This window comes from Dermacentor andersoni, chromosome 3, assembly GCF_023375885.2.
Source record: "Dermacentor andersoni chromosome 3, qqDerAnde1_hic_scaffold, whole genome shotgun sequence".
NCBI lineage: Eukaryota > Metazoa > Arthropoda > Arachnida > Ixodida > Ixodidae > Dermacentor > Dermacentor andersoni.
In genome coordinates this window covers 183,478,139-183,550,227 of record NC_092816.1, presented here as the reverse complement: position 1 = coordinate 183,550,227, position 72,089 = coordinate 183,478,139, and the positions used below count along the sequence as shown (strand labels likewise).

General features: G+C 46.7%; 1 long non-coding RNA gene across 1 annotated transcript; it reads right to left on the bottom strand.

Moving 5' to 3' along the window:
• Positions 1-17,835: 17,835 nt before the first annotated feature.
• On the bottom strand, positions 17,836-33,371 carry LOC140216488 (uncharacterized). Its single transcript, XR_011893176.1, has 3 exons — positions 33,268-33,371; positions 26,994-27,330; positions 17,836-18,079 (listed from the first exon to the last, which is right to left on the bottom strand). It is a non-coding gene; the product is annotated as an uncharacterized lncRNA (long non-coding RNA).
• Positions 33,372-72,089: the final 38,718 nt, after the last annotated feature.

Genomic DNA, 72,089 nt, shown 5'->3' with positions numbered 1-72,089 from the left:
TCAAATTTTCTATCTCATTTGTTAGTACTGGTAGAGTGCAATGAATGTACCCTTTACTCTTCAATGACAGCGGTGAGCTCCTAGTCAGCATTCGCACGCCGTGGTTGCTCAGTGGCTATGGTGTTGGGCTGCTGAGCACGAGGTCGCGGGATCGAATCCCGGCCACGGCGGCCGCATTTCGATGGGGGCAAAATGCGAAAAACACCCGTGAACTTAGATTTAGGTGCACGTTAAAGGACCCCAGGTGGTCAAAATTTCCGGAGTCCTCCACGACGGCGTGCCTCATAATCAGAAGGTGGTTTTGGCACGTAAAACTCCGTAATTAATTTTTTTTTTAGTCAGCATTTGGTAATGTGCGCCGTACGCACTTCAGCCATTCTTTTTATTCTGCTGTGAATTTCTTTCTCATGATCAGGGTGCCCTGTGAGAAAATGACCCAGATAAACGTGCTCTTGCGCAGATTATAGAAGCTTACTGACGATTATGAATTCTTGTTCGCTTGGGAGACTATTCAACATTACGTTTGTCTTCTGCATGCATATTAATCTTCAAACTGCTCTTACACTTTCTCAGTTAAGATCCTCAATCGATTGTTTCAAAGTGTGCACAGCGGTACTGAACAGGACAGTGTCATTGACAAGCGGAAGGTTTTTGAGACATTCGCTTTTGATCCTCACTCTCAATAGTTCCCAGTCTAGCATCTTGAATACTCCTTGGAAGCATGCAGTGAATAGCTTGTGAGAGATTGTGTCTCCTTGCCTGACCTCATTCTCGCTAATTATTTTTCCACTTTTCTTGTTGACAGCTGAAATATGTTAAACCGGAAGTACCACTTATGTAGAGTCCAAGCGAGTCTGTGCAGTTGCAGATACATGCGCTGTGGCTGAACGTAAATATGCGAGTTCTACATAAATGAGATAATCGTTGAGTTGTCAGCCGAATGGTTGGAGGCATTACGGACTTGTTGTGAAGTTTGTGCAGTACTTCTATAATACCCATGCGATATGTACTTACACCACTCTACACCGCTAAATACACAATAGTATTGTAGCTTCGTTCAAACAAACTGAATTAAGTGATCCAACTGTGCACCGGGGAGAGAGCACACAGAAAAGCATAATGCGTGCGACGTAAATGCTGACCTAGCTGACGCGACGCGTTTTAGTGCGCTCAGTGTCGTATAAGCTTCAGATTGTTCGCTTCGAGATACCTGGAAACTATGCCCCGCTTTTTCATGTTGTGATGTTGGCTTGGCTACTGCGTAACAGGCGCGGAGTACCGTAAGAACGTCGCCGCGAGGAAGAAATTTCTCGCGATGAATTCACGAACACCTTTGAAGGCTTTCTTAAGTGAGAGGAAGAAAAGATAAAACATCGCACGGAGAGACTGAAAGACGTTAGCGGCGTCATTTCGCCAAGGACTGACTTTAGTCTGGAGTTTAGAATAAGCATTTCCCGGCTAATCATAAGACGACGATGTCTGTCGTCTGCTGTCGCATAGGTCGCATAGGTCCGCATAGGTCGCCGCATAGGCTGTGCTCGCCATTAACAGTCACGACATTAACGGACGCTCCCAATTTTGCACCCACCCCGGCTCAACCAGCTACGCCTACTTGGTCCTTCAGCGCACCGGACCGTGGCCCTAAGGTTTTTTCTGGTCTTCGCGGTGAAGATGGGGAAGACTGCCTTGACCATTACGACAGGGTGAGCGCTTACAACCATTCGAACAAGGCACAGAAGCTACGCAATGTTACTTTCTGCCTTAGCAAGATCGCTAAAACGTGGTTTTTCAGGCATGAACATGACTTTCCTGATTCGTCAACATTTACTGAGCAGCTGCGTTAGATATTCGGCACGGCTGCTGGGCGCTCCGAAGTAACCACACAGAAGCTCGGTACCTCGCTCACACCGTAGGTCAATCATGATGAAGACCGGGGGCACAGACCCTACGTCACTTCGACTTACCGCTGAATTGGAAGCTATATATGAGCTGTATATAGAAGGCTGAGGCTAAAAGCATGGAAGGCGAGGGCAAACTGTCCAACAGCAACAAATTTTCATGATGAGAAACGTTTAGGTGTCTTTCTTCAGTTCTTTCATTGCGCATGGGGAATTATAGCTTCAAGAACATTGGAAAAAAATCATTCGCAGCCCCACAAGCAAGGGAAAGCTAAAAATAGAAAACCTATGCAGATCCCATGCACTGTGGGAATCGAGGTGAGCGAAGTTTTCCGTGCTGTTTGCTTTGATTGACGATAATTAGCGGTGATGCTGACGGCGAATGTTTAATTTCTTCAACGTTTAGTCCACCAGGACAGTCGTGAGTTGATGGTAAACGTTACCTTGCGTGCACAAGTGCTGCTGGTCTGGGTAGCGCTCAGAACATAGGAAGAGAGGTGTTTTCTAGAGGCGGAGTTGTACGCCATACTTCATAACCTCTGAGAGGGTTGAGCATTGTAATTGCCTCACATGATACAGCGTAGCATGGCAGAAGTATTAAACGTGGCAAAACCACAATCGGAATATGAAGGATGCCGTGATGGTGGACTTGGGATTATTTTGACACCGCGGTGTACTTTATCATGTCCCGAAACCTAATTTCACGAGTGTTTTTTTATTTCTCCCCCGTCGAAAAGTCGGTGCCACAGTCGGAATCAAACCCGCGACCTCGAGCAATGCCATAAACACAATGCTACAGGAGCGCACACAAAAGTGTTGATTTCACGTGCGATCACTGCAGTAGTGTGTCGACTAGTCTCTACTGGGCGCTTTAATGCGGCTCCACTTCTGCACGCCCTGCGTAAGTTGTCCGCTTGAGAAATTTGCATGGTGGACATTTTTCAGACTGTTGCGTACTCCAGGGTAGCGTATCGTACTGCTGCCGAGAAGTAGCGACGCCTGCCTATCGAAGCTCGACCGACGTTACTTATTGGGTAGCGTGGCGTTGTCGGCGGGCTGCAGGCATCCGGTAGACCACAGCGACCAAGCAAGGGTGAGACGATTTCTAGTGCGAAACTTGCACGGTTTATTCAAAGATAGATGAAAGAAAATGAAAAGAGCATGAAGTGTTTAAAAGTACATTTCGGAGCCCCTTAAATAGGCTCTCCATAATCGTGGGCGGGATCTAGCTTCCGTCGACGTCACGCGACCGGCACAGAAAGAGGGCCCCTCCTCCTCTGGTTATACCGAGCTTGCTGAAAGGAAGAGGTCGTCCCGCCTCCTGGAATCGCAGACGCCTGTCCGCCTCTTCGCGTTGCGGGTTCGTGGAAGTTCTCCTCTAGGTCCAATTCGAGAAAAGGGTCTCTCTAAACTCGCACACCCACACACATATGCACACACAAAAGAGGCCTGCACATTGCGGGGCTTCCGGCAGACAGGCCGACACTCGAAACAGTCATGGCGAATTAGAAAGTCACGCTTCATTTCGAGGAGGCCTGGTGGAAGCAGGTCGGGTGAGAGAAAGTTCTTTCTGCACGTGGAGCGGGACGCCAACAATAACAGGTGACGTCACGCCTCATTTCGACGAGGCAGGGTGAGATGGTCGGTAAAAATTCCTGTCAACACGTGGTGCCAGACGCCAACCCTAACAAGACATAGCAGAAACTTACCGTCCTTGGAACTTAAATTTATTCCGTTCACCCGCAGCCACTGTCGTGTCCTGACGTCACCTTTTCTATATCTCCCCCTCCCATTTCGTATGGAAACTGCACGCGAAGAATGGCACTCGTTTCACTCGTTTCCCGACTGATTCGGGAACGCATTCTCAGCCTCCTCAGCCCCTCCTCTCTAATATCCTATCTAGTTTGCCCCTGGACTCGCACATTAGAAAGAAAGAAAAGCGGTGGAATGTGTGCAATGCTCTTGCGGGTGCGGGAGTGACGGATAATTACAGCTGTCAATAGGCCAATGTGGCAGTGGGCAGTGAGCCCCAGAGGTAATTGTGCACATTAGACGCCATGCAAAAGTCCAAGCGAGTTTGTCGCGTCGCCTTTCCTCCGTGCCGTGCTCCTCTCATGTATACACACGCTCTGAACCGTCCCCCGACGTGGTGTGCCAGAATACAACAGTTTTAGCAGGCAGCAGCATTGGGAAAGTCAAAGGAAGATGCAAAGTAAGCTTCGATTTGCGAAATAAACCGATAGAAGTTCTCAAAGCACATCAATGGCAAACTGAACGTTTCTCATAAACAGATATTACACTTCTATTTGCTACCGCCCAATAGAGTGTCATAACCAGTATGAAACGTCGGGCTATTGCGCGTATAGGGAAACAGCTTATCAGACAATAAGCATCAGTACGCAGCACAGAATTAATGTTACTGCCTTCTACAACAACGCACGCCCAATAGAATTATGCACTAAAACTACGCAACGCATTTTGAAATGATAGAACAGAGCGCGCAACAAAGGTATAAGCACACGCCATTCTCGGCTATCAGTTGTGGCCTCTGGCCAATGGGCTGCAACAGCGCTCTCCAACGCTTACCTGCGTCAGCTCGAGCGGCGTAGACATACATAATTACGTTCATAAGACTTCTACTTACCTATAGTAGAAATTCCTTACGTCGGCAGCTGCGACGGCTGTTTAAATTCTGTGAATCGACTTAGACTTACTATTGGTCCAATCACTGAAGTTCGCACTTGTGCTACCATGATATACATATATCCCATTACATACCATTATAAACTGCGCTCGTATCGTCTACTTCATTTGCCCATCATCCGGGTTGCGCAGCCCAGGCATAGGAACATCTTCACTTACAAACTCGTCAAGCTTGCTGTGTTAATTCAATTACATACACGCCTTTTTTCGAATACAGCGTTCGTCTTTGCAGAAGCGGACATCGCAAGCTTGCTGATCTTACATACAGTTTTAACTTTGTGAATACGCTTTATTTGCAAGAGTTTTATTACGCCAAAATTTCTAAGTTCGCTTAGTGAATTCCGCCACAGGTACGGTTACAGATCTGAATGAGCAATGGAGCACCTGACGCGAGCATTTGTGCGACGACAGGAGCAAGACGGCGACGGCCATAGTATTACAAGGACCCTGGTAATTTATGTTGATATCATGAGGACTATTTTGTGTGTGCTCCGGCAAAAATAAAAGCAAAAGAAAGAAAGCACATTATAACCTGTTCCATTACGACCTTGGCTGATCTCGAAGGCTGTAAAGCGTCGCGTCGCGTCTGCCTAGCACCACGAGCAATACGAAAATGAATGAGATAGCTTGGTGATTCTGAAGGCAATTCAGTATAACACAGCGCTTCAAAGTTCTAGCTAAACGAGAAAAGGGCATAAACGCACGCACTGACGCTTTTATAAAAAACTCGTTCCTACGGAAGCTGAGGCGCTCGGAAGACAGCGGAAAGTTGATTAATGTTCGCGCATTTCATTCCAGCGTTTGCCCGCAGAGAAGCCAGACTGGAACGTACGCAGCTTATGCAATGTGCCTGGTATAAGGTAAAGTGCGTGTCGCATTAAAACTAGCGGCGGTGTTTTCCAATACGCCCAGGTCAAAGCACGGCGACCAGCATGCGACTTTTCTAATGCGTTACCGACCGTACCTGCGCGTCTGGCGCCAGGTAGCTGTTGAAGGCGTCCAGCCAAGTGGTCACGTTGACGCGGTGATGCGTGAGTGCGTAGAGCTGGCTAAACTCGTAATAGCGCGGCGAGTACGGGTGTCGGGCGTGCGAGACCGCTTCGAGTGCCCGAATGTCGGTGCCGACGCGCACCATCCGCTCCATTAGTGCGCTCGGGTCCGCGACGCCGCCGAACGCGCGCAGGCAGTCTGGCCGCACGTCGGTGTCCGCTGCGCGCCACGGCCGACGATCGGCGTCGGCCACGGCCAGCGAGTAACCCTCGTCGGTGAGCAGGTACGGCTCCAGAGTGATCTTGACCAGCGGGTGGATGTCGTATCTGCGCGCCCAATGACGGGTTCGTGAGACGCGCCTTTAAGAGCTGGTACACTAAGGAGAAGAAAAAAAAGTATGTTGAGCACTTCTACAATGAAACAGTTTCTTCGTGAGCAAGCTAGCTTTGATGGAAAACGAGGCAGCGCGAATATGTCCCAGCGGACCTGTACAGCCCGAGATCTCGCATGCTCGCAGCTCTGCTTTCATTTTCCTCGTAGTTTACAAATTTTAGTAATTATGAAAAATTAGGTGTCATTATGCTTTCAGCTGTCTTCTTTATTTGGTGTCTTCATGATTGTAAATAACAAACAAAGCTCTCGGATTCTTATATTCTAGCTCATTGCACAGCGAGAGTCTCGACTCTGACAGCATTAATGATTTCAAATATCGTACGAGGGCATAATTGCCGGTAGACCATAATTATTTATGATCGCTTAGCGCAAACCAGGAAGGACGGAAGGGGACTTGAGGAGTATCCATACTTTTGACTGTTGATTCGATTTTGTATTACATCCAATATATATATATATATATATATATATATATATATATATATATATATATATATACGCAAACGAATGCGCAACATACCGAACCACTGCAATCGCGCAACACCCCAATCACAGCCGGCTATCAAAAAACCTTCTTTCTGCACGCAAGAGTGAAACTGACGGGTCGCTAATACAACATGAGCCACACTCTTTATTGTGAAAAGCCTCTAAAAATTCACGTGCGTGGCGTACCTGCTCTTTCCAAGAATCCGTAACTTGTCCAGTCGTGAAGCACATACCCATGTAAATTACAGTGCGTAGGAAAATGTGCTCCGTCGTTACAGTTTAGCGAAGGCTCATGTTCCCGCACTTCACATCAGAGTAATTAAGTCTGGAAGTAAGCACGGTTAATCGTATTTGATAGCTTGACAGGAGTGGCGGGAGACGATGAGCGAGCGTGCAGCTGTCGACTGTTTTTCCGAGTGATGCCGAGCCGAGCGCCACCCCTTCTGGCTGCAAGCGCCGCCCGAAAGCGGACGGTTAAGCAACCTTCGCAATTGAAGCTATACTATAGCAAATCCAGTCGTTGATCGTTGTGCCACTCACAGTCCACTAAAGACGTGGCATAGCTTGGGCGCCGCTTTGGAGCATGTATCTGACAGTCATTCCAGCAAATCTATAGCGTCCGAACATCTACTCTCGGATGCTGGTTGCGTGGCCATTCAAAGGTGTCAACTTCACTCAAACATCCAAGCGAACTGGCATTCCTTCGCTCTGTAAAACAGAACAGGTGGTTTAAAAGCCTAAGCCAGTAAAGCCCCCAGGATGGACACGCACCTGGCGCATCTCCAGGAGGCCAAGAGGTCTGTGTTGGAGAGGTGGAAAGCGCAAAAGCTAAACCGCAGGCTTAGAAAGAAGACTGCGGAGCTTAATCGAAGCATAGAGACACACTGTGTGGAGTTCAATAGACAACAGTGGAGCGAAGCTTCCTCGGCAGGAGAAGGACGAATGCACAGGGGGAAAAATGGAATCTTAAGCACCTGCTAGATGATAAACAAACCAAGGGTAATCAGCGGCTAGCCATACTTAGACTAGTGCATAAGTAAAAAGAGGGGAGGGGGCATTCCGATACGTCCCTTCTCCGAGATCTGGCACGGAAGTATCTTTCGTCAGGGAAGGTTCAGCTACCGGAATGCGCTGAATACGAGGGGGAGAACGCCCCAAAGCTTGATGATCCGTTTTCGTAGGCGGAAGTCAGGGAGGTTTTACACAATCTCCACAACCCCTGGGCCGGATGGCATAACCAACCGGCTCTTGAGGAACCTGGACGACCGGTCCGTTAGCGCAATTGCAAGTAAATCAACAAGGTATGGAAGGAAGGCAAAGTTTCGGACTCGTGGGAGCAGGCGACTGTGGTACTGATTCTTAAGCCTGGAACGCCCATAAGCCTGGAGAATCTGCAGCCCATTTCGCTGGCGTGGTGCTTAGGGGGGAGGGAGGGATGCCGAGCACGTGATACACAACAGGATCTCGAAACACAAAGAGCACGTGGGGTTGTTCCCGTACAATGTGGTAGGGTTTCAACCATCACTTTTCACGCAGGACGTCATGCTACCCTTTAAGAGTCAGGTTATTGACAGCAAGGCCAGAGATGTCAGGGGTATTCTGGCACTGGACTTGTCCAAAGCTTTTGATATTGTGTCGCGCGACGTTATCTTAAACGAAATTTCGGCATTTACCTTGGGAGGTCGATTTTTCGCGTTCGTGGAGTTCTTTCTGAGGAGCAGGACGGCGGTCGTCAAGGCGGGGCAGACCAAATCAGAACCATTCGCACCAGGAAACAGAGGCAGGCCACAAGGCATGGTAATCTCCCCCCTCCTGTTTAACATTGCAATGCACACGCTCAAACCGCGGCTGTCCGCCGTACCAAATGTGGGACACGCGCTCTACGCCGGCGACATTAAGACCTGGTGGCCGGGAGGCTCGGAGGCGCCCGTGGAACAGGCGCTCCAGGAGGTCTTGGACGTGACCGAGTTCTTCCTGGGGGGCACGGGTCTGCGATTCTCTCCGTCCGAATCAAAAAGCTCATGTTATACAGAGCGGCTAGGCATGGCGTTCGGGGGCTCGTGCCGCTCGAGCAGATCCCCATAAATGTGTGCAGGCGCGACGGCCAGATGATCCCCAGGGTAAACTCGATCAGAGTTCCTGGACTGCTGCGCGATGCCAGGGGCTGCATTGCCAAAACGATAGCGCATTTGACGTCAGAAACCGAGAGTATTCTCAGATTAATCATGACAGTCTCCAATAAGAAGGGGGAGGGGGGCTAGGTGAGGACAACCTACTTAGGGCGCATCACGCTTTTCTTACGAGCCATATCAACTACGTGGTCTCGGCCCTGTAGTGCACCCCTACTGAAAGGGACACATTTGATGCACTGATGCGAAAAAGCTTCAAGAAGGTACTGGGTATTCCGATCGCCGCGAGCACGCACAGGCTAATGCAGCTCGGCGTTCACAGCACCACTCTCGTAGTAATAGAGGCCCAACGGTCGGTGCAGATCACGAGGCTCTCTGGCTCCAACGGGAGTAGGTGCCTCTTGGAGGCGGCGGCCTTGCGGTCGCGATACAGTCACAGTGAGGAGGTTCAGTTGAATGAGAACTCAAGAGGGACCTACCTCGTCGGTCCCTTCCACAGAAACGTTCACCCACCACACTATGTGGGCAGGCGAGCAGCTCGTGCCAATGCGATCTTAAAGAAAGCTGTCGGCTAAGAATCCTGCGTGGACGCAGTTCAATATGAGCGCTGCGGTAAAGTCGCGGTCACGGCGGTCAACGAGAAGGGCGAGCTCCTATCCGCGGCCTCGGTAGACGCTTTCACAGACAACGTGGCAGAGCAAGTGGCGGTTGCGCTGGCGCTGCAGTATTCTAAAAGGCCGCATATCTACACTGACTCCCGCAAGGTCGTGAGGGCTTTCGCCTAGGTAATGGTTGCGAGACTGGCGGCGGCGCTTCTGAAAAGCCAGTCCAAAACCAATTCTGACCTTGTGCATTACATTACGTGGTTCTCCGCTCACATGGACGACGACGTGCGGCCGGGCCGCTTTAATCCCAATCAGATTGCTCACCCCCGTGCTCGAGAACTCACTGGGCACTGGCGATGGGGCTTCATTGGATCCGGAGGAGAACAGCCACAGCGACCCATTACTAACTTTCCATTAGATCATCTCCCACTATAAAGGGGAACGTAGGCAACTTGGAGAAATGGCCGGTTCGCCCATATCTCCAAGTGGGTTCGGCTTCAACAAAGGTCGTCGATTTTGGTACCTTAATTACCTTTATTTGAATTAACTGCGCCTCCATTAACTTTCTCTTAATTAACACCACAGGTAGTGCTCACGCTTCTTCGCCATGGCTTCACGCTTTCTTATACAGTCATGTTCTAATTCCCCTTAATACCACAGGTCGTGGGTTCGACTCACAATGACTTTTGGCGTCAATAATTTTAGTGCCATAACCCCGGACACCTAATGTTTCGACCCAAAAGCCATCTAAGGCGTTCGTCTCAAGAAATAAATATATTATGCGAGCTCAAACGTATCTTGCTAGCACATTTTGGTCTTTCATTATAATCCACGGTAATCATTTGCCTCGAAGCAAAACCAAAGGACAGTAGCAGGTCTGGAATGGGAATCAGCTGCTGCCTTTCGCATAATTCGCCCGCAACCTTACCGAAGCCCGAGGCCCAGAAGGAAGCGTAGAAAGTCGAATTCCATTCGCGGTGGGTCGAGAGAGGGCCACGCAAGGTTGAACTCGGCGAGTAGGTCGTGCAGGGCGTCTATGTTTTCCTGCTTTTCACCCATCACGGCGAGGCAGCTCTGGTATCCGGCCATCACCCGGGAACCGGACGTGAACGACGAGCTGCTGGGGCTCTTCTCCAGTTCTTGGAACAGGCGCAACCTGCATGTGGTAAGCGGTCACGTGGTGCATGTTTTAGTCGGGAAAAAGAACTTGTAAGGTAACGCAAGAGGAATTGCTTTGCTTTTGAACGCCCAATCTGACTGAGAAAAACATAATTGGGTAAGCTGTATCAAGAACGCAGCCACAGTGGGCTACGTGAAACTCTCGTGTGTTCTGCAAACCGTTTATGGGTACCAGGGTGCACAAATGGGAGAGATATCCAAATACACGAGTGATGTTTATTCGCCCATTGGAAAGCTTACATGCCGAAGCTATGTTACATCTTGTAGGGGTCCCATGGCCTAATGTTCCAGTCGTGCTCACTCCCTTTTCGTAGTATGCGCGCCCTGGTCAAATGGGGCGGGATTGAATCGGCATCCTTCTCGCTTGCTGCCCGAGTATCTTCACATTTCTGGGCTCTACGAGCTTAATGCGGGGGCGTAATAGCCGAGCAAGCCTGAAACTTCCACAAAAACTTTCACACTTGTAAGCCTTATAACTTCTGAGAACTGGTTTGAGTTTGATGGACTATGCCTACTATGGCTCAGTAAGCTTTCTAAAACGCGACCACTCTAGTTCGGATCGACAAACGTACTGCTGAGATATGCCTCTGTAAACACTGAGTGAGAGGCGAAATTTAGCTCGGATGGCGTCGTTGCAGCTCGACTATTCCCTCTAAAGCAGGCGAACAGGAAGGCGGGCTCAAGTGCAGGTAGCGCGAGAATAGAAAACGCTATCGCGCTCGACCTGAGTGGCCGTGATGTCGGCCACTCCCGAGATGCCGCTGTATCATGGCTGGCAGAGCTAAACAAACCATGGGTATGGCGGCTAGCTCTTAGCTCCGCCTTCCACAAATTCAATTGGTGACCCGCATGACCGAGACCAACCGCGCCAGCGTCAGCCTACCAAGGCGAGTGACGTGGCCTCACGCAGTCCAACAGACGTTCCGTGGTTGTAGGGTGTCTGGGAATTATGCATTGACATGCTGGCCATCTGGGTCATCCAGCTAGACAGCCACTTCCTTCTAAACAAGGTTTCAGGTTCCAACGGCGTTCCAGCTCCGTTTGCCACCCTCCGGCACCGACTCCTACGACGACTCGCGGGCTGCAGTCCTTGCTCACTATGTCACCTTGAGCGCTCAGTCACAACCATCGCGTCATTCCATGTCCACCCTCGCCGATCGTCAGCACGCGCCGGCCCCAGCATCACACCTCTACTCGGTTCGTGATCCTCAGCACAAAAGTAGCTGCGCGGCGACTCTTTCGGATCAATTCACTGGGACAAATGTAAGCACTTTCGGCTATTCTACGGCCCGCCGCTCACCTTCCCTGTACGTTACCGCAGGCTGTCCGCCGTCCCGTTCGGGGGCACTTCACTCATACCAATACAGAGGCTCTCCCACCGACTTCACTAGTCGCAAATTTTACTCTGCGCAGGCACGGCGACGCCACAAGCCCAACCTTCGCGATGCGCTCAGCAGCCGCAGCAACCCTGATGATATCGGCATTCGAGATTTCACCGCAAGCAGCAGCAGGCGAGCCTTCCGATGTTATGTGCTCACACCTTCCGCGGATGCATGGCCTACCGAAATGTGGCAGGAGATGCTCTGCCATCTGGTTACTTCAGCTCGAGAATCACTTCTACAGGCACGGGCATCTAGGAGAACCTGCGGCAGGTCGCAATTTCACACTAAGGTATCATTGTGGCTGCGCCTCCCTCACAACCTACGCTGCCATTGCTGCCTGGTACATGTCCCTCGGATTGCTTGAACTCGACGCTACCAAGGACCACACCATCTGCATACTTTACCTGGACTTTATCATTTATTGCAACTGCGCGTCGCAGCAGGACGGGGGCTCTGTAGTGGCGCGACTATCACCTCTGAAGCAGGTGAAGAAGATGGGCTCACGTGCAGGTAGCGCGAGACTAGAACACGCTAGCGCGCTCCACCTGAGCGGCCTGGGTGTCGGCCGCTCCCGGGATCCCGCTGCACCATGGCTGGCCTGCCTAGATTAACCGTGGCTAACGACGGCTATCTCTTCGCCGCGGCTCCCGCAGTGTCATGCATGACGCCGTAACGGCTCCATGTGTTCTCTAGTTATCTATTTTTTTCTCTCTGCACAATGATGCCAAAGTAAGGCTCGTGGGGGGCATGGTTGCAAAGATATTACCGATATAATTATGATATGGCTTCATTACAAGACGTTTCAACAAGCAGTGGCCTATGTCGACCAAACTAAAGAACGTTTCACGTAAAAAAACACAAACAAAGCACATTCTCGAGAAAATATACGCAATAGGGGGATACATATATGGCTGCAGCACAACAAAAGCTACGAAGATGAATTAGCACATTACAGTGAAATGTCAAGACAGTTACACGACCGAAACCATAGGAAACGGCCGCCTTGAGAAAGTACTAGTGTTCAAACGTGACTGTTAAGCCTTAACGCGCTCAGGAGTCGAAATAACCAAGGTGAGTTTAGAGAACAAGCGGGGGATAGGATAGGATAGGAATAAACTTTATTTGTCCAACGGTTGTTGATGTTGGTGCCCGGGACAAGCGGGGGAAGAAGCAGAGAAAAGGTGAAGTCGTTGTCCTCAAAGGGATGGGTCACAGAAAATGGCATATGGCTAAATTGGGATATGTAACACGTAAGTAGCTCACACAGGCCAGGTGAACATTTATCATCAGGAATGGCATTATTAATCACCATAATCGCCTAAGCACATCTGAAAGAATCGTAGATAGCGAGAAGTAACTTTCCGCTATAGAAAATGAGTTCAGCTATTCTGTAGGTTTTTTTTTCGCAACGCAACTTCATGTGATGGAAGAGAAGTTTGACTTGATTTTGGAAGAGGAGGTTGAAGTCAGTACAGTTTCCCGTTAGTGCCATGTTAGTTGTCGCGAGGCTTTGGAAGCACGCTAATAAGTAAAAAAAATGGCTTCACGCTGCCTGTCTAACACTCTAAGCAATGTCATTACATAGTCTTATAAGTCACACTTAGAGAACGGAGTAAACCTCGTAGAGCCTGAAAAAGGAAGCTGATAAATGTGACACTAAGGTAGGGAATGCACATTCAGGTTGTATGGTTCACGACACAAAGACAAGATAATGAGAGAAAGAGAGAAGGGTAAATGAAAGGCCACGTGATCAAGTAAAAGAAGGCACCAAGTAGGGTACAGGACGTGCTTGTTGCTCTCGTGTTTTCCTTAGGCCAGTTTTAGATTTGAATCTGTTTAAAAGTACGGAGGCGGCAGCGATATTGCGGAAAATGCTCACTCGTTCCGAATTGCGTGGGACTGGTAGAATTTCCTGTTTACCATGTGATTAAAACCAATTGAAGCAACTGGTAGATTTTAAGGAGTCAGAAAATGAGCTAACGATAACTTTCACCAGTGCATTAAGTAGAATAGCAAAGGTACACTTCTGAAACATTAAACCGATTTTTTAAATTTCTTGCTTTTACATTGAAGTCAAAGTTACAAAAAAAAAGAAGCAACGCTTCCAATGGGGAGGCCGAGGATTACAAGCATCGATGATGTTATGAAATTTGCACGCCTAAGCAGAAAGGAAAAGCAAGAAAAGGCAGGGGGAGATAAATAAACTTCCACATATAAAGCTGTTCGGCCAGCTGCCCTGGAGGCAGGATAATGTGCTCGTCTTGTAGGCTGCAGGTATTGCTTCGATTTCATTGTAAGGTACTTTTGGACATCGCAAGAATTTAGTGAAGGTTTTGGTGCGCAGGCATTGGGGTGATGCGAGCATATTCTACTCAAGAACAAGGAAATTGTAGGCACACCTTAACAAAGCGATGCGCATGACGCACCGACGTGATACGAAAACACGACTCGCATAAGTTTAATGCAGAAGCCTGTCATGTTTACGCCCACATATGAATAACTCCGCCATTGTTTCTGTCGTGGCTTGCAGGTTTTGAGTACATAGCAGCCTTCGCCCACTTATATTTCAGTACTTTCCAACGAAGAGGGCGTTTCTGTAATGCTGAAAGCCTTAAAAATAATATTACCACGAAATTATTTTTTTTCTTTTGGCAAAAAGAGAACTGATAATGCATATACGCGCAAAATAGCACATGCTGACAGGAAAGCTGTGTTGCAGTAGCAGGCTGTGCAGACTAGTTTGTACAATACCACTCACTTCATCTAGAGCAGTGGCTCAAAAACATTCCTGTGTCACAAAAGCCGTGGCTCAGTTGCTAGCTTATGAAAAAACGCTGCCGAGCTTTGTCAATCAATGTGGAGAGAACGAGGAGAGAGCGATAGATTTCTTCCATTGAGCCCCACATTACTAAAATCATGCGATACACTAATATGCGCAGTTCTGTTATTATGTCGCCGACTATAGTTGCGGTAAATTGCAAAGTTAGTTTTATATCTGGGAAATACAGCGCCGAAGTGAGGTTGTAGTCACTACAGAACAAGCGCCCGAACTGTTTCAGCACCCACCGCTACTCTGTATGAACTCAAATGGAGAAATGCCGCACTCACGTAATTCGAGGGCGAGTACTCGATGCAGTTCTTTATAATTTTATCGATATACCCTTCTCCAGAAATTACAGTATCTAAAGCGATACCTTGGTCCTTCGTCCTGTTCCCATAGTGTTTTATATTACTCTTAGTCTACTTACACAAGCTTACCTCCATACATCGGTCTCTAGAACTGCTTCCGCAGACGTTCTTGCAATCTCTAGAGGACGCTTATGTGCCATGACATAGGATCGCAGTTTCAGGAACCGTGCTCTGGACAAACGTGTTGCGGGCCGTACCGTTGATGCATTTCGTAGCCACGTACCTGGTGCGCGATGCGAGTAGTTCGAACTGATTCCTGGCGGTGCCGTGGCTGCTGTTCCACGATCCGCACACGTGGTCGTAGAAGTTGTCGCACGGGTCCACGCGGCGGTCAACGCTGGCGGCCAGCTCGGCGCCGAAGTCGAAGCAGTCCGACGGGTGGTCGCACCACGGGAAAAGCCGCGCGGCTACCCACATGAATGACACGCGTAGAGCGCAGTAGACGCACGACAGCGCCAGTTGTGCGGGAAGCTTCCAGAACATGGACCGCGCGGGAAGCCTTCCAACGCCTCCCTCGGTGAACTTCCGGAAATGTCGGCTGAGCTTTCAACGATTATGGTCAACCGATGCGACGGTAGAGCCAGCTGTTCACCTAGAAACACCGTTCGCTGCGAGGCAGGTAGTCAGAAGCAACTAAGGAACTCTGTTGCTGCGTTGCTAGGGAGCCTAGAGCGAGTCAGTGCTGACCAATGTTTGATTGCTTGATGCTTATCTTGTGTCGCTTACCCACTACGGGAGATGGTCAAGAAGCCGACGGTTAAAGGGACGGAGGCGAGGGAAAAGCCGAAACGAAAAAGTAAATCAGGGTGAAGTATAGCGTCCCTGATCATTAGGAAATATATTTAGCAGACGTATACAGAAATAAAGATAACTGTATTCATAAATAAACAGTAAATATTTAGTTTTTTTAGGTGTTGATAGAGAGAGAGAAGGGAAAGGCAGGGAGGTTAACCAGAGGCGAGTTTACGGTTTGCTAAGCTGCACTGGGGTGGGTGATGTAGGGGCTGTAAAGACGACAAAGAGCGAGAGGGCAAAAAAAAAAGAAAGAAAGACAGGTAAAAAAATAGCGTTCTGCTCACAGGCGTTCACACAGCCCGGTCGATTTCAAGAAGCGCAGTAGCGCTTGCGCGGCCTTCTGATACGATGCTTTTTTCTGGTGTTAGTAGAACGAGGGATAACACACAGTCAGCGACAAATTGAGCTATCCAAGTATTTATTTCGAGAATTAACAAGGTAGACTTCTTCTTTCACATAGATTTTCCTGCGGCTAAAGCCCAATGAAGAAGCCCCGAAGGAGAGGATATTTGGAGCATATATACAGAAATACTGGATTTTCGTAATGAAAATTCGAAGTAATTCCTCCGATTTCTAAATCGACGGCACGCTAGTCGAAAGTGGCCCGTGGTCTCAGGGTCCTGGCAGGTTGGACACAGAGGCGACGGTGCTAGACCAGACCTGCATAGGTAAAAATGTAATGGTGGGATGCGGCCGCCTAATTTTTTTGTTGACATTTCTATTGTACCTGTGGGCCACCTTTTATTGTCTAATGAAAATGACCAACGATTCAATTACGACGTTTCAATTTTTAGTTTTGTAAGATATGGGAAAAGAGAAAATTTTCTAAACCTAGCCGCAGTGATATAAGCCTAAGTAGGCATAATTGACGGAACTGGTCCATCAGGAGATATCCGTGGAACTGCGTCAGCCATTTCATTTAATTATATACGACGATATCCTGGAACTCCTACCAATCCCACCATACTTATGCGGAGGGGTTAATGATTTAAATATGCTGGCTACAGTAGTGTCGGCAGATGAAATGGGTGATGTCCATACTGACGATGAATCTGCCATGATAACCACTGTTGAATAATTTGAAGGAACTTTAGGGAGAGCTGATAGTTCAGACAGAAAAATGAGCGCGAAATCCGGAAGGCGTAAAGCATTTGCGCCTTCCGGACCAGGATAGTAACTCGGAGAAAATACCCATACCCGCTTCCTCCTTCCTCATTAAGGCACCAGTCGCGATCAAATTATCTATTCCAAACTGCGTTAAATGATGTTATAACATTCCACTTACATATGTATAAGGCAGGAGTTCGGCATTCTATAAGGTCAAATTCAATCTTTATATTATTCAACGGCGTGTATGGGCAAATGATCTCGCGTACCTTAACGTTCAATGGATGTAGTTCAGCTTGTACAAAAAAAAAGAAAAAAAAAACCTGAGGTCTATGTAAGCGGGACCAAAGCTCATCGAAACAATGCCCTTTCACTGGGCTTGTGATCGTGTCACAGAAGAGCCATAAATGTTTGAATATATTCGCATGGTTAGAATGTAGAATCGGCAGTAAAGAGTAGGCACTCGTGCTTCTTGATATAAAACACCGTCAGCAATAAAGTTTTATGAACCAAGAGTAAACCAAGATTGTGACACACTTTGGCAGGTGTAACAGAAAGACAAAGGAAGGAAGAAATGAGGCCGGTACAGTATCTCAGTTTTCCGGATAAAGTCAAAATCAGGTTAAACACCTACAAGGCTCAGAGAATGCCTGCACCATGCAAATACTTAAGTACAGCACTGAGGAACGCGAAAATAACCGAGAGTGCGGTAGCGCCAGTTCTCACATGCGACCCAGCAAATGGCCCTCTGCGAAGATCCATGCACCGGCAAACCACGGTGGCACAGTCGTAGTTCATAAGTGTTCATAAGGTCGTGGCGAATGTTTGTGGTGCTGCTGCGTGTGGGAAAGCGACTAGGCAGGTCAAAGCATAGGAGGCAGAGGAGGCAAGAAAAAATCACACTATGCTTTTGCTCACCATTCGCAGTCAGTCCTTTGTCGGAGTGCACAAGCAGGCAAAGGGGATGACGGGAGACAATTCGTCATTGTTTTGTTTTATTTTCATGATGCTGCCTTAAAGTTTCGGGGCCGTTGCGCATGGCGCTCTCAATGGTGTGTGCACGAGCATCTGAGACGTAGTGTCTGTTCGTTGAGACTGCGATGATCGTCAAAGCACAACAAAGCAAAACGCCGCAATAGCTGAGATGCCGGCGCCTAGAGGAACGGAGGTCGTTGGACGAGCACTGTGGTCAGTGAGCCGTGCCTGTTGTCTCGATAATACATCTGAAAAAAAAAATACACCACCTTTCTTTGCCGGTTAATTCTATATTTGAAGGAAAAGCAGAAAGTCGTTATTCTAAGAAAATGTTTGCTTTGAATATGGAGGAATAAGCTTACACAGGGTTAAAAACGATAGCCAGAAATTCACGCAACCATGGCTATCTGTTTGTCCAAGACGCCTGGACAACAGCTGCTAGCATTCAGTTTTTCTCGCACGACGCTGAGAAATGGGTAAAGAGGTACGTCACACCATTTGGGCGCTGACTGCAGCGAATGCGGCAGTTGACCAAGGTGCAACCGTCTGCCGCGGTCGATTCCCGCACTGCGCATAGGCTCTCTGCAGCTGTCTCCGGGCAAGTTGCCATCGTCACTGGATAACACCTTCACTTCGTAACTTAGCCACCACTAAGCTCTTGATATGCGTACTGTCGGGTTGCCTCAGGAGAAACCTTATTGAAGCGAAACCCCGCAACTCTCCCCTTTTTCAGGGCTCACGCACTTTGAGTTGCTAATGGTGCCTTGAATAGTTACGCTTTTGTGGTATGACACACACACACACACACACACACACACACACACACATATATATATATATATATAATCATCAGTCTGGTTACGCCCACTGCAGGGCAAAGGCCTCTCCCATACTTCTCCAACTACCCCGGTCATGCACTAATTGAGGCCATGTCGTCCCTGCAAACTTCTTATCTCATCCGCCCACCTAACTTTCTGCCGCCCCCTGCTACGCTTCCCTTCCCTTGGAATCCAGTCCGTAACCCTTAATTACCATCGGTTATTTTCCCTCCTCAGTACATGTCCTGCCCATGCCCATTTCTTTTTCTTGATTTCAACTAAGATGTCATTCACTCGCGTTTGTTCCCGCACCCAATGTGCTCTTTTCTCATCCCTTAACGTTACACCCATCATTCTTTCCATAGCTCGTTGCGTTGTCCTCAGTTTAAGTAAAACCCTTTTCGTAAGCCTACAGGTTTATGCCCTGTACGTGAGTACTGGTAATATTTATATTATCGTTAGTGACCACTGTAACTTGCGGCAGAAGGCTCAACTCCTAATAGGTTATGGTGCGAGATAAAAATATATCACAGACTACTGCCGAATCAGAAGTTTGAACACTCTATATAGTGTACTGTTTTCCTTTCATGGCAATAAGGGTAAAGAACTTGGCTAAAGCACGTTGGCGGGCTAGTTGGTTAGAGTGCAAGATAGAACAGTCTGTGTGTGTGTTTCTTTCTGTACGTCTTAGTTGAGTGCGTTTACACAATCTATCAAGGATAAAGAAGTTGCTTTCTATAGGCTGGCGTACAAAACTGCAAGGGTTGATGGAAATGTGGTGAACATTGCTGTCCCCTCCCCTTGCATCACCTAGCAAATAAGGCACGTGGTGCAAGCTCTGCGGATGTCTCGGACGGCAAAGACAGCGACAAGTACAAGAAGGGTGGCGGCGATTTGCGGGCTGTGACGTTCATGGCTACAATAACTCATTCACGCGTTTATATAGGAGGGGAAATCTTGTTCTATGCTGTGTGGCCGTGGTGCTATCGCTGGAGACGTTACTCAAAGGGAGATATTACAAACTACTGCATCCTTCCTTCTATAGCCCTCACCATCTCGCCTTGAGCAGCGTGTGAAGCTTCCCGCCAGGATAACTGCTCAATATGTATGGGACAAAACTGCATCTCTCTCTCACATACCCACGTGCGTCTTCTGATTCTGTACATATTCGCGGAGAGTACTACTGCTAATTATATTCTGGGGTTCTATATGCGGAAACCATAATATGAGTGTGAGGCACGCCGTAGTGGGGAACTCCGGATGAATTTGGGCCAACTTTGGTTCCTTAACACGCACCTAATGCATGGTACACGGGCGTTCTTTTGCATTTCACCCTCATGTAAATGCGGCCCCCGAAGCTTGTATTTGATCCCGCTGCCTCATGCCTAGCAGCACAATGCCAAAGCATATAAGCAATCACTGACGGGTAGCAGCACTGTTGTTTCGTCGAATGATCTCGCCTTGTAACAATGGAGCCTTAGACACAGCAAAAAGAATGAATTTACCTGGAGCTGAAAACACCAATCAATCCTATAATTTTAGGCCTACCTATGAGTTCTGGCGCTATATTTGACCGAGGGGCTGCTATAGAAAATACGCGCGATGGAATCCGGATGATCACTCGCCATCACACGGCACGTGTGGACGGCGGGCACTTACTAGTCGCCATTACGTCGTCGCGCCGGCTTTCAAGAACTTGGAAACGAGTGCGACGCCTATGAGCACGAACGTGAGCGTAGCGACGAGCGCAGCGGTCGAGACCAGCGCCATCGTCATACGCCTGTCGATCGAATCATCCTCGGGCGGCGGCTGCGGGAGGTAATCGGTATCCAACATCCACAGCGAGTTAGTCTCCTCGGAGTCATCCTCATCGTCTTCGAGAATGTCGATGGCTGTCGGATAGTTAGAGCCCATTCCGCTCCAGTAGCGTGCCACGCTACCGGGTGTGAAGCTGCCAACGCCCGCGCTCGCAGCACGAGGCGGTGACCAAATTGTATAGGCTGCCGGGACGATGGTCGGGTACTGCGGCTGCAAGGATTTGGCTTCGCTGACGTACGCTTGGAACTTGTCAAGCACAGCCGACGGGGCCACCCTTCGGAACAGAGGATTGCCTTCCCGCGCGTCGACTCCTTCGATCGAGGTGGTCGATTCGCTTTCGTAGGACGGTTCTTCCATCTGGAGATTCGCCGGAGCCTGTTTACCCTTGAGCGGAGGTCTGGGAGCAGCGGCTACCTTCACATCCGGCTTCTTGACAGTCTTGGAGATGGGTTTGCCTTTCGCACTAGCCTTGTTCGTGGTTGCTACCGCCTTTGCTGCAGCGACAGCATTCTGCGACCGAGCGTTATTGTCTAGTTTCGGCTTTATTTTTGCTTTTTCCGTGGCACGAACAGGAGGTTTGGTCGACGTCGGCTTCGTATTTTCAGCCAGTTTCTGAACAGGAAGTCTGGCCACAGTCGGCTTCGCCTTTCCGGGCTTTGTCTGAACAGGACATTTGTTTGCCATCGGTGCGACCTTTTTGCCTGTTTCCTGAACGGCGGATTTATTCACCATTGGCTTCACCTTTTCAGCCTTTTCCTCTCCCTGTGGCTTCTGCGCACGTCCGGCATCGGCTTTTATTGACTGAACGGCGTTGCGCGGAGATCGGACTCGTTGTTCGGGCGCAGGCAGACGGCGTTCTGTGTCCTTTGCTTTGTCACCCTGGTGAGCACGGAAATGCTTTGAGTCGGGAAAACGGAAAGCTGTAGCTATGCGCGTTCTCAAGTCCTCGCCTATGTTAACTGAGGAGGAGCTGGCCGCCGTTGTCTTTGGTTCCTGCTGTCGCCCCGTCCTTTGTGGTGCGCCTGCGACAACGTAGAGGTGAGAGCCGGCATACGGAGGCGTGCTTACTGGAAGCGCTTAGAATTGTTCGGTTGAGTACTAGACACACGGCATATGTGGGTGAATAACGTGATGGACGACGAATGCTGCGAAAAAGTGGCTGTTCCAAAATTTCATCTATGTTTATGTATTACACGGATTTATTTCTCCTCGAATCTGAGCTTACAGGAGCACTAGGATATTATGCACCCTGCCTCACAGTATTCTGGCCCTGGTGAAATCTGGTTGGCTCGTACGAATATTGTTTCTTTAAAATCACGGTGGAGAGTGCTGAAATCGAGACTCGGAAGCGCGCAGTGACGTCATTTTCTTGACAGTTTTTGCAGCTTTTCTTCAGGGCTTAGAAGAAAGACTCATGTAAAAGAGAACGACATAGAACCAACTTCAATAGGTGTTTCAGGCCAGGCTTTACAACTTCTCAAATGCCACTCATACCCCAAAACGAGTATATAGAATACGGCATAATTAAACTAATAACCTAACTAATCGCACTTCGACAAACAGTCTGAACAACGCAACGCTACAAACAAGATGCCGTTTTTTTTTATTTATGAATACTGCAACCTTGTACACAAGATCATAGCAGGTGGGAAACATTGTGTTAAAATACAGAATAACAGACACAAAGAAAACAAAATTGCACATAGAAATTCAACAAGAGAATACAGCGACAAAGTCAATTAACAACAATCAATTCAAATGCTCTTGAAATTGGGCAAATTGCGTCACTATATTTTTAGTGTTCATTTGATTCTGGTTCCTTGAAACACCAGAGATATCGTGACTGCTATATATAAAACTTGCAATAAGTTTAAGAGTGCTGTGAGCAAAATATGAATGCGAATATACAGATATGCGAATAGGCTTGTTCAGGACAACGCAAATAATGTTAGCCGTACGTTCCTCTAATCTTTGTCCAGTTCGAACGGGTGCTGTTTTACGTAATGTATTAATGGGATGACTCTGACATACTTAAACAACCCTTTTCTTTTTACAAGAACCAAGCTTTGCAGTATAGTAGTTCAACGCAAGCGGATAAGGCAAATGACATGGTGCTTGAAGTCATTTTTAGCTACTGAATACATTTTGTTGCGACGATACGGACATAGAGACACAATCCCGCCGTCACCGAAGTGCTGCCCAGGGCGTGACGGTGTATGTGCAGCCCACGTGACTTGTGTTGGAGGTCGCGTCACCTGCTGAGCTGTGGAGGCCCGGCGCAGTCAAAATAGTAAAGCTGCAGCATGGAACGACAGCTTTACAGAAAGCATGCGCACTTCCCGCTACCGGTATTGCTGGTCACGCGAGCGTTGTGAAGGCTCATGGTCGTTGGATGAATTCTCGTGTGGTTCAATGTATGTCTTTCGGCACGTGACGCCAGGCTTATTTCGTATGCCGCCAGTCCAAAGTTCACTGCAGTTTGTAATGTCCTTGGTTATATTGCGCTCAGTTTTACACACACGATATTAAGGAAGGACAGGACGTGGACCGACGTAGCGCAAACTACCAACTGTTTAATACTGTTAAAGAACGCGCTTACATACAAGGAGATATGGCGCGCGGGGGGGGGGGGGGGGGGGGTTATAATAGATATGACAAGTTGACGAAATGTGATCATAGTTCGGGTCAGGCATACATCGTTCACTTGCACCCGTTCGCACTGGCAAACTCGACCTCAGCTTTGATAAGCGCGATGGACGGAGTGCTTACGCACATTTCTTTTTCTTTAGCTATCGCAAGCGCCTCCCATATTTCTCGCTCCGTTTTTGTTTTTAATGTGCCAATGACTGTGGTGCTTTCTAGTAGCGGAGAGCATTTGCATTGTTTACAATGTGCAGCCAAGTTGCTAGGTGCTGTCAGAAGCTGGCACGTGTATTTGTGCTCGCGTAACCTATCATTTAGACAACGTCCAGTTTGCCCAATGTATACTTTCCCGCAATCTAGTGGGATTTGGTAAACAACTGATGTAGCACATTCCACGTACTTTTCCACGTGCTTAGTCTGACAGACCGTAGCACTAGGGTTTGCCTCTTTGGATCCTGCGTTCACCCTCTTGCACATGCCTTTTAGTTTTTGTAGGGCGGAGAACAGAACTTGAACATCATGGCGTTGGGCTCTTTTTTGTCTTATGTGACAAGCCATGAATGTAAGGCAACACCACACGTTTTTGCAATTTTTCTTTTTCGTGTGCTTTCTGCCTTTTCCTGTTGGTTCTGATTTCGGGCAACAAGTTTTCACATATTTGCACCACCATGCTATTCGGGTACCCACTGTTTCTTAAGCGGCTTACTTGCAAATCGATGCTCTCCCTCACAGCATGGCGGCATGATTTTTCAATTGCTTGACGGATGCAAGCCTTGGCGATGCCTCTTTTTATGATTTTAGGATGGCATGAGTGATACCTCAGGATTTCTTTTTGTCCTCTAGTTTTGTAGCACCAGCAGATGTGGGTGCCTCTGAGCCTAATGTTTATGTCAAGGTACTGCAATCTTGTTCTCAATCTACTGAAAACTTGTTGCCCGAAATCAGAACCAACACGAAAAGGCAGAAAGCACAGGAAATAGAAAAATTGAAAAAACGCGTGGTGTTGCCTTACATTCATAGCTTGTCACATAAGATAAAAAAAAAGACAGCCCAACGCCATGATGTTCAAGTTCTGTTCTCCGCCCCACAAAAACTAAAAGGCATATGCAAGAGGGTGAACGCAGGATCCAAAGAGGCAAACCCTAGTACTACGGTCTGTCAGACTAAGCACGTGAAAAAGCACGTGCAATGTGCTACATCAGTTGTTTACCAAATCCCACTAGATTGCGGGAAAGTATACATTGGGCAAACTGGACGTTGTCTAAATGATAGGTTACGGGAAACACAAATACACTTGCCAGCTTCTGACAGCACCTAGCAACTTGGCTGCACATTGTAAACAATGCAAATGCCCTCCGCTACTAGAAAGCACCACAGTCATTGGCACATTAAAAACAAAAACGGAGCGAGAATTATGGGAGGCGCTTGCGATAGCTAAAGAAAAAGAAATGTGCGTAAGCACTCCGTCCATCGCGCTTATCAAAGCTGAGATCGAGTTTGCCAGTGCGAACGGGTGCAAGTGAACGATGTATGCCTACCCGCCGTGGTTGCTCAGTGGCTATGGTGTTAGGCTGCTGAGCACGAGGTCGCGGGATCGAATCCCGGCCACGGAGGCCGCATTTCGATGGAGGCGAAATGCGAAAACACCCGTGTACTTAGATTTAGGTGCACGTTAAAGAACCCCAGGTGGTCGAAATTTCCTGAGTCCTCCACTACGGCGTGCCTCATAATCAGAAAGTGGTTTTGGCACGTAAAACCCCATAATCTAATCTAATGTATGCCCGACCCGAACTATGATCACGTTTCGTCAACTTGTCATATCTTTTATACCCCCCTCCCTCCCGCGCCATATCTCCTTGTATATAAGCGCGTTCTTTAACAGTATTAAACAGTTGGTAGTGAGCGCTACGTCCGTCCACGTCCTGTCCTTCCTTAATATCGTCTGTGTAAAACTGCGCGCAATATAAGTATGAACGTTCACCAGCTAGCCGCCTTCATTGCTTCACTAAATTGTAATGTCCCTAAAATTTGGAATTGTGCTTGCTATAATATTCAGATATTTTGTCATCGCTGTCAATGTTGCGTCGTTCGAGCGAAACTCATATATTCATTTGCAGGACGTCTATAGTCGCTAACTACTCGAGGCAAATAATCTGAATACATTTCTATATTTTCTATACGGCTTTGGACACACAACGGAAGGTAGAGCTACCCAGCGACATCCTGGCGCGTGCAAAAGAGGGAAGAACACTGATCAAGTGTGTGGGGCGAGCCAGTGATTTGCATACACCGGCGGGCAACGAGGAGTTTTGCTCATGCGCACACCACGTAGGAGTTTAAATGTGTGCGTCGTTAAGTTTAAGTCTACACGTCCGTTTGGTTAGCCATAATGTAGAACACGCGAAGGAGTTGGATGAATAAGTTTTTTTTTTACTAGGAAACCTCATATTTGTGAATGGGCGAAAAAAAAAAACGGAGAGAGAAGAAATGAACACTAAGGGAATAAACCCGTGCTTCGTGTGCGATTCACATATTTTTACATTGATTTATTTGTTGACACCGTCAACCCTGATCTTGGGTCATTACAGGGAGGCTTGTCTTCACGGCCAAACGCACACAGTTGAGACACGCAATCAAGTATGGAAAAAGATGAGGCTGCAAAGTCCGGGGACCTCATTATCTGGTAGACTGGGTTTCAAGTACAAGGATGGACAGCATGCTCGAAGGCCCAAGAGGAGGGCGTCCTACAGAGCCGCATTTTCCGGAAAGAAGAGAAAGAACCTGCGTGTCACGCGTCCTCGATCGCCGCACTTCTCATTGCGCGAGCTCTTTCTTGGCGCTTTTAACTGAAGTTATACAATGCTAAAACGCATAACTAAAGCTTTAAAGTTATGGATATTCTCTGCATTAATACCAAAGCTGGGTGGTACATTCTACATTTCTATCGCATCATCAAAAAAAAAATAATCATGAAACCCACCGGTATGCGATAAATTAGGCTGAATGCTCTGCTATTAATTTGCACACTTGTCCTTATAGGATATCGAATATACCTTGACTTTCGTTATATCTACGTGTTGTTGCAAAAAAAAAAGAAAAAAAAAACTAATCAATGCTTTTCCTCCAACGCCTCTACTACAACACTCCAATGTCTCTAAAGTTCAAGTAATTACCATCTCAGTAAATGAATCGGTCGGCGTGTATTTGGAGCTGACGAAACGTGCTGCCAGCCACTCAAAAATTTCTGTTTGCTTTCAGAACTTTCTGGTGTTGGCTTCATTACACTCAATATACTTAGAAATAGGACGAATAACGGTTCTATACAGGCAAGCAACGTAACATCCTTTCTCGGGCGCATATTTTCTTTCTCAAGACAACAACTCTTAGTTACCCTTCGAACAAACGATGTCAGCATGTGAAATGTGTGCACGGTACAGTAATTTTGTGTGTGTGTGTGTGTGTGTGTGCGTGCGTGTGCGTGTGTGTGTGCGTATGTGTGTGCGTGTGTGTGTGCGTGTGTGTGTGCGTGTGTGTGTGCGTGTGTGTGTGCGTGTGTGCGTGCGTGTGTGTGTGCGTGTGTGTGTGTGTGTGTGTGTCAGTGCTCAGCGATTCAAACGTGATACTCAGACTGCATGGCGGTCGGCGCCTTTTGCGCCACCGGTCATCGCTGAGTAGGCCGAATGCAGTTACAACGCATTCTCGCTTTCATGTGACAAAAAGATTCAAAAAGATTCTCGCTTACATGTGACACACAAATGCATCATCTCTGCCTCACCAGCGCCCGCCGGTGGCGCAAGACAGTCCCGGCAGCCATGCTGTTCGAGTATCGCATTTCAATACTTGCGCGCTGTACGTATGGTTCCGATGAATTGATGTGTCTCACCTGTCTGCGCAGGTCTCACCAGCGGAGCCACAGCGGCTCTGACCTTCTCTCTCGGATCGAGAGGTGTGGGTGCGCCAGGGGTAACCATCACCGTGCGCGGAGAGGACGCGCCCAGGCGAGGTCGGTTGAGGTCTGCACCCCAAGCCCTGGCTCCCAGCACTGGCTTGCCGGCACGCATTTCCACTGGCGGGTAGTGCTTTCGTTCGGGTGCCGCACCCTGGTAACCGACGGCGCCTCGCGTCTGCTTGCTGTCTGCGCAGCACCGTCAGGGTCAGGCAACTTGTGAGACGGATCCTCTTTTGGGCCAACGGTTGCACAGATCGGTGTTGGGTGACAGCTAAAAGTGACACGCACAGTCGTCATCAGTATGAAAGGGCACAGCGATTGTTCGCCAAGGACGGTAACTCGTGATGCACGGGTTCAAATTTAGGAGCTTGATACATGAGAATAGCGTGGCTGTTGAAGTTTTAAGCCTGCTTCGCAAGATGCGATTTTAATCGCCCCGGGAGTGGGATTTCGATCATATGCGATGGAAATCGCAGTCGCTGGTGTCGAGCCCCCCTCTGCCACTGACACCAAACGATTGGTCGCATGTCGCACCGATCGCAGTGATCTGTGCGATTTTTCGTCAGAATTGCGCCGAGAACTGCGATAACTATTTCGCAATTTGTTTTGTTAAATGACATCTGTCGTTCAACAAGCCCTGAACAGTGCAAAAAATTGACTGCAGCCGTGGATTAAGGAAGCGATACCTATCATTAGCACCGACACGTACGCAAGGCAGATAAAAACTCGGAGGTGAGATTCGGTTCTGTGATTTCTATGCGTTTGTTGACACGCTACGTTGCTCATCAAGCGACTTCTTTTATTTCTTTTCTTTTGTTTCACGTTGCCTTGGCGTTCTGAAAAGACGCACTTTTGTGTGCCTTTCGGTTATCTATATGCACTACAAGCTTTAAAAACTATGAGGTGTCACTCATGAAAAGACACGGCCTTCGAATGTCGTCCAAATTTTCTGGTTTGTTGCGTACAAGCAGCTCATGGTATAAGAAAACGCTACAGTTGTAGCGTTTCATGCTCTTACGGACGGAACATTTTAAGCACTATGCGAATGCGATCAAAGACGTGTCGAGGGGATGTGACATGACGGCATAATATCCGACGCTTCAACGTCACACGATACGCGTCATCATTTAGCTGCAGTCTGTCCGTGTCGGCTTGCACGCGTACTTTTCCCGGGGAATTAACCGTTTCATTTCAAAATTGTTACATCCGCTGTGAGACGGGATTGCTTATCAAGCTCACAAAGAGAACCTAGAGGATATGTATCGTAATGTCTGTTATACAGTAGGATATTTAAAGCTTTGACTAGGAATAAATAGTATCGTAGACTTTTTTTTTGCAGCATTGCAGCACCATGAGCGTCATTTAAGCTGTTCATTCACTTTTATTACCCATCATTATTTTCCTGCATGAAAACCAATAAACTTCCAAGATGTTGCTGACTTTGTATCCTTAGGGCACCGGCATTAACCACCATTTTATAAGGTAATTTCGGATTACACTTACATCAGTGTACTGAATTTATTTTGTTTATGCTGGTCGTAACATGATAACAGTATTTTAAGAAAGTGCCTTGTCGTAAACATCCCTTCCTCTCCTTACTTCTCTAGCTTGAAATCTTGTAGAACACGTGCAACACTGTGGAAAATAGTCAATCACCTTGTTTTTTTTTTTTAAACAGTAGACGATACATTAAATAAAAGCAAACGGAGACCATACTGAGATTTCAGCCAGTTGCGTCCCCACCTGCGAAACATAGCATCCTTTCAATTGCAGGCGATTCTTGCATCTCCAGGGCTAATAAAGTGTGCACAGGGATCACGAGGTATAAACAATGCCTAGCAAGTCAGAAGTAAAGTTGTTGATAATTTTGCACTGAAATGTATTACTGCATAAACTGACATAGCCATATCCTGTTAGCAATGTCCCTATAATTACGATATCATGCAACTTAAAATTTGTGCCAACACAGACGCACATTTGTGTATCTGAAACTTACTTTTGTTAGGTTGTGAGATGTAGCTACTTACTGATTTATTCCATGGTGTGGTTTAATGACAAGTGTGCGCAGGCTTCGAAAAATTCTACTCAGCCAGGCTCATACGAACTCAGCCTCATGGTTCGTTCCAAGTCTTCGTGAGATGAGTCTAGTTCACCAACTTATGTTTGCATTACGTGACACTGAAGTTGTGACCTGTGCGGTGCGTCAGTAAGCTAACATTGCATAAGAGTGCGTGTTGCAGCAGATCAAAATAAGGACAATTGCGCAGAGTGAGTTTTACACCGTTTATATGACCGCTGCGAGAAAGCTTCGCTTCATGTCAATTCCAGCAAATTCATGGGACTTGCATCATATTTTTCCCAATACTGTTGGCTATATTGGCAATTACTGGATGGCCGCATTTTGTAGATTTGAACAGGAAGTTGAATAAATGGCTGGTGCAATATATTACAGAAAAAAAGAAACGTTTGCATTACTGAGAGTGCAACAGTCAGAACACGAGAAAAACACACGAGCATAATAAGATGCACACGAATGCTAGATACATGGTAACAATAGAATTCAAACAGCGCTAGACGACAGGACCAGAAAGAGAAGACAAACACGGCGCTGAAAGATTATAAGCGCTGATTATAAGATTATAAAAGCGCTGAAATGCTCGGAACAGCCCAAAGAAAATGTTGCGGGGAAAAAGTTGTAGTCATGCCTTATGCGCACGCGTTGTCACATCGTTCTAAGAGGGTAGGGGCCAAGTATGGTGTGAGGGTCGTTTTTTCTGCTCCGATGAAGCTGGGTAAATTAGGCGCAGCGGTTCAGAGGAAGCAGGAAGGCTTTAAACGGAATGCGGCATGCAAGGTAAATCATGTCAATAAGTACATCAGTTGCAATAAGGCCGCTGTCTACTAAATTCCTTTATCTTGTGGTCAAACTTACATAGGCCAGACAGGCCGTTGCATCAACATTAGACTAATGGAGCATGCCGATTCATTGGACAAAAAGACACTAACCTGGCAAAGCATTGCAGTTCTTGTAGATGCGTACCTTTCTTTGACGACACACAATTGTAATTTTTTCATAGTGACAAGACTACCAGAGAAGTCGCTGAAGCATTTCATATAATCAGAAAATGTAATAGTTGCGTTAGCAACACATCTGTAATCTTGTCAGCTAAAGAAATGGCATTGCTGCATAAAGGGTAGATTGCAAGGCAAGTACTTCGCGTGCGTATGTTGGCTGTCCGGAATTTGTATCTGATCTTCGATGTATGACCGGGCGCATGCGTGTCCAGTTTTTGTACGTATAAATCGACTTCTTACTTCAAATAAATCAGTTGTAAGTCAGCGCCGTGTTTGTCTTCTCCTCTTTCTGATCCTGTCGTCTAGCGCTGTTTGAATTTTATTGTTACCATGGAACACCAACTCGCCCAATCTGCTGCCCTTCTGCTAGATACATGCAGAGACGGAATCTCAATTTGGTGTAGTTGGCCGCCATCTTTTGCAAGAAGAGAAGCACAGACCGACACTCAAATGAGACCACGCATAATTATACTGCTTGCCAGGTCCATGGGCTATAGCAGAAAAGCACTTGGAACTTAGCAGTTACCTCAAGATGGCAGCTACAGACGCTGTTGCATTCCACAGCCGGCCACTCGACCCCTCAAGTGTGTTCAGTCTTTGCATGTACTTAGATACACTTTTTATTGTTTACAGCTTAACATTTTATAGTGGTCATCTGAAAAGTTTCACTTTGTTTGGATTCGGAAGCTTGGACAGGTAAACAGTTTCATTCAATTATTGTTCACGAAGAAAGTTCTTATAAAGACTTAGAGAAACTGTCAATGCTTTACATTTTAACTCAGAACATGCGCTATTGGCATTCAGGCAATGGCTCAACAGCAAGAAAAGAATTAGTTTCCCGCTTTTTTGAGCACTGGGTTAATGCAGACAATTCATGCAGGCATAAAATTTTACTAATACAATCCGTTGGGGAATAGCAGATTAGATTTTAACTTGACGCGTTCTTTGTAGTTTCTTTTCGGTTATTCTAGCTTGAAATGAGTCTTACTAGCGTGCTATAACCTTGGTTTAATACAGGTTAAGTACATGACTAGCTTAATAGATTGAGATGCTTGCTTGAAGTTCCATTGAAGGAGTCATAACCTCTGCATGCTCCAGTGACATAGGTTTTTGGCAATCTGTGGTTTTCAGCCCATCTTTAAGAGAATGGGCTGAACCAGGCTGAAGCACACGCATGGCAACAGGATGGGCGAATGGTTACTGTAGCTTCCTACTTTGCGCTTGCCGCTGCGAATACGAAATTCTAGGGCTCCGTTTTGTTATTAAATAAACAGAGATACTCCTAACAGCATATTTCTTGTTTGCCGTGGAGCTACGCCGCGGTGCTACGTACTGCAGCATATCGATTTAAGCTTCTTGATACACATTCACAGTGTACTAACAGGGCGAGACACAGGACGAGGAAGTAGACGAGGCCCGTGTCTGTTAAAATGGTATGATACTACGAACTCAAGTGATTGCAGCTCCTCAAAAACGTGGCTCTCGACGTTCGCGCCTTTAGAGATATTCAAATAGACCGCCTATACCTGATTACCGCACACGCGCTGCGATGCAACAACCAGTGTTGCGCCAAGTTCGTAACACAAATTCCCCTCATCGTACCGTAATCACCCACAGATCATTTGCGGCTTCCTTCGGGGGCAGACGTGGGCTTTAGAGTTAGTTCTTGCTGCTGCGTTTGGAGCACAAATATGGCTAGTAGTAGGCACCGCTTAGGGGCAATTACGAGTAATATACGCGCATAATTTCTTCAGAAGCTCACGCTAAGCACAGGTAGCGCGAGGGTATCTATGTGCTGACACGACGGCTTCGCTGCACCCGAATTCCTAATGCTGTGTATGCAGTGAAGATAGCTATATGGGATTGTTGCCAGGTGCTCTTGTAATTTGTTGTAGCGCTGCCAGAACGGCGGGTACAAGGCACACGAGACCGCACAGAGCGCTGAACGACCAGCTGCGAATAGCAGTTTACGCCCGCCATGTCGTCTCGCACTGAACTTCAGGAACCGATGTTGCGCAGTTGAATACAAATTTAAAACTTCGAATCATTTTTTAAATAAGAAAACACGCGTAATACTAGCTCCCACTAAAAGCAGGTCAATAATATCACAATGTGCATGTCTTTTTTATTACATTTGAAGAATTATATGGTTTAGGGCGCACAAAATCTTGCCGCTAGGAGCCACGCGCGTCGCACCAGCCGAGCAGTTAAAATCAATATCATGTGAACTGAGCCCTCTAAAAATCTCATTGCGACGCTTGCGACTGCACAAATATTTTTTTTCGCTGCAGTTGCAGCATGTAAAAGAGTCTTTTGTAACATTCAATGCTTTTACGGAGGGCATTCGCGTTTAGACCCTACGGGCGTCTGAAAAATTTAGGTGTGCCTTTCCATATTGATGACTTTTATACAGTGCTCGAAATATTCCCCCGAATGTCTTTCTTTCCCAAAAGTTGAAGTTACAGAGTCATGCCAGCTCGCTCAGCACTGGTCCAGTTGAACATGCCGACGAATGACAGAGGCAGCATACTTTACGTGACCATGACAGAACTAGTCATTGGAGGCGTTCCGGCCAAAACTAGATTGCAACAACCTCGAGCGTGCTGTGTTATTGGTAGCGAAGCTGAGTGAATTGGACGAGTCCGTATTAGACGCAATAAATTGGACGCCTGGCCGCATTTCTGCCCCTTTAAGGCGTCCGGAAACGACGAAATATATATAGGAAAAGTAAATATGCATCCCCTCTCCTCATTGAATTTGAAACAAATAACAGAAAAGAACGGCCAAGAAAAACGCCACGGAAGCACGTGCAAATAAGAGCACATGCTTATTACCTATTTATGATCTCTGTGTCGCGCCATTTCGGGCTACATAAATTAGTGTCCTCCGACAATCATGACGAATGTCGACGTAAACCATAACGTCATTCACTCCTACATAACGTCTTTCGGTACCTACTGACTTCATTTGTTCATCAGCTACATCACATCGGCCACCAACGCCAGGCCGTTATGTTTTCGTTCGGTCTCAATAGCCGTCCAGCTTGCCGACATCGCACCCCTCCCCCCTCCCCTCTTATTACGCTGCAGACGTGTAGCAGTCCTATCTGGAGCAGTGGCCGCATGTCACTTACCTTCAATGCAGGGCAGTAGCGCTTACGTGGACGTGGCGACTGTTCTACCTTGCGGAGCTTCACTCCAGCCCAGTTTTGTTGCAGCCGCGATCACAAGCGACCAATCTTCTTCTTCTTCGTCCTACCGTACGGCGCACGAGGGAACGAAGAGATGGCACCGTATTTCACCAAGTAATACGGTTGAGAAAGCGCTACACCACTCATGCGAACGGCATGTGTGCTAAAGCAAGCTAGTATCTTATAATCAAAGTCGATGAATGTACTTACTACGTGTCCAAGAAACGTTTTCAGAACGTATCATTTCAAAGCGAAGTTTCCTTTGCCTACTTTTTTGAGTGTGGCATGGCTGCTGGGTGCTGCTTGGTAGCTCAGCGGATGCACTGGTGGATATTTATACGTCGGTGTTGCTGTGCATGATCGTGCGAAACCCAGCATAGCACAAACCGGCTTCCAATCTATGCGAACCGAGACGGCTCGGGGGAGTAAGTAATATGCGCAAGCTAGGACATGAGCACGAACTGAAACGCGTCATCATCGTTATCCTTCTGTCGTCATTTCATCGGCTTCACTCCGTTGTGATCAGTCTTTAGTTGTTATCCCGTGGACATCAATCCTCCGCCTTAATTCTCTCGTTGTCCCTGCGTTCTGATTTCGCCGTTATCAAGCCACCGTCACGCTGTCATGATCATTTCGTCGTCGCCATTTCACCATCATACAGCCGTTATTATGCTGCCGTAATCGTGCTGTGTTTAGTACATCGTGATCTCGCCGCCGTTGCCATGCCATTGTCGTACAGTCGTCTTCATGCATTCGTGGTCCTAATGTCAGCATAATATCGTCGTTGTCATTAAATCCTCGTCACTCGAGCTTCGTCATTCGATCGCTGTCACGTGATTGTCGCCATGCCATCGTGGTCATACACACATTGTCTTCCCACTGTCGTCGCAGCGCCGCCATCACGCCGTCGCTGTGATAACACCGCAATCATTTCATAATTGTCATCCCGCAGTCGTCATGCCTTCGTCATCATATCGCCTTAGTCGTTCCATTGTCGTCTTTCCCTCGTTGTCTTGCATTTGTGCATGTATCTTCATCATTAGGGCACTGTCTTCGTTCTACCATAGTAACTTCAGCTTCGTTATCCGATTGTCGTGAGGCCGTGGTCGGCGTAATATCCTCGCCATCTTTCCATAGTCATTGCATCGTCGTCGTGAGAGCATGGTATTTCATTTGCCGTCACTCTGTTGTAGCCTCTGGTGCCGCCATGTTTTCATTTCATAGCCATCGTCAGGTCGTCGCTGTCGGTCAGTCGTCATCGTGACACAGTCATCTTTCCTTTGTCGTCATGCGTGAGATACAAATGTTGCAGCGCCACACTTTTGAGCTAGGCGTTTCTCCCTAAGCTTGGTCGTGTGCTCAATGTATGCTATTGGTCGTTGAACAAGAAATAACATCATTCGCAAACAAGAATGAAAGCTTCCCTTAAATCGATTCCGACAGCGTGTGGAATATGCAATTACCTTAAGGGCGTTGTCAGACAAAATTTGAAGGGAAGTACACCGGAACCATGCAGCTACAAAAACCGCCACCAGACAGTATTAGTATTTCAACGTCAGTGGAGCGGTTCGACAATCGCTTGTTCCGCTGACCTAAAAGACAGTTGCGACAGTGTGCATGACGGATACCGGACTTTCTGTTAAGTAGACTGCACCTTGCCAAAACTGCCTTGCGCTGTTGTAAGGTTAGACATGGTCTAGGAGTGCAGATCTTGTCACTGCGCTGTTGAAATGCGAAATTCCACGCGCTACATAACGCGAAAGAAATCCGAGGAAACCTGAGCGCTTCTTATGAGTGGTGAATGCGACAGCATTAATGCCCAATTGAACGCAGCTGATCGGTCTCCCGAGTTAAAAAGGTAAGGAAGGGCATAAGCGTCGCAACCTCTCGCGGGCAAGCAAGCCAATTGAGACGCTTGGCGCGTTTTGATTTGGCCCAACCGAGCCACAGTTAGAACCGCGTTAAAACGCAGGCGAGAGCTTGCGCAGACGAGGAACGCGCGGATAACACAAACAACCAACGAACAGCGTTTGCATGCGGCGCGGTGTCAGCTCCGTCGAGGCGAGCCGGTGACGTGGCGCCGCGGCGAAGCGCTTTCCCTCACGCAACACCTGGCACGCTAGCCCAGTAGCAGGTTTTCTGATTCGACCGCTTTTCTCAGTCGAAGCACTCTCGGGACGAGGCGTGGCAGCGAATGCTAAATTAGGAGCCGTTTCGATGCTACAGATGCCACCGGTTTTTTAGCTCCATCAAGCCAGCGTCACGCTGTCATCATTCCGTCGTCGTCATTTCATAATCATACAGACGTCATCACGCAGCCGTAATGATGCTGTCTTAAGCACATCGTGATCTCACCACCGTTGCCAAGCCGCCGTCGTCAGTGCTTCATCGTTGCACAGCTATCGTGATGCATTCGTGGTTCAAACGGCAGCGTAATATCGTCGCTGTTAAATCTTTGTCATTCGAGCTTCGTCATGCGATTGTCGTCACGCCGTCGTCTATTAATAATCAGCTTTTACGAGCCCTCGACAGGCTAATTTACAATGTTCCGGGATACTTTGGTGCAAGCCGTAAGGGAATTAGAAAAATGAAAGAAAATGTTCTAAATGTCAATCGTACAAGAACTGCTGCAATGTCCCTTCAAGTTTCTTCCCCATCCCCCGACGAGTGTAGTTTTCAGGTGTGCACATGTCGATCTAGTTCAGGCTTTCCTGAGATGTGGGCCTGACTTTCCGCATTTCAGGGCACAACCAAAACACTCGTGGAGCATCTGACATTGTCGATCCCTTGAGACTCGTTATTTGGTCCTTTCTTGTCAAACCCCAAGCAAAGGTAAGGAATGGCATGAGAGCGACTCCTGCCCGCAGCATCCGCCGAGATGCTTCCTGCCTTCGAGTATGATTACGGTGAAGACAGCAGACGCGTATCCCTGCGAAGGTTAGATTACTCCTGCATCAGAACCTGTCCTTGAAGTCATTAGGTTGCTGAGGATTCTTATTCTGAAATGCTTCATCTTCGGCAGCTGCGGATCAGCAGAAAGCCTTGCGACTACGATTGCTGGCGATTCTTCTGGAAAAATGTGCGGAACTGCGAAATTCTTTCTTCGTTACGAGGTTTCGCCGACAGAACTTGTCAGCTGAAAGACAGAAAGACAGGCAAGAAGCGTGCTTTCGCCTAGCCAGCGTGCCGATGTGAATGGCAGTGAGGATATAGCGGAATAGAAAATCGGGGTCCTCAGGAAATCGGGCAAGGCTCTAGCTCCGTACACTTCCCTACATAAATTATTAAAAAAATTCTGGCACAGCAATTGTTCGGCAACGATGGCAATGAAGGGCAGCGCACGGATATTTCTAATGTTCGTGCTTGTAGTTTCAAAAGTTCTTGTGCCGTTGCTTATTAGGCTTTAGCTTCCTAAATTTCTAACCCATCATATTTCTCTAAATGCATGAAAGCAACTCATTTCTGGGAGTTTGCAAGCTCAATTCAAATAAACACATTCAAAACATACATTGAGCTCAGAATATCACTGCGAAGTCACGAAGCAGTTTAAAACCAGGACAATGTTTAGGCAAACACATTTGCTACCCAGCATTCCCATGCAGGCTGAACAATCATGCTTCCAGATCCCTCAGCCATTAAGGTCCCATTTCTCTCTCGTAATCTTTATACGAAACTGTGTCTAGAATAACTTCCTTGCGTAACGCATGGTTGTCGAGGCGGGCAGAAGCAGCATGGTGGCTCCCTGTAAAATGCCGCGGCGTATCGTTCAGCGCCCCTGCTTTTCTTTCGAACACGAGGGCGAATAAGAAAGTGTTTGCCCCTATTTTTATTAGGCTAATTACGGCTGTAAATGTGAAGTCGACCTATCAATTCCCAGTGGTGGATCTTTCTTGGACTGTTCCGGCTTTATCTGCCGGTAGCTCCGCGTCACGGCGCTGCTGCCAATTGGTGAAGATGGCGGTTGTGCTTCACACGTCCACGGCGTACGAGCAACTAAGTGCGATTCGTTTTCTGTGGAACAAGAGACAAACGCCCATCGAAATCTGCAGGCAAATGCCGGCTACATATGATATGATGCCGGCTACATATGATGAAAGGTGCCTAGTTTTGAGAAGTGTGAGATGGTGGGGTTGCAAGTTGGCAAAAAGTCGTGAAGACTTGAATGACAATGAGGGTTCGGGGAGGCCGCGTGCGTCGCTGACTGACGACAACAGTTCCCGCGAAGATGCAATGGTGAAAGCGGATCGGCGTGTGCACCTGAAGGACATTTCCCGGGAGCTTGGCATTTTGTATGGGAGTGTTTACGACATCGTTCATGGGTTCTTAGGGTATCTCAAGGTTTCATGTAGGAGGGTGTCGAAGCAGTTGGATGACATGATGAAAGGCAAGTGAAGGATTGGTTCACTGAATCGCCTGCAACGGTATGCTGAGGAGGGTGAATGTTTTGTGGACCACTTGGTTACTAGGGATGAAACGCAGATAGTGCATTTTACACAATAATCGAAGTAGCAGAGCATTGTGGGAAGACATCCGGGTTCGCCTGTGACAAAAAAACAAAGACGTTCGGTGCCATCTGTTCGGAAAGTAATGTTAACAATCTTCTGGGATCGCCGAGAACCGCCCCTACTGGATTGAACGCCACAAGGTGCAACCATCAATGCCGACAGTTCTTGTTTCACACTGTAACGTCTGGTGGCTGCCATTAGGCGAAAACGCCGAGGAATTCTCGGTATAGACAACGTGGTTATCTCACACCACAATCGTCACGCCACTGTCATCATAAGCACGTCGTCACTCCCTAGTCCTTAAACAGTTGTCATGGTATCGTCGTCTTGCACCGTCATCATACACTTCTCGTCATGCCATCGTGGTGGTTCCATCAACGTCGTTTTAACTACGACATGCGACTCTCGCCACGCCGTCCTCGTCTGCCGTCGCTGTCACACAGCAGTCGCCATACCACGGTGGTCATGCAATAGTCTTCAAGTTGTCATTTTACCATCTTTATCACTTCCGCATCACTATCCGATTGCAATCATGCCGTCGTCCTCAACCTGCCGTAAACATGCTGTCGTTATTCAATTGTGGTCATGCCACCGTCGTCATGCCATCGTCATCATTGCGTCGTCACCAGACAGTCGCTGTCATGCGTCCCTTGTACCATCATTGTCGCCATGTCGTCACGATCGTGTCACCGTCATCATTCCGGCTTCCTCATCCGCCTGTTGTCCTACCAACGTCGTCACGCAATCGTTGTCACCTCACTGTTCTCATATCGTCGTCGGCACGCTGTCGTCGTTATAGAGCGTCATTTAAGAACCAACATCTCATGTCGTTCCTTCTTCGTCGTTCCATAGTCGTCAGTGCCGCGGCGCAATACAGTCTTCGTTATGCCGCCACGCTCATGGGTGACCTTGGCAGAGGATTACGTGGGAGGATTCCGGAGTATGTCACATATAGTGTAAGCGACGAAAGTCCCAGAATAACCCTGCACATGTTAACTAAACATGACTTGAGCAACACGGTGTGATGCAGCATTGCTACAATGGTAATCGCATGACCGTCGAGAGTGATCGTCACATGAGCTTTATTCGTAGATTTGTGTTCAAAGATCAATCACAGAAAGTAGAAAGTGAGAGCTAGCAAATGCCAGAGCAAGAGGCGCAGCAATTACAGAAGTAAACATCTACCCACGCAAAAAAAGGTCGCAACTGCGCCCGAAATACGAAGCATCGATTACAACTGCAAATTAGTAGACAGCTATACGAAGTAGGGATATTAGTCGGCCGCGTCAACTTGTGAACATTCGTTTACTAAGTAAATTAACAAGCACGGAGTCAGGCGCGCACAGGTAAACTTGAACACATCTTACTCGATTAGAGCAGAAATTCGCTGTCTAAACGCTGAGTGAGGAAACGCGGCAACAGCAGAGAGCGAATTGGCTCTCGTGTTGCCTCTCGCGTCAACGCGAACTAAACGTCGAAAGCATAGCGCAAACGAAGCTATGAGCCCTCGGCGCACTTTATCCACATCGCAGGTCGCATTCAAGATCCGGAGCCCGCGTGGCTTCGCCGCTCTCAGCAGCCGCCAGAGTAGACCGCCCCCTCCCTTCCCTCCTCCCGATGCCTTGTGCTCGACAGAAGAAGGCGCGCTTCCTCACCGCTTTCCTGCCTTGCGCGCGCGATACTGAGCCGCCGTCGTCGGGCGACCCTCGCAAGTTTCACTCGAACATACAGCATACGGCGCGCGACGACGATGTTATCGTGCTTGGACTTAATACGCAACATCACGGCGATGGCAACGCCGATTACAGGAATGCACCTGGAGTTCTCATGTAATTGCTATCACTATAAAAGGATAGTCCGCGAAGAATAAGAGTAATTAATAGTCATGGGAACATAATAAGTGGAGATAGAAAATAGCTCTATTATAAATAGTAGATGTAAAGGAAAAAAAAAAGAGACTCACAGGATGGTTACGAGTGTGCAGTAACGTCAGAGGATAGGCATTAGTTTAGGTGGGAGGAAACCATACTTTGTAGACATGTTCAGTCTTGCCGGCATTATTTATTTTAATGTAGCGATGACGGTTTTGTGATCGCTATAGTGAGTAGTTAGACCCTGAATGTCTTGGATGAAATCGTGGTTTTGGAACACGATGTTATTGCACGTTATTCTTGATGTGGTTGCGGATGCGGCAGGACGGCGAGTTGCAGCATCGATGGTTGCTGATTATTGATGCATCAGTTCCCTTAAAAGCCCTGATTTCAGCGTATTACGTAAGGAGGGGTAGCTAGATACAGGTGATTGTATTTAGTAGTTTCCAAGAACAATGGGACAATTTTCAGAACAAGAATATGCTAGCAGACTTCAGTTAGTAGGAAACAATAGCTGTAACAAAGAAGCAAAATAAAAAAAGAACGAATAAGAAACGGGCAATGAACGGAAGACATTCATATGGTTAATATATGCAAGGTCACATAGACTACGTCATTATAGAAGTATTTAATAGCAACTCACTTGGGCAAGTAAAATACTAATAAAACGGCAACTAATTGACAACGTGTAACATGTGAACTTTTACCGGGTCAGATTCAATGGCAATATCAAAGTGCAAGCTGTTCCATTGAAAGATGGGGCGGGGTTTAAAAGAGCGTGCATATTTTAACGTGGGGTATAGTATGTGCTCGATTTCAAAGTCTTGATTCCGGCGTGGAAAGGTGACGAACGGTGACTGAAACATATCATCATGAAGAGAAAGCGACCATCGTGAAGAGAAGTACGATGATAAATTTTGTGAAACAGGCAACGACGCGCTGATTGCAGCGGAGAGATAGCTCTTTTACATTAGCACTTGCTTTTAATGCTGAAACGCTGCGCAATAGAAATAGTACAAAAAAAAATGAAGCGAGACGCCTGGCTCTGCACAGATTCAATGTCGTAGGCTATGTATGCCTGACCTGATTGCATATTGCTGACGCTTTGGGCGCGCTGGTATAGCGTAAGCAGGTTTGCATCTGGTAAAATGAGCGTGCCTCAGGTTCTGTTTGATGATTTCGAGGGAGTGATTAGCATCTGCAAAGGTGGAGTAAATATGATGATTCCACGCTAAGTCTTCAAGCTAATGAACAACTAGATAATTATAGGCTCGGGAAAATTTCATGCTATTACGCTGTAAATGATAAGAAATGAAATGGGGATTCGGGTAGCTCAGTGGGTAAAATACAAATTGATTTTCAGTAATGTTTAGGGGAAATAAGCAGGACTTACACCATGTGGTAATTATGCCTAATAATTTGGGGAGTTACAAGATCGTTATCACAAGAAAAGTTGCGACGAAGTACACAATCATCGGCAAAAGTCCAATGCTAGACGGAAAACAGTTAAGTAAGTCAATAATATGAACAAGTAACATCAACGGCGTAAGCACACCCCCAAAGGCACTTCGGACGTGACGTGGCTAAAAGTGGAGACAGAGTTGTTAGCAGAGATGTGCTGTAGTCTCGATGCTAAGAAATCAGTTATCCACCTAAAACATAGGAATGAATATGAGGTGCTGATATTAGGTTCTGCCAATAAGGCACACGATTGAATGCTTTGGAGAAGTCTAGGAATACAGCATCACTTGGAACCTAGCGTCAACACAAGAAAACAAGTTGTGAAGAAATCCTGCGGGAATATTGTTCAAGAAATCACGGTTGTTTGCTGCAATGTTGGCGTCTCCCGAGAGTAGCAGAGGGCAAAACCTGTACGGCAGCAATGCAATGGTCAGGTAGGACATAACCTGCACGTTGCTTGACGGGTAATTGCCACACCCGTCGCACTGTTTTCGGGTCCACGTCGGCATCCGCAGGAATAAATGAACTCCATGGCCTGCTGTGGCACCTTAGGATCCATCCCGGTCTCCAAGAGACACAGTACCCAGCAGAGCCTGACTAAGCGGTCGTGGTTAATGCTGCGTGCGTTTACAGCCAAAGATGGGGGCACTGATTATTGCGATCGTAGAGGAAGAGCGGTTGCAGGTGTACACTTCCAAAATATTCTAGAAGGTGAACGATGTCGTTCATCTCGACCATGGCACGAACTATGCCGTCAGTAGTAAAAAACGGCGCTATCAGTGGTCGAGGTGGCTAGGCGCTTCCGCACCGGAGCTCGAGTTCACTGGACCGCTTGGGACTCGGAAGGTTCCGCTTCACCCACGACATTTCACAATAATGACGATGATGAAGCCTCAATTAAAGGCACAAACCAACAATGGGGGATAGACCACGAATCAGGTGGTAATATGATTAAAAAATAAAACAAATTAGTCAATAAACAAATAACACAAAAAGGAAAATAAATGTGTAACCCAAGGTGAAACATTTACTGTTAATACAGCAAATAAAGTAGTGATCAATACGTTAGTCAGTCTTGCCTTGACAGGAATACCAACAAAAGCTTGTTACTGAAATACATAAAGTAAAGGATATACTTAAACATGAGCAAGTTAAATTTTGAATTGTGATATGAATAAGAATTTGTGCTTTTACTTTATGAATTTCCTAAATCCAAGTAGAAGTAAATCAATTGTGAAAACTGCGAAACATTTTTAAGGCCGTCTTTTTGTGTCACATAGGAAAATATAGATGGCTAGGCAAACGTTCCTGTGGCTGTATCCTAATACTGTTGCTCCACAATACCCTGGCCGCATTTCATGTGGCACTTACCCACTACGGGAGATTGGCCAAGAAGCCGGCGGTTAAAGGTTAAAGGGAAGGGGAGAGAGAGAAACCTAAAGGGAAAAGTAAATCACGGTGAAGTATACCGTAAATGTTAATTAAGAAATTGATTTACTTGACAGACACAGAAGTAAGGATGTTTGCAATTATGTATAAACAGCAAACTTTGCGTCTCTTTTTGGGTGGTATTAGAGCTATTTCGAACACGCAATCATCGGTTTAATGATCTATCGAATTACTGATTTTGGCAATGACATGGTAGCCTTCTTGTGTCCCAGAGATAGTCGCAAATGCCGCAGTCGGTTTGTTTATCGGCGCGTTCGGCTTCATGAATGGGTCGCACCCACTACGGGGCACTGCATGGTTGCCGTCGCCCGCGATGCGCGGAGTGCGAGTTCATCTGGCGGTGTCCAAGCGAACTAAGCTTTGTGTGAATGCGACCAAACTATCCTCTCTCGCTGGGCGAAGCGCGCGTTCGAACCAGTGGAAGTATCGTCTGCTACATGGCCAAGGTGTGCACCTGCGAATGGCGCCAGCGATGCGAAAATAGTAACGACCTGAGAAAAGCTAACGCTTTAAAAATAAATAAACACATTGCAGAACAACCCGACTGACATGCATTTACTATGCCGCTCACTAAGCGCTTGGCACTTACTTCCGGCAGAATCAGCGAAAACTCGATCATATCTGCGGTCAGAATGTTAGGAATATAATGAGGAGTCAAAAGATGATACAATGCCTGTGAGATTCGTCACCAGTGGGAAATATAGTGGCGTGCATTGTAGCACGCAGTAGCCCTAGTCGTGCGCGTAAAGTGCAGCACATTGTATGCTCTAGGATGGGCAGTTAAGACTATGCGGCTAAGTTCGTCGTTGCACCGAAGTAGTAATACAGAAGGCCGCGAGTGACCGACCGTATCGGTGCAGTCATTAGGTCACCACGACACTACCTAAACTAAGCTTCAGTAAACGGCCCTAAGGCAACGAGGTAAACCAGGCCAAATACGTGTAGGGATTAAGCACATTCTTGAAACTTGCTGTTGATGGTGCTGCCCGTGGAGATGATTGATTTGCCGAAGACTACCATGAATTTGGCAGGAAACTTCGGAACGAATGCCGTACTGTTGAATAGTGATGGATGTCGTTCAGGTAGCCAGTCAGTCAACTATTTCATTGCCGGTAATGCAAACGTGCAATGGTATCTATTGACAGAGTAAGGACACACACGAGAGCAATCGGAATGCCAAAAAGACGACTTGTGAGTTTTATTCACGCGTTCCTGCATTTACAAGTGGGCAACCTCTTTACTTTAAAATAAGCGGTCAATGTTAAGAATTCTTTCAAGGTTAGGGTGAAGCAGCAGATTTAATGCTACAAAAAATAATTGTTCACAAGAAGGTTGCAACCGCCTTGCTCAAGATCAGCACAAGTCGCTTTGCAAACCTGTTCGCTCTTACCAGTCAGTGGAGAAACTGGAGTGAGAAGGCATAACGAAGTCAAGTTCCTTAACTATGCCGTTAAGAGTACCGGTGCTGTGACGCCAACTTATGCATCTGTGACTGCAGAATGATTTTCTTTAGAATAAATAGCGTCTTGTGTGAGGGGCAGATATCTGTCGCTTTCCAGGATTGTACACATAGAATAAGTGCTCAGTAGGCAGATCACGCCTAGTTGTGCACTCAGCAGCGAGTTAGCGCTTTCAGTAATATGTTCTTTTTGGTGCTTTTGCGAAACTCAAGCGAGGATATATCAGCCTCGTCTCCTAACGACGCGTAACCAATTCACCCAGTGTTCTGCACGTAGCCGCAAACGCCAAGATACTTGAAATTTTCTTCTGCCATGTAGGTGTCAAAAGTATTCCGGCTCTCGCTTTGTAAATTTACGCCTTTTCTTCCCGCGAGAACAAAAGCCGCGGCATGGCACTAAACTTCTTTTGAGGCAAAGAACGCTGTCCGCAAGCTATTTGCCTGCGTCACCGTTTTGTCCGTCAGAATGAGGCCCATTCAATAGCCCATTCATCAAGGGAAGCGTGCGGCTCAGGGGAAATGCCAACTTCGTGGCATTGTTCAACCGCCCTTTCTTCTCCAGTCTTCTCGCCTACCGTATAATGAAGGCACAAAAAAAAAGAGAACCCTACTTTAAACTGTACCATCCTGAAAATTGAACGCGCCCTCTTTCATAGTGTGGCGCAATTACCAATCCTCGCTCTGCCACCGACGCTACATTTCTTGGTTGATCGTGCCCATATCCTATCTTTTCTTCTATTTCATGCCCTCGCAGAAGCTCGTTTATCAATGCAAGTGATTTGCGCGAGTGCGTTAATGCGCCATTGTAGTTTGAACACCTAGAATAGATTTTAAGAATTCCCTGGAAATGTGCGTATTACATCATAGAAGAAGATGTTAGGGTCAGGCAGAAATAGATATATGACGGATGAAACGGTGCGCTCAGTGCACAGCCTTGGCGGAGCTTTGTCGTAGGCTTGCATTAATTAATTAATTTAATTATGGGGTTTTACTTGCCAAAACCACTTCTTGATTATGAGACCCCGTAGTGGAAGACTTCGGAAATTTCGACCACCTGGGGTTCTTTAACGTGAACCTAAATGTAAGTACACGGGTGTTTTCGCAATTCGGCTCCCATCGAAATGCGGCCGCCGTGGCCGCGATTCGACCCCGCGACCTCGTGCTCGGCAGCCCCACACCATAGCCACTGAGCAACCACTGCAGGTAGGCTTGCATTGACTCTGATTTAAATATGTTCTATAGTTGCTAATCCATAACTCCTGAATGTTTATCGCAGAATTTAGGACGATTTTTAAGGTATTTTGCGCAGGACGAAGAATACACGTGCTGATGATAAGATAGATGAAAAGTGAGAGGAGCCTGGTGAAAATAGGGTGACCGCTATTTTCGTCCTTACACAGAATTCCAAGTGGCCCTAAACAAGATTTTGAACATATTGTCACAGTCGGTAATGTGTGAAGAAGAGGACTATGATGGTGGCCTGAGAGACGACGAGGAAGAGGGTAGTTTTTTTATCGCTGCTCTACGCTTGTTGGCCCAGCCATTAAAAGCCATCTGTAAATAGACGCACGCTTCTTCCTTTCCGTAACGTCATTGGTGGAGGTGCGGGGTAATCACTTGCGGAAGACGGAGCTCCGCAGCGGACGTAACCTGGCCACCACGTCATCCGAAGGAGAGAGTTCAACCACGGCCCCGTCGTCGCCACCGACAGTCATCCTGGCCCAGCCTCGCGACCCTGGCATGTTTTCCGGGATCGACAACGTTGACGTCGATGACTGGTTGCAGAATTACGTACGGGTCAGCGCACACAACAGGTGGGACAACACGCTTATGCTGGCCAATATAATATTCTACCTCAAGAAAACGGCACGGGTCTGGTTCGAAACACACGAAGAAGAGATTACGAGTTGGGACCAGTGCAAGCAGAAGCTTAGAGATTTCTTCGGCAAGCCCGTCGGCCGCCAACGTGCTGCGAAGAAGGACCTTGGGACTCGTGTACAGACGTCCACTGAATCTTACGTGGCGTATATCCAGGACGTCCTCGCTCTTTGCCGCAAGGTAGATAACAATATGGCAGAGGCAGACAAGGTCAGCCACGTCTTAAAAGGCATCGCGGACGACGCGTTTAACCTGCTTGTTTATAAGAACGTAACAACGGTCAATGAGATCATTAACGAATGTCGCCGCTTTGAAGACGCGAAGAGTCGCCGCATAGTTCAACAGTTTACGCGGCTACCCAATACCGCAGCTTCATCGACGTGCGAAGACATTTGTCCACCGCGTGAGCCCACCTCCTCTGAAAAAGTCGTAGGTATCGTTCGGCGAGAAATCGAAGCAGCGTCTCCTGCCACGCCTGTGACGCAGTGCTTTGACGATTCCAGGCCGCTTGTGTCACTCATTCAGTCGGTAATTCGCCAAGAACTTGCCAATGTAGGTCTTCCGTCCATCTGCTCCGCCAGCCGTCCTGACTTTGCTTCGTCTGCTGCCTCTGCCCCTGTTCACCGGAGCCAATACGGTTCATATCCGGGCTATCGCGACCCGGCCGAATGGCGCACCCATGATGACAGACCCATCTGCTTTTACTGTGGACGTGTGGGCAACATCTCTCGCCACTGTCGAAGCTCCTGGCCAGCCCACTCTCGACCAAGCTTTCCCGCCTACCGCCGCTCCCCACTGAATCTCCGCCCGCCATCCCTCTCCACCGAGGTTGAAGACGCACCTGACAACGCTCGAGCCACCGCGACCAGCCGATCACGGAACGTTGCCGATCTGTCGCAGAGGCGGCTGTGAACATGTGAGCCAAATACCACTGCACTGCTTGCCACAGGGAGTTTGCAAGCTACTGTCAAACGCAAGCAAAATATCGCTCGCTCTCGCTTCCGCAATGTCCTCATCTAGCGTGATCGAAAGCAGCTGGTCCAGCGACGCTATTGGCTGATTTTGTGATCGCGAGAGCACTCTCAACAGTACATAATTGTTGATTTCCGCCAAAAGTTGTGTGACGAAAGCGCTCGTCCCAACATCTCGTGACGAGCCCTTTCGCCACACAACTTTTGGCCGGGGCTTTGCTCTTGGATTATGCTCTGTGTAGCTTTCAGCGCACTAGCGGAGACGAAAGGAGAGAGAAAATCGTGTATCGGTACGGTACTTATGGTTGAAGGATTCGAAAAATGTTTGCGGCATGAGATTCGTGAGAAGGCATCCTTTATAGTGAGGCCATTCTATGATTAGTTCGAAGAGTGTTTCGGGGCCCCTTTGGCATCATCTTAAGGAGACTGAATATAACACTGGAGTGAAAGTCGCCTTCTCTGCAAAAGATAAATCGACCAGATTCTGCAAAATGAAGCCAGCGATAGTGAAGCACGCGAAGGTGTGCAATGGAAAAAACGCAAGAGCAGATTTGTTGCCCGTACTGAAGGCGTAGTATAGACACTACTACTATATTATGGGGTAGTGTATTTTGGGTAGGCCAAGCATGGCCTCAATGAACCCCTCAAAGAGCTTAACAAAAATGTGAAGAAAGGAGGGAAACCTAACTTCTCATTGCTAAGATTGTGGGTTGGCTCCATATTTTGGCAGCGCGGCTGTGATTCTGCTCCGACAACGAGATCGCTGCACGCGCGAGATCGCCGAGCTAGCAACAACGATGAGTGACGATAATGTGTATGTGGGCGCACCATTGGTGTCTTCATCTGATAAAGAAACTGGTTTTTTTTTGTGGGCTACCTGGTCACAGTTCAATAAGTGGTGACAATGCACACGTTCTGACTCTATCAGTTGATTCTAGTTTCATTTTTTTCGTTGGTTCACTTGTGTTGCTCTGTATGTTTATCCAAAGTGTCTCGAATTGAACATTAGTAGGGGGATAGCGTTGCGCGCTCGTTATTTTCCGTCACTTCATTTATTTTATTTTATTTTCCTTCGTAAAAAGGAGGGGACGTGACTAAATGTCCCAGCAGTGACTCTATATTACATGACCGCACAGCTGTGGCGCACAATGACCGTCGTTAATAGCTAACCAATAGAACACTTATCACAGTCAATATGCATACAAAATCGTTGTTTTACATTCCACAGGCAAACATAAAATATCAAAAAGCTTTCACGACAGTAATACAGTAGCAGAACACTTGTATTCTAGGACAGCTTTCCCCGACAAGAACACTTAATGGCTTCAGTAGATGCGCACAGGGGACCAAATCATCCTTGAATAGCTTATTTGTTAGTATAGGCACCGTGTAATGTAATGATTGTGTTGGCTGCATACTCTGGAAGTGGGCTCAGCCTATGGTTCCTCGAACCTCGCATTGATAATACACGGATTTTCTTTAAGTTCGCTAACGAGAGAGAATAATGTTTGTTTAACGGATCAAGCATTTCTATGCCATCGTTAACCTGTAGTCCAATAAACGGAACCCATGCGAGATCTTCAATTTAGGAAAAAGGGCCAAAGCAGGGTAGTTGTACGGGACATTTGATATACACCAGATAGCTCTCTTCTGAACCATGCATATGCGCCCCACAAAATAATGCAATACTCTAGAAGTGAGGAAACAAGCGAATTATAAAGTAGAATTTAAACTTTCGCAGGAAAGTGTGTGCCTCCGCCTTGATATAATACCGACAGCGGTAGAAATTTGACTGAATATACTCAGTATGCTAATTCTAAGTGAAATGTGCTGAAACAATAACTCCATAAATTTTAGAGCTTGGAAAATCTATAGCCTTGTTGCCTGAGGGAATGTTAATTGGTTGCGATAATTTTTTTCCCTTTAGGTCGATATAAAATCGTCTTTCTTGTTCCGGGTTTGTTAGTAAACGATTCATGCCTGCCGAAGTCTGAGCCATTAAGTACCTCACTGGTTATTCGCATCAATTTTCCTTCTACTGTTCCTCAAATAAATGCTGTAGTATCATCGGCGCACGCGACAAACTGTGCACTATCTGTGATGGGCACGATGCCATTTATATACATAATAAACAATAATGATCCTAATAAGCTCCCTTGGGGGACAATTTTTTACAGGCTGCATGGAAGATTTTGCAGTGCCGTCGTCTACGTACTGTGTTCTGTGTGTAAGGTATGACTCGAGCAGCACATCAAGCTGTCCCGCGACGCTGTCTTTCTGGAGTTTGGAAACAAGGATGGGATGATAAATGAGGTCAAATGCTTTAGAGAAGTTGGTGCACACATTTTGAAACCACGCTGAAAATTTTGAAGGTGCGATATGGCTCCAGACTGCAATATTTTCTCCATACCTTTTGAGAATACTAGCAGCACTGTTATAGGACGGCAGTTATTTAGAATCTTCTCGTCACCATTCCTACATATTCGCTCCATGTGTGCAATCTGTATCACTTAGGGAAAAACACCGCTTGAAAAATTTTGTTGCAAATATGTGTGACGACAGGGGTTAAAATGTCCGGGACGTATTTTACGGCGCCTACTTGGATTCCATCTGCGTCTTTGGTTCTGCTATTCTTCACTGAATTAAGATAAGAAAAAAATACATCTGCGCAACTTGATGGGACGAAAAAAAGCAAAACCGGGCTACTGTCCTCCCCCGCCCCTCCTCCCTCCCAAAAATGACCTGGAACAGGCTTTTGAACCCTTTGGTCATTGCTGTCGTTTGGAAGCTAAAAATAAGCTGTTAAAAACATCCGAGAATGATTGCCTTGATTGATGTATACCTTCGTTCAAGATGTTATCCGAGATAGGCGGCACTCTGGGTGAGCTAATATGCACATTTAGTTTGCGCCATAGCACTTCTAATGTTTCTGTATTCTTCTCACAGAATAAATTGGTGTAATACGAACCGTTTGCTTCTTTTAACCCGAGCGTAAGCTGATTTCTATATGGTTTGGGTTATGCTAACTACATTGTGTCTCTGGTTTTCACAAATCTTGTGTACAAGTCGTCTTTATGCGTCATAATTTTTAACAATCTGCGAATTATTCATGGCGTCCGTGCTTTTTAGGCGTACTTATTTTTCTAATTGGGAAGTGGGCGTCATAAAGCTTTTAAAAATGTTGATGAAACTACAGTAGGCAAGATCGCTGTTTCTTGACTCGTAGATAACACTCTGAGTATCTTGACTGATAACTTGCGGAAAAGATTTGAGCTACCATAGGGTTATTGCCTAGGAATTACGCCTGTGTGAAACATTTTTCCTTGCAAGTCAATATTTTGGCTAGCACGAATATACCGAAATAATCGCTAATGCTTGTAGGATGACATCAGGTGTTATTATGTTTGGACTAATATTTGTAACGAAGACATCAACCAATAAGTTGCCATTTAAGAAAATACGCGAAGGACTAGTGATCGTATCGGCAGCACCATTGGCAACAATGATCGACTCGAGTTCCTTTCGATGCCATCCAGATCCAAGGAAGTTCACATTGAGATCCCCGCCGAGTACGAATTGTAAATTATGCTCTGAACACAAAACAAGAAAACAATGAACAAATCTTATAAGTTGCTTGACATCACCAGAGCTTGGCTTATAACAAACACAGAACAAGGTTTCAGGACTTCTGAATGTAAGCACCTCATAGTAACAATCCACGGTCGTAAACCGAGACACAAACAAGACTAATATGTTTTCTTTCATCAGCAGCGCAACACCATCGCCGCGCTTGTTGTCACGGCTTCTAGAGTAGCACTGATAACCAGGGGGAGAAAAGCCACATGACGCTCCTTGATATCCACGATGATATCAAGTTTCTTTTAACATCATTGCTGTAAAGGGTAAACCAAGATTTTCTAACAGCAATGCCCTTTCGTCATCCTCACTTGCAAGTGATTTTACGTTTTAGTGAAAAAACAACATGACAGACTTTTTTTTTGCGTTGCGAGACTGCTCGATTTCAGGCAGCTTGAAGTCCATAATCTGTCTACTTTGCGGATGTTGAATATTATGCTCCGAAAAAGATGAGAAGAAGCCGAAGTTAGAAGCGAGCGTGGAGCCGAACGCGCGCCTGCGTTTTTAGTTGTTTTTGCAAGCGTCGAATAAAGAAGACGTTCTCTACTTCGGCTCCGCTTCCTGGTTTTCAACATATGGTGCCGTGACCAGGATATTAGATCTACAGTTGAAGACCCCTGACGATGAAGCGAGCTACCTGAACAGGACGACCGACCGACGCGATCAACGCGACGACGCTGCGACAGAATCGAAGAACGATCCACGTCATCACGAGGCCTACCATTCCCGACGTGACGACATGGAAAGACTACGACGGAAGCGTGCTACCGTTCGAGCGGCGGTCACCAGGATCATCAACGACATGACAACAATTATGCAGACGGAACCAACGCCATATGGTGAGCTGACCGACCATCTTAACCTATTGAAGATAAAGGAAACCATGCTTACGGACCTTGATAACGAAGTAGAAGAGCATGTTACGGATGATAACCTTGAGGATGAGCTTCAAAGCGTCGGACAGTATCAAGAATCTATCGTCCTCGCGAGATCCCGCGCTGAACGCATTTTATCCGATCAGCAAACAACGGCTGCGCACGCATCTCACGATGACTTTCATCAAGCACGCACACACGTTAGGCTACCTAAGCTCGATGTGCCGAAGTTTCATGGTGACCCCATTAAATGGCCAGAATTTTGGGATCAATTTGAGTCTACTGTTCACCAAAACCGATATATCACCGACGTAGACAAATTGAAATATCTTCGGACCTACTTGATGGGTAAAGCGGAAGGTGTCATCAGCGGCCTGTCGACAACTAACGAGAGCTATAGCACAGCTATAGAACTTCTCAAAGAAAGGTTCGGTCAGAAGTCACTGATTGTTAACGACCACATGCGTCGTCTTCTAAACCTACGTAAAGTTCGTTCTTGCGAAGATTTCGAAGGGCTTCAAAGGTTGCACGAAGAAGTGCAGACGCGCGTGAGATCTCTCCATAACCTTGACGTCGAAGAAAAAGAATATGGAGTTCTTCTGAAAACCGCTATAATACAAAATCTTCCGCAAGAAATGGTACTCCGTTATGATCAGCGCGTCTTGTCTTCGACAAATAGAGGCGTTACTAGTGACAGGCTAAATGAAATGTCTGTTCTAGACTTCTTGAGTCTTGAAGTGAGAAGCCGGGAACAGACTATAATGATGACTTCTGACAAGAGAGAATAAGCTTCAACCGCAAAACGACAATCCAATGGGAATTTCCAAGGTTCTGCATCTATGTTAACCGTGAAACTGACTTCAGAGAGTTGTATATTATGCGGAGACAAAGATCACTCGGTGGATGTCTGCCCAACGGAACTAACATTAGACGAGAAAAAAGAGAAACTACGCAAATTAGGATGCTGTTTCCGCTGCGCTCGACAATTTCACAAAGCTAAGGAATGCCGAAACTGGAAGAGATTAAGCTGTGCAAAATGCAGGGGGCGACATATCACCACCATGTGCGACTCAAAATGGAAGCAGAAGAATACGGAAACGCAGACAACTGTTTCCAGCTCGTCAACAGATTCACCAAAGTGCACAGTTCTTCTGCAGACCGCCCAAGTTTGGGCTCTGGGCACTGGAAGTAAATGCTTTGTAAGAATGTTGATTGATGGTGGCAGTCAACGCAGCTTCATCACAGAAGAACTGTCTAGGAAGCTGAAAGCCACTGTGTTAGCCGAAGAGCAGCTCACCATCTCGGGATTTGGAAACGTTTCAGCACCGCGGAAATATTATAGGAGAGTACGAGTCACGCTGCATAGCCAGTACAACTCAAACTCACTAGAAGTAGAGGCGATAGAAGTTCCCGAAATATGCAATGACTTGTCAGCATTGACAGATACAAATGTACTTGCAAAGTTGAAAAGCAAGAACTTACGTTTGCCTGACGTCAACGCAGTTCAAGTCTCGCCTGAGCCTGGAATAAGCATCCTTATAGGTGCCGACTATTACTGGCAGCTTGTCAGCGGAAGAATTCATCAACTGGACGACTCCTTGACCGCCATCGAAACTATCATAGGATGGACACTTCATGGAGATACCAGAAGTCCACCTAAGTTCTACAAGCCGGAAACCGTAAGGAACTTCAACATATGCCTAACGGAAGCCAATGTTTCCCAGCAACTGAGGTATTCCTTGGAAATAGAACATCTGGGACCGACTAACGAACACAGACTTTCGAAAGATGACAAACACGTCCTGAAGAACTTCGTGGAAACAACTATTACAAACAATGGTCGCGATCAAGTTGAACTGCCGTGGCGCAGCAATTGTTCCCAGCCTAAAAATAACCGGGATATCACGTTAAAGAGGCTGGAGTCCTTGCAGAGAACGCTACATCGAGAACCACAGTTTCAGAAGGAATATGACACTGCCATTAGGAGCTACTATAACAAAGACTACGCTGAGAAGGTCACAATGGACAGTACGAGTGAACATATCACGTACTATATGCCACACCGAGCAATAGTGCGACGCGACAGAACTACGACTGAAGTACGGGTGGTATCCGACGCCTCTTCTCATGCTCCGGACTCGCCTTCACTTAACGACGTCTTGTGGACAGAGCCGAATTTGAACCCCAACATCCTCGACTTACTGCTGAAGTTTCGCAGCTTCAAGATTGGAATTTCCGCCGACATCGAAAAAGCGTTTCTTCAAATATCGCTGGCTGAACAAGACCGAGACGAGTTTCGTTACTTCTGGTTTGAAGAAGGGTCTTCCAATATTGAAGATTTGCGCATGACAAGGGTTCCTTTTGGCGCCTGCAGCAGTCCCTTTCTCCTTGCTGCAACTCTGCGACACCGCTTCCAGCTAGTAGAAGTCAAATACCCTTCTACTGCCAAAATATTGAAAGATCTTCACAGACTGGCGGCCACCAATAGTGTGTCGGCTACTCAAGGACAGTCATGGAATTCTTGGGCCGAAACTATCTGCTTCAAGAGTCCAGAAAACGAAGAAACCGATAAAGAGGCAGAGACAGCGAAACGAGAAAGCGATGCCATGAAATTAAGAAAAGAGGATATGGGACTTCTCGGATTTGTCTAGCGTGGGATGATCGACACTTTTGGTAGGGGTGACCACACTGCTGACACGTGCGTGCTCCACCCGGCGGATGTAGGGAAGTCGTCGGGGCACAGCTCCTTGTCATCGTCGTCCCCATCGTCGTATTCAACGTTATCGTCTTCCGCCCTGCGACACTCGAGCGGGCTTGCCGGGCGCCCGTCGTCAACAGCAAAGGCTCCATCTGGGTCCTCACTGTCAGGGAGGCACAGCAGTGGGGTGAAAAGGCTAAAAAGCAACAACCACACGCTGGCCCCCGTTGTCCAGGTGGAGCGAATGCCACTTCCCCGACAGCCTCAAGCTATGGCCGCCCGCAACAGCTCGCCAGGCCTTGAAAAGGAATTACCTTCACCCCAGCAGCCACCACCTTTCCCCTGGAGGGCTAGGAATGCTGTCTGGGCCGGGGCCAGGGCAGGCCAGTCACATAACACCCGACGCATCCACCAGCAGCACGTCAGCAATGGTGGCTGCGACGGCTTCCACTGCGGCACCTACGCCCATCAGGAAGACACATGCCAGCAGTGGTTCCACCACGAGCACAGCAAAGTGCTTATGGTGCCGACGGCTTTGCCGACGGCAAATTTCGCTCATGCAAATTGCGCACGTTTAGTGGCAATACGTTGCGGAGACCGGCACAGATGCGGTACCACCTAGAATCTGCTGGACAAGCTCCGTCTTGAAAAGAAACTAGCATACGCAAATTGTTCGGCCGGGAGCTGTTGAATATTATGCTCCGAAAAAGATGAGAAGAAGCCGAAGTTAGAAGCGAGCGTGGAGCCGAACGCGCGCCTGCGTTTTTAGTTGTTTTTGCAAGCGTCGAATAAAGAAGACGTTCTCTACTTCGGCTCCGCTTCCTGGTTTTCAACAGCGGATAGACTACCGTTAGCTTTACTGCGCAATTCACTGCAAGTCATCAGCATGACTGATGGGAATGAGACGCGTTCTGCGATATTTTCGTACAAAAAAATTTCCGTTCTTTGCGCAAACTTATTTCTAGCCACATTGTTTTCGTTCTGCGCTTGCTGCACCATGGAGGCGCTCCATGGCAGGACACGAGTATTCAGTGACAAATATTGGACCCTTTGGTTCCAATCGGATGTCTTACAACGACAGTTTTTGATTTTTGCCTTTGCAAGAGCAGAGTCACCTGTTGCCTTGCGTCGAAACTGAACATTTGGTTTATTTGCGTTACCCGCAGATTGATCGCGGTGGCAGGCCTCTATGTCGCTCTCATTTAAAGGCATAGATATTGCGGTTTCGACTTTATTTGGTATGTCCAAGGTAGCCTCACTCGGTGTCTGCATCCCACATTTTCGTTCAAAAATAAAGCGTCGACTGTATTGCTCAGTGTGCGCGAGTCTGACTTAATGCGCTTTGATTTCTGTACTCATAGCATCACGCTCCTCTCGCAAAGCTTTTATAGCTTTCTTTATATCGCCATTTTCTTTCTCCATCTGAAGGACGGACTTTTTCATGTCCGTGAACTAGCCAATACTATAGCCAAGATCTGCCTGTCTCAATATCTTTAATATTCTTTTCCAATTCTCGTGTCAGGCTTTCACGTAACTCGCGCATTTCTTGCTTGAACTGTAGTTTAATTTCAACAAAAGACATAGCCAAATTCTTTTTAGATTTTAAAACGTACAAGATTTAAAAAAGTGCTGGCAGCAGCTTATGGTGTGGATTAAACAGTTCAGGGAAAAGCAGATTTCTGCACAGTCACCTACCTGTAAACTCTAAAAGGTAAATGTTGTAGCGACCGTCGCTTTCGTTGGCACAGCTTCCAAATGAGACCGGAGTGCTTTCCGCGGTATTTATAGCCGCGGGTACTTGTCTACGTCAGGTGGAATAGCCAGAGGGAGACACCCTCCTGTTGCACCTACTTGACACGATGCACACGTTGTATAGGTGCATGGGTGCAAATGTACTCACTGCAATGAGCCAGCACAATGTTTGATTCTTGAGAAGCACAGATCAGGTGATCTTGCTACAGTGGGCCTTGATATGGGAATTCAGCAAACTGTGCAATCAGTTGGAAGTTGGAAGTTGGAATAAATCAGTTGGAAGTGCCGCCTGTGTTTTCTTTATGTGTCTTCCTTTTGTGAGTGTTCAATTGCGGCAAAAAACATGTATTTTAGCAAGCACCAACTAGGCCAACAAGCAGTTCTGTTGAAACGTTTCGAAGACCAGGAAGCTTGCTTACAATGCGCGACCTTTGCTAAGACGAGGGAAGAGCGCTGTAGCCGGCTACTGCCGTCCACGTATAGTAGCACAAGTTCAAATTTCTGTAGATTGGCCAGAAGTAAGCCTAATTCGACATAAAAAACAAACTTAAATATTAAACAACCGCTGCCAGTTGCGTACGTAAGAAGGACATTCTACGACAAGGGGGTAGACACGTTACAACATAATGACGCCGATGTGTGCCGATCGAGTTGCCGCTGATAAGCAATCAAACGCGCTCTCGCAGGAGATTGGCTAGGAGGCAAGGTTTCTTACTTGAGGAAAACAGGGCTTTCTTGCTGCACACCTGCTCTGATGGCCTATCTAAAAACCTGCTGTGCATTTTACCCGCAGGGTTCACATGTGTATGCTCTGCTGTGGAAGACCGCTTTACTATTATCTAGACTGCGAAGATTCCTCTAGCTGTAGCTGGCGCTCAATATTCGGCAAGTTCCTTGTTCGATACCCGCCGTGATTGCTTAGGGGCTTTGGTGTTGCGCTGCCTAGCACGAGGTCGCGGGATCAAATCGCTGCCACGGCGCCCACATTTCGATGGGGGTGAAATTCAAGGACACCCGTGCATTTAGTCTTAGGTGCAGTCGAAGAAACCAAGGTAGCCAAAATTAATCCGCAGCTTCCCACTATGAGGTGCTTCATAATCATATCGCGGTTCTTGCACGCAGGGCCCCATAATTAAATTTTAATTAAGTCAGTTTTGGTTGTTCAGTCTTTTGATAGACTAGTGTTTCTTTGCTGTTGGTGATCATACCGCGGGGTGTCGTAAGTGCTAGAAATGCAGTAACCCTCCATGACGATGACCAAAGCTAGTCAGTGACGAGCATTTTTCTGTGTCTCTAGCTGTGTTGTATATTCGACGTAAGTCTGTCCGAGCTCATAGATTGTTAAACGTTTTTTAAGCAGTTGTAAGTATTCATCATCCATCCCAATACTTTCACTCCCCTTCCCTCTTCCCCAGTGCAGAGTAGCAGACTAGAGCGCACTAGCTCAGGTCGACCTCTCTGTCTTTCCTATCAATAAATTCTATTCATTCATTTAAGCAGTTGTGACGCTCGGCTTTTTTATGCGAAATGAAAGAGTACCAGCATGCCTAATTGTCTCGCATTATCAGAAAATGTTCCTGTTAGAAGATACTTTGTCGTATTGCGCACTATCAGCCATAGTCTTCCATCATTTTACTCCATCTATGCGTTGCTAGAATTATTTACAAAGCCAATCTATTCCCCTGGCTCGTTATGTCGTTTACAAGCAACAAGTGTGAAGTGCGGTGACTGTGATCGGCTTCTCTGATGCTTCATACAGAGAATGCCCACAGATTAAAATTGCCAACCTCAAAAAAAATGGTTAGAGACTGCTTATCCCACAGAGAATCTACGAAACGGTACAGTGTCGGAGTAATTGCAAACGAAAGCGTGGAAGAGGGGGCGCTATTCACACGCAGCTTGTGCCTAACTCATCCCCTTCGAGCACAAGTGAACCTGCAAGCGGGAAGAGGATAGAAAGGGAGAAGTCTACGCCATGGGTCGGCTTGCACGCGCTGCTGCGCACACAGCCTCTCAAGACACCCTTCCCACCTGATGCCTGCTTCTAAGCCTACTTCGGTTGATGACATACCAGGGTTGACCGACAGATCATTCTGATGCTGCGCGTGCTAGTGAATATCACAGGAGAATTACTAGAAAATCTCGCAAATCTAATCGCTGGAAGTGGCCTGGAAGTACAGGCTACACTGAGTGCAGTCTTACCAACCGTCAAGTAGAGTCATGGCTGAAAGTCACCATTCGTGCCGCAAAGCGGCGGAGAAGCATTATTCATGAAGTAGGAGGCCTGGCGACTTACTCATTGGATCTGTGTTTTTCGGCCGTACGTTTATTCTGTTTTCCAATAATCGTAATGTGTAGACTGAAGTTATGAAAACCACTCCGTCAATGCGGCTACAAATCAATCATGCCGTCAACCTTCGGCTAAAGCAGCAAGGTCGCTGTGTTTATTGATCGGAAGTATACTTCATTGTCCAGTCGGTGCCGCCTCATGATAAGAGCCATGTTTACCTTACTGTTCGAAAGAAAGAGCTTGTCTCTACGCTAGTGTGTGTGTACTTAGCGTCCTAAACCAGGTTTGATAGCAAGAAAGTAGAAGACAATGCCAACAAACACTGGTTCATGGATTATTTTAGGAGACTTTAACACCACCATATTAGGGAAAGCTCCCAAATTAACGCAACTGGCCGGCGACTGGCTTCATATGTATCTTACGATGGACTGTCCCTATTTAACGATGTGACCCACACGTTATTACGGGGCTCATCGTACAGCAGCTGCTCGAACTTCGCGTTTGTGTCAGGCTGCTTCGCCTCACGTGTTAAGTGGTTTTTACACATTTAGATGGCATGGAAGCGATCATATCGCCAGTTACCTTAAGATCAGAGATTTGACTTGCTGTCATTAGCCAAACACAATCCAACGAATTGATTGGTCTCACTTCCGGAATTGAATAGAAGCTTCTGCACTGTTAAGCAAAATTACACCCTTTTGCCACAGAACAATCTCTCTTGTCCGCATTTCCATTCTTTAACGCGGCGAGCCTGGTACTTCCAAGTCATGAACGGCATGCTCGTTATCAACATGACAGAGCATTCTCGGCAGTAAAGTAACGAGCGCAGCATTTTCTAGGAAAGAAACGCAAGCAAGACAGATGATTATTGTTGTGTGGCAAATATACACTCCAAAAGCTGTATATTTGCTTAAGAGTGTGGCAAAGGTCTTTAATCTGCACTCTTAAACAAATGTACACCCTTATTTTTCTTCTTCTTTAAAGTGAACTTTGAAGAAGAAGAAGAACGTGCACTCAAAGAGCGCCGACGCGAACAACAGCGCGAATGGGCGCGAAAACGATGGGAAGGCGCTCTCGCTGAACGCGCAGCGGCCGAGAGGTCGCTGTCTTATCGGCAAGGAATGTCGGCGACAGCAGCAGCGAGAACAAGTACGGCGACAGCGGGCAAATACGACCAACGAGGAGAAGGGACTTCTCCGTCGGCGTATCACAGCGACCACAAAGCTACGGCCACTATGGTAACAAATAAGAGAAAATAAAAGACTGCAACGACCACGAAGTTACATATATGTGTCTTTATTAAGTCAATATAGCAAAAACTATATAAATCAATATAGTTAGTACAATAGGCGTCCCAATATAGCTTTGCTGGTTTTCCTTCTTGACGGAGTGGAAGGGCGCCGAGATTTTTTTTCCCTTTTAAAGTGACTCTTCCGAGAAGTAAGCATATTGGTAGGCATACCCTTGCCTCTCTTTCTGGAAAACTCAACTAACTGGACATGTGCATAGCGATGACCAAATTCCTCTCTGCACAGACATTATGCATGCAGTACCTACACCATTACAACTCAGATTACACTTGTAATTTAGGAACTCGGGAAGCAACAAAACGGAACTTGTGCTCTTATGATCAAGCTAGCGTCGTAATAGAGTGCAGAAACGTTCATAAAACGAAAGTGCACTGGGATTTACTTGTCTGTTCAGTATCCGGCATATTGAGAAGAGGCGGCGAAGAACAAAAAAAAGTTTCACAGATCAAAGGGAGTGTCCATAGTGCACAAACGCATTTTTTTTCAACTCTGAATGCAACGCATGCATATGCATGTCGGCGCAAATAGAGAAGTGCAGGCATAGCGCAAGACCGGGAGTCCGCAGTGTGCGCGACGAGTACGCACTGGGAAATAAATAAAAAATAAAAACTTTGTATACGTGCTAAACGCAGCTCGCATAAAAATCCTGTCGCATCGAAAATGAGGTAGAGGTCCACCTCGAACAACCGGACAATGGCAGCTGAAGTTCAGAGTGGCTTACCAGGCACAATTACGTCTCTATATGCAGGGACCGAGGTGAGAGCCTGGCAAATATACATACTGAATGGCGTTCGGAAAGCCGCAAGAGAATTGCAATATTTTTTTTTTTTGTCTCGGGTTATTAGGTTCCGCATAACAGGGGACGGCTGAAAGGGAGAAGCAGCCCCCTTTCGCAAAGCGTGTATAGTATTCAGAAGTTTGCTGGGGTATTTGAGAACGTTGGTGCTACTCGCAAATTACATTGACCGAAGCTGTAGCAGCGGCCCCTGCGTTAAAACATACAAACATACGTGGCCTTGCTATGTTCGAGTGTGCAGCCAGCTGAAGCGGACACAGACCACCGTTTCTGAAAAAAAAAAGAAGTAAGGGCGCAAGTGATAATACTTATTGTGAAAAAGAAATGACAGATTAAATAATATAACGTATATTTCAATAGCTTCTAGGTTTCTCGAAGCACGTATTTAAGCTTTACCGACCTACCCCTGCGTCCTAGACAGGTCTAGGTTCTCGACGTGCGTGACGGCTCAGTGGCTGTTGCGTACTGTTGGTGAGGCCGAGGTACCGTGTTATATTGCAGGCGCCGGCCTTAGCGTTGCTATGGGTGTGGAATGCACGAACACTCACCCGACTTCATTGAATTTGGTTTCAGGTTAAATAAGTTTGGATCGTCCAAATTCATCTGGATTGCACAACCAGAGATATATTAAAGCTCGCAAATTGGTTATTCACTATGCATAGCTTCACACTGTCCAGACTGATTGCACCATTTATTGAAATATCATTCAAACCGGGACTTCAATAGCTGTTTCAACATATTGTAGCCGACGCCACCGTAAAAGTAGGGTACCTCTCTAGGTTTGTTCATTTTCTGCACTTTTTTTTTCCTGTTAAGTTCCAGCCTTTGCAAAAGACCGTGGAGGAGCGGGCGAATTTCCCGAGCACCACCCGATAAGCCAGTTGACGTCACGACACATTCAAGGAGCCAATTCTGAACTGCGCCAGCTGACACTCTTACCCTAATGGTGCACATTTCGTCGATGGGACAGTTTCTCGACGTTCTTTAAAAAGAAAGTCGGTTCCACTTGCGCTGTCCCACGTGCACACTGTACGGAGCGGTCGGCGAGCAGGACATCGAGGCAGCGTAGCAGCCGCCGGAGAAGAACGCCCCTCCTCCATCGCCTCACCCCCCTGCCTCGCGCGCCACAGGAGGCGGCACGCATCCGGGCCGCGTTCCTCGCTCGCGCACGCGAGATTGAACTGCGTTCACTGGCTCCCCCTGACACGCTTTCGCTCATACGGAACTTCACGGCTACACCGACGCTGGCGACGACGGCAGAAGTGAAAATGATTGGGCATTCCAAGCGCATTTTTGGGCATTCCAGGCATTCCAGGCGCAATCAATATCGCAATATGTGAAATAAACAGTGCGTATCGGAACAGTAATGTCTTCCGATTAGAATTTCAACGTTTTCCTAATTTTGTCATATTATTACGATAGCTATTGTACGGACACTCCAGGCGCATTTCTGTGGTCGGTGTTGCGTCACTGTCGCCGTGAGGTTCCGTATAAAGTCCAAGGGTGGTAAAACCGTCGCCGCGCGCCGTATGAGCCAGCGAGCCAGGGAGCCAGCCAGCCAGCCAGCCAGCCAGCCAGCCAGCCAGCCAGCCAGCCAGCCAGCCAGCCAGCCAGCCAGCGTTTTATTTTCACCAAACAAAAACATCTGTGAAAAAGGGGAGACGGCGAAAAAGCTGCGGATACTGCAGCTTGACTAAGCACCGTCCACCCTGTAGAGCAATGACAGGGAAAATGTACAAGCAAAAAGCCAATAATTAAAGTGACAGGATAAGCACACAAGCGAAAGCAAATAATTATTATGCACGAGTACGAAAAATATTAGTAGTACATATAGCATCATGTTCGCTCATAATAAAGCAAGAGAAGACAAATGGCATCGTAGTTCTATGCTCAGTGAACACATAACGATACAAAGCAATACAATTTGAGGAAATGCGCATTTACAAAAATCTAAATACATTGGTGGGGTTTAGTCTTTTGCTTTCAATGTCGTGCAGCTCATATGCGTTAAGAGTGCCTGGTAATGTGTGGCAAAGTCTTTGCGTTCCGTAAATAGTGCGCGAGAATTGAGTTTTCCAGTAGGATTTATACGGATGGAAGTAAATACTTTGAGTATTTGCAAGCGTGAGAAATGTTTCAAGCTTCCCGCGATTTGCACTACTGTTGGATTGCAGCAGCCTGCATTTGTATATATCATTCGCCATAACAATTTCCTGATTAACAAAAAGACGTCTGGTGTGTTCAAGGTATGACATGTTCTTTATTGCCCCAATAGCTCTTTTCTGAAGCATTTTAGCATATTCAAAATGGTTTCCGTAGTGTTTCCCCATATTAAAGCAAAGTAGTTCAAGTGAGCATGGAAGAGAGCTGGATAACTAAGTCGCTTTATGGTAAGAGGCAAAAGACATCGAAAACGATTGAAAGCACCAACCACGCGTATCAGCTTTAAGCTAATCTGATCTATTTGCTCATCCCCGAATACATGTTCATTAAAAATTACTCCAAGCGTCTTAATTGATTTGGTTACTGCAAATTTGTATGGGCCTAGGGTAATATGGTTAGGTAACTGTAGGGATGTGCCAAGGGCTTGAAAAAAGACACATTTTGGTTTTGTTTCATTTAGCGTTAAATTGTTTTTAAAAAGTACACCAATCGCGAAGCTTATAACAGGTGTTTGCTGCTAACGCCTCGAGACTACCTAACTTTTTCCCAGTAAAAAATGGTGTACAATCATCAGCATAAATCGTAAATTTATAATCTTCGTTAGTGTTGATTATGTCATTGATGTAATATAAAAATAATACAGGCCCTAGAATGCTGCCTTATGGCACCCTGGTTTTAATTGGTTGTGTGCGTGATTGAACGCCATTTATTTCAACGTAGTGAGACCAAGCACTCAAATAGGACTGAATAGCAGCAGAACTGCTAGTTGGGCGAGTTGGTACGAATTCATAGTGAAATATTTAGCGCGCACAATCGACAAGGACACAGCGAGGGGGGACACAATTCTGGTTAACCTCCCTGCCTTCTTCTTATCTCTTTTCCTCCTCCTACTCAACTATTTTATTTTCGGAAAGATACAGAACATATATACCCCCGCTATCAGCGCTGAGCATTTGCAACAAGAGTGGTCAGTAAAACAGAAACAGATTAAAAACAGATTAAGAAGGTTCATCCAGTATTTAAATAAGCAAATTCATTTTCAGTGATTACAACCGATAGTTGGCTTATGCATTTTTCAGCGCGCTTTTTGATATGAAATGCTTCTGTGATTTCGCGTGTTAGATTATTTTTATCTGAAAACAAAATGTCAGTGTTAAAAGATACCGGATCACAATGACATAAATTACAGTGGTTCGACAAGTGCGAATGGTTTTCTTTACCGAGAAAACATTCATGTTCTTTTAGACGGGTGTTTATGCACCGACCGGTTTGTCCTATGTACATGTTGCCACAGGTCAACGGAAGCCGGTACACAACAGCTGTTCTGCATTTTGTGGATTTTGGATCATCTTTTAGGCCGCAGCTGCAGTTTTTTACCCTATTGTCGAACTTATTGGAAATAGCTTGGCACAGTTTTTGCTCCTTGTTAGGAGCGCTAAAAACCACTTCAACGCCATACCGGCTGGCAACATTCTTTAGCCCATGGGAAAAATAATGGACGTAAGGTACAAGTGCAAGGCGATTTTTGTTCGTGCTAAGCCTGTTCCTTGAATCTGTGGGTTCTACACCCTTTACTATTTTTATTACCTTTTCGGCCGCTCTGACTATAATGTGTTTCGGGAATCCCACCGAAGCTAGTCTTGTTACCTGATTGGCAAAGCTATCTTTTATTCGGTGGCAACAAGATTTTACTAAAGTAGCCCGGTATCTTGCGGTATCTTGCCTTCGGACTGCTTTAGTAAAATCTACTCAAATGAGTAATCTAGTACATCTACTAAAATAAATTTAGTAAATCTACTAAAAGAAACTAACACGTGAAATCACAGAAGCATTTCATATCAAAAAGCGCTTAAAAATGCATAAGCCAACCATCGTTTGTAATCACTGAAAATGAATTTACTTTTTTAAATACTGGATGAACCTTCTTAATCTGTCGTTAATCTGTTTCTGTTTTACTAACCACTCTTGTTGCACATGCTCAGCGCTGATAGTTAAGGTGTACATGTTCTGTATCTTTCCGAAAATAAAATAGTTGTGAGTAAGCGCTCGTGTGTCCCCCTTCACTGTGTCCTTGTCGATTGTGCGCGCTAAGTATTTTACTATGAACGACTGAATAGGTTTGAGTGAAATTCCTCCAAATCCATAGCTTTTTAATTTATTTAATAATAATCTATGACTTACGCGATCAAAGCCCTTACTGAAGTCCAAATATAATGCACGTGTCAAAAGCCTCTTTTCGATATTGTATAGTATGATTTCTTTCTGTGCTAATAAGCACTTTCAGTTGAACGTTTCTTTCTGAAAGCATATTGACATTCGGTAATAAGATTGTGCTTTCTCGACTAGCTATCAATTCTATCGTTCATTATCTTCCCAGGGCATTTCGAGAAAATTGGGAGTGTAGATATTGGGCGATAATTGCTTAAATTGTTTTTATCTCCTGTTTTGTATATTGCGGTAACTTTTGCTATTTGCATGAGCGTTGGAAAAATACCTGTTGATAAGACCAAGTTGTAGATATGTGTTAGTACTTCTGCTATGACGTCTAATATGTACTTTATTGGTCGCATTTCTATGCCATCGGGATCACAGCTGCGACTATGTTTTATTCTACTGAATAGTGTAATTACTTCAGAACTGGAAGTTGGTTTAAGAAAAAGCGTGTTTGGTATCGGATTTATGCCGGTTGTTGTTTGTGCGCTGTGGCTGGCATTTCCTATTTTCACGAAGAAATCATTGAATTTCTCTGCAAGCTCAGTTCCGCTTAACCTTTTTCCGTCTATTTCCAGATTTTCGATTTTAGTGGGAGTGGCTCGTTTATTCAGTAATTCATTTAGTTTTTTCCCACATGGTATTACGTCGCTCTGGACGTTGTGGATCGAAGAAGTGGTAGTAGTAGTCCCTTTTCGCCCTTTATTTTTCGTTGTTAAACTTATTTCTAAGTCTTGTATTCAGCACATAAGTCCGAATTACGTGTTTTAACGAACTGCTGGTAAAGTTTATTTTTATGGTTTATCTGTCACTTTAGATAGTTTGTTATCCATGGTTTCGGTCGCCGCGCGCCGTATGCTGCATGTCCAAGTGAGAGCGTGTCAAGGTGAGCCCGCGAACGCGGTTCAATCTCGCGCGCACGAGCGAGGAACGTGGCCCGGATGCGTGCCCTCTCCTGTCGCGCGTGAGGCAGGGGGGTCAGGCGATGGAGGAGGGACGTTCTTCCCCAGCGGTTGCTAGGGTGCCCCGATGTCCTGCTCACTTGCCACTCCGTACAGTGTGGAGACAACCGCGGCGTCTACTACGGGGCTGGCCGCTCCGTCGCTTCCACGCAAATCACGGACGCCGCAGTAAACGCCTTTGGTGGACGCCGTACGGGCGCATTGCCGGCACTCGTATGTCTTGAAAGGTGTCTTCGACGGGGCCAAAGTGCGTGCCAATGCGGGCCACATCTTCAAAGCGATCTGCGTTGTTTGCACAGTGCGCGTAGTGCCGGTAGCTTCGTATGCGCTGTGCTTTCGACGTTTCCTTCGCGTTGAAGCTAGACATAGATGAAGGTCAATTCACTTGCTGCTTCCGCGATTTCTCACTCCAGAATTTTAACGAGTTCCCGTGCTCATCAAGCGAGATGTGTTCATGTTTACCTATGCGCGCGTGACGCCGTGCTGGTTAAATTAGTTAAAACACGTTGGCGGGATAGTTGGTTTGAATCCATGATAGAATGTGTAAGCGGGACTGAACAATGACGCATAAAGAAGCGCACACACAAAGACAGCGCTGTCTCTGTTTGTCCGTTTCTTCCCACGTCCTCGTTCAGTCACGCTTACACATTCTATCATTGTTAATTTAGTTGGAAAGTGAATGTTTCGAAGTTTATACGGCCGCTAAAATTACTATCCTTACATCGTACAGCTATCCACTAATTTGCTATTGCAATTGGTGCTTCGCCTTTGGGGCGAAATGCTATTTTTTTTGTTCATCATCCCTTTAAAGGCAACAAACTGAACTGAACCTGAACTAAAGCTCGCGGGCTTATACTTAAATACATGAGAAAAGAGAAATCGTTTTTCTTGGCAGCCATAGAACCAAACTCGATTATGTATGCTGCTGCTTTAAGCTGCTTATTGCTTGAGGCAGTCGTGTCTATGCACGCACGCACGCATGTACGTACGTACGTACGTACGCACACACACACACACACACACACACACACACACACACACACACATATATATATACAGAGAGAGAGAGAGAGAGCTGATGATGTAAAAATTTCAAAAAATAGTTACATCGAGTATGCAACTTCATAAATCAACAAAGAAAGCCGGTAGGTCCCAAGCCCTGTGGGAATGGATGTTATGCGAAAAACTGTGCGGGGAGCCTACCAAGTTAACCAAAGGACCATGAGAGCACCAAGATGTAGGTGGCTGTTTCATGACCTACATCAAACATGGCATGACCTATCATTTATGTTCGTCATACACTCTTGTCATACTATGCCAATTTTGGTGCGTACCAAGACGTAGGCGGCTCTTTCATGAATTGCATGAAACAGATGTCGTGACATTCATGTCATTGCCTATCATTTAAGTTCGTCATACATTCTCGTCATACTATACCCGCCGTGGTTGCTTAGTGACTATAGTGTTGGGTCGCTAAGAACGAGGTCGCGGGTTCGAATCCCGGCCACGGTGGCCTCAGTTCGATGGGGGGCGAAATGCGAAAACACGCGTGTACTTAAATTCAGGTGCACGTTAAAGAACCCCAGGTGATTTGGAGTCACACACTGCGGCGTGCCTCATAATCAGATCGTGGTTTGCGAACGTAAAACCCCATAATTTATTTTTTTGTCATGCTATTCCAATTTTCGTACATACCAAGACGTAGGCGGCTGTTCCATGAATTACATGATGCGTATGTCATGATATTCATGTGATGACCGATCATTTAGTTTAAGAACATCGCTAAGGACGTACACCGGACAACATAAAAGAGGGTGGGACGCACATGGCGCCGTGTGTGTCCCAACCTCTTTTGTGTTGTCTGGTGCACGTCTTTAGCGCTGTTTTAAACATTACGGAAAACCACCAACTCGACCAATCTGCCGTTCTTCTTCAATCATTGAGGTTCGTCGTACATACTCCTGCCCTACTAAGTCGATGCACCAAGTTAAGCGAACTTCCATGAGAGCACCAAGGCGTATACGCTGCTAGATAGATAGACAGATGCTGTCAAAGTGGCAAATGTTCGCTCAGAAATGCTTCGAATTTAAAACTCGCCATTTTGGCCCTGCGAAAGCGGATGTCCAGCGAAGGTGTTGTAAACCACCACTACAAGTGCTGAAGGCTGTGCCTAATGCCTATGGCCTTAGAGTAATGGTAGCAGCACTACGTTAGAGTAATGGTAAAAGCCGGAGTACTCGTACTTTTGACAGCATGCCGCAGACCATAACGGGGCTGCAACAACATTGAAAGCAGTTGCTATAGGGTAGGCATCTTATATATGAAACGCTAAGGACGTCACACCGCACTTCGGAAGCTGCGGCGTCGTCGGGGTAGCTTGAGCAACAGTAATCATTACTGGGAAACGTATGCGGGGAGCGCTTCGTGCTTCGAGTCGCTATCACGAGCACCTTATCATCAATTATGTGGCCCGGATGCTTTTCTTCCAGCTTGTTCTTTACTGATACGTATGCTGTTCTGTATGTTCTGCACGTGATTCCAAAAATATATATATGCACTGTTCGCTGCACTTTGCTGTGTGCTTGTAGCCTCTGCCTTACGGGGCTATATATGAGTGCTTACGAAGGTATGAGCCATTGATGATAATAGTTTTCTGTCGATGGACCTACACAATCCTTGGACCATGGCCACTTACAGCTTCGCCATAAAACGATGTGAGAATTCTTTAAATTTAATGTAATATTATACTTAAAGGGGTCAAATACATGTGTCATACGTGGCATTTAGATGCACCACTAGAACGTATGACTTTTGCAAATCCCTTGTTTGCAAAACATTGTCGCAAGTTCACGTAAAAATGCAAATTATTATATGAAATGTGTCCGCCTCGGGTGTTATAGTGGATGCACTTTACAGAACTGCGATATCTGTTATTGGTGCACAGTTACGGATTTGTAAACTTCGTGCTGGTATTTTCTTCTGTAATTTACAGATTTTCGGCAATTTTTATCCTACTTTCACGTTAGCGGTGTGCTAAACGACCATGTATGGTAAATCTATTTTATCCGCTTTAGATGTACTAATAAATCGAAGACATCGCCTTCATTTCTGAGTTGCGGAGTTAGAGTTTCATTTTATGAAATAACGCAATTTTATGAAATAACGCAACCCCATTCGCAACAGTGACTACATTTTTCCTTTGTCTTTTATATGCAATAGGGATCATCAAATGTGGTGCAGTGGTTGCCAAGAGAAAACATTTCTGCTTCCTCGCGTAGTCAGAAGGGACACTCTAAGAGATTCGCTGTAAAAGCGATCCCGAAGCAATGACACATTATCAGTTTTATTAAAAATCTCGAAGAGCTCAATGAAAGCACGAAAATGAGGTGCACCTAAGAAGTCGCCATCAGGCAGCCAAAACAGCCAAATCGGAAATGGGGAACAGAGCAGTTCCTAAAACAGCGGCGCTACGCCGCCAACGCTCGGTCGAGACGGCGTCGCCTCGTCGGCGCTTGCGCTTTCGTTATCGCCCACTGACGAGCTGTCGACGCGAGTGACGCCCTGTCGTAGCACACCGTCGGCGGGAAGCAGACTGAGCGCCATGTGGGACACATTTTGTGCCAGGTCGTCACCGAGGGGTTCCTGTAGAAGCTTCCACGTGAGTACCATCAGGATTGTGGTGGTCAAGCTGAGGGTGACGCCAGACAAGAGCAAGCTGCGTTTGAAGTGGGACAGGCGTCGGAACGCGCTTAGGCGCTGGGGAGGCGCGGCAGTGTTGACGACAGTGTCCACCGGCAGCACGAGCCGTTCGTCGTCTTGTTCCTGCAAAAGCGATTACAAGTCTCTTTGATTTGGATGCACTACTTCTTGAAAGTGTAGCGATGGAGAAGCTCCGACGTCGGTTAGATCGGCGAAGCCCTTTACATACGTAGGAAAGGGGAACCGACTTATGTGGTCGCCATACTCTTTATTGGTGTAATAATACATGGCGACAAAATTAATGACCTTGTGTACAATTCTTCTTTTGTGAAAAAACGCGTCCCACAAGAAGACGCTTCTTTTGAAAGCAATTTAGCCAATTACAACTAAAGTAACTCATTGCCCTTTGAGTTACTTCCAGACTCAGTCTGGTTAACCTCCCTGCCTTACCTTCTCCCTCTCTCTCTCTCTCTCTCTCTCATTGCCCTTTGTTATGAGGCCGCGTATGCCATGTGGAGCTAGTTCACAATATGCGCAAACCCGCAAATATTGTTGTGATAGCAATTATACTGACACTCCGGGCACATTTCTGCCGTCCGCGCACCGTGAGGTTCCATATTCAGTCTACGGGGGATAAAATCATCGCCGTATGTTCACGTACAGCCGTATGCTGCCAGTTCGACTGAAAGCGTGCGAGGGTGAGCCGGCGTTTGCGGCTCAATGTGGTGCAGTGGTTGCCAAGAGAAAAGATTTCTGCTTCCTCGCGTAGTCACAAGGGACACTAAGAGATTCGCTGTAAAAGCAATCCCGAAGCGATTACACATTATCAATTTTATTAAAAATCTCGAAGAGCTCATCGACAGCACGAAAATGAGGTGTAGCTAAGAAGTCGCGAGGGTGAGCCGCAAACGCCGGCTCACCCTCGCGCACGCAAGCAAGGAAATGGGGAGGAAGGGCGCCGTCTTTCGTCGAGCGCAAGGCTCCGGGGGGGGGGGGGGGGTAGGGAAGTGGGCGCCTTCTACACCAAGCGGCCCGGGCGGTCGCGTCCGCACACCCGGGCCGCTGAATCTTGGAAGTCATCCGCAATGGCGACAGGGTGCGCCCGGGCGCTTTGTTTTCGCGGTTTCGCGGTCATGTGAGACGCAGCCCGAAGGTCAATTCGCTCACTACTGCTGCCGCGCTTCCTCATTCCAGCGTTTTGGCAGCGAGTTACCGCGGCCATCCTGTGATATGTGTTCATGCTTGCTTGTGCGCGGGTGATACCGTGCTTGTTAATTTATTTAATGTGCCTGTGTTTACATGTTCATGCGGCCAATAAAGCTTCTATAGTTACACTTCGTATAGCTGTCGACTAATTTGCTATCGCAATGGATGCTTTGGCTTTCAGGCGCAACTGCGACTTTTTTAATCATAATTATGTCGCGTGGTGCATAACGAGTTCAACTGTCCCAAAAGACGCGGTTACGTCTCCTGCACATGCGATGGTCAGGATGTGGCCCACGAGCACCACATCTCCGTTTTTTTAACTACGGGGCTTTTGGAATTCCTGTTAGAGCAAATGGCTGAACCGCCCAAATGACATGAGCTTTTGAGAGCAACATCTGCTGATTTCGTTGTCTTTTATCCACTGCGTCGGTGCTCATAGTTCCGGTTATGCTTTTCCTGACTTTGCAGACGTCGACTAGCCACACCTCATTGTGATTGGCTGGTCATATTGGTATATGTAAGGTACGAAATTGCAAAGGTGAACAAATGGCGTTTACAAAGCCAGCTCTACTAATGCCTATTACTGCTAATTACACGTTAGTAACTCGAATGTTCGCTTTGTTACTGTTGTGGGTGCAGTCACAACGTGGTACTAAGGATGTCCTACATTACGCTTTATTAAGAAAGACGTTTTAGTGCGATGCGTAGGGGCAGTGTTACCGACCTCTGCCACTCTTTTGTGACGTTTTTCACTTTTCACCGTTCCTGAAACGTTAAAGCCTGTGCCGCCGAATCAAGGCGGAAGGATTCTGGCTATAGTCTGCCCACAATCTAGCTGTGCTTTACTGTCGGCATCGCTATGACCTACGAGATCGGGCGACGAAGCCATCCATCGTCCCATGCGATCTCGCAGAGTATCGGCACGCCAGTATTCTTTCTACCGCGAGATGGCGCCACCACCTAACGAATGGCGCGATTTCTTTTAACTTGTGATAATGATGCTGATTAGCAGTGCTCTCTTAACAATCCTGGCTGCTCTTTTAAACGTTAAAGCGATATAACTTGCTCCATCTTGAGCATGCAGGATTAATTTGGGGCTTTCTAACGAGAAAACTAACAGAATTGCAATGCTAAAGAAAGTAGAAAGGACGTCTTTAGTGTAAACTTAGATCAAACGTTCAGGTGCATGCCAATAATAACTTGGCACGCATGCCAATAATAATAACAACGAGCATGCCAATAAGAATAACTTCTTTCTGTTAATTTTTGCCATCTTTTAAATAGGCAAACAAAGTACATTTGTGGATTTAACCCTCGTGAATGTCACTATCATGAATAAAATCCAAGCATGCTCGCCTTGTTTCGACGGTAGACCTCTGGTGCTGATGCGGGAAGGCGAAGCCTTCGGGCAGGCAAGATGCGCTGCTCGTCCGATGGCGACGCCGGTGACAGGCGCCCTGGCATCGGCGAAGCAGAAGGCGGACTCGTAGGGGAGGAGGAGCGCCTGCGACCTTCTGCCTCCATTGCCGTGCACTCCGTCGCCGAATGGCGCTTCAAGTAACTGGTCGCCAAT